Raw genomic sequence first — 72,089 nt, 5'->3', positions numbered from 1 at the left:
ATATTGGCCTTGTCTCTTAATGTTGCAAAATATGAGTTTAGGGGACCAATTTTCCCCTAGTGTATGCATGAAAAGTTAATTTTTTTCTAAGATAATAATATTATGTCTAATTATTAAGTAGGAATGTTCATCAAATCGCTCAAACCGCCCGCACTGCACCACACCGCAAAAAAATGAGATTTAAAATTCTTTGCAGTGCGGTCGCGGTTTGAATTTTTCCTAAACCGCACAGTGCGATGCGGTTTGTGATTTTGAATTGTTAATATGCGATTCAAACCGCACCGCACCACACATTATAAAAATAACAATTTTTATATTTATTTAGGTCCAATAGGTGAATGTTCAACTCAAAGCCCACTAATTATTGTATTGTTGAAACTTAATTTTTTTTCCATATTTATTTTCAAGCCTTATGGTATTTTTGACAAGTGTTACTCAAACTTTATTGTATTTTTGATAGTTTAATTATTTGGTGATAGTCCAAACCGCAAAAATCGCACCACACTATTTTTTGCAGTTCGATTTTTTAGTTTCGTGGTGCGGGTGCGGTTTGGAAAATTAGAAAAACCGCATGTGCGGGTTGGTTTGAAAAAATAGTAAAAAACCGCACCGCGAACACCCTGTTTATTAAGCACAAATAAACCAATCTTGAAAGATGACACTTGTCATTGGATGATGGAGAGTGCAAAATAGAGTACATTTTTGTACAATAGAGAGTCGCCTTAGCACTCATCTTCTATCTATAATGATTTTTTTCTTGACAAAATATCTATATAATTAATTTTAAAAATGAAGGATGCATAATGAATTTCTAATAGAAATCTTGTAAATTAATATTGGGTAAGTTTATAGTACACCATTTTAAAGAGGTGTTATAGTAAACTCCTATCTATTTTGGCATACATAGCTTTTTAATCTATTTGTTTTCTTATAAATGTGTATGTTGTAATTAGTATTATTTTTTTTTTGTTTTTTTAGTGCTCTGTGGCAGTTAATGTCCCATATGGATTTTACCAGTTTTATTCATCTTTTTCCCAGAAAATAGCAGTTTTTCTTCAGTTATTTATGCAGTTATTGTTTTTTTAACTGAATTTTCTTCTTTCTGGGTTATTTCCTTGGTAGTGTCCTTCCCCTGTTCTTCTCTTTTTCAACTTCTAATCAGTGTTCCTTTGGTTCACCATGGATCAGCTCATTAATAAAATGAAGGAGAAAATTACATTAACTGAAGATGAGGAATCAGTGTTCGAATTTCATGATTCTGAAGCTATTTCACCCTCAGTTACTATTGATACGGTGCTGTATGCCAAGATTTTTACAAAGAAGAAAGTTTAGTTGTCCACTTTGCAAAATCAAATGTCTGAGCATTGGGATGGGAGATTTCCTGTAAAAATTTCTGAATCTTATGATATGTTTATGCTCTCTTTCGGATGTGAGGGGGATAAAATCCGAGTCCTGAATCGTGAACCTTTCCACTTCCAAAACCACCGCATTGTTCTGCATACACCTGAAATTGGAAAAAATTTTACTTCTGAAGATCTTAAATTTACACCTTTTTGGGTACAAGTCTTCCGCCTTCCTTTTTTGAGTAAAACTAAATCTTTGGCTTTTGCTCTTGGAAATATTGTTGGCGAGTACATTGATGTTTTTGAAGATTCCCTGAATGAAGGTTGGGGGCCGTTTCTGCGTATCCGAGTTAAAATTGATGTCACCAAACCTCTAAAGAGAGGACGAATGATCTCTCTTACTCATGTCAAAGATAAGTTCTGGGTTGAATTTCGATACGAGCGGTTGCCGGAATATTGTATGGAATGTGGGAGAATCGGTCACCCATATAACAAATGCCAGATATATCTTGAGCAATTGGATAATGGAGAAGAACCTGCACTAGAGTATCAGCCGTACATCAAAGGATCTCCTCTGCCAACTTCAAGTTGCGATCGATACAGAACGGATTTTTCCAAAGGGGATGCATGGCCACTTTTGACTCGGCTTGCCAAGAAAAGTCTCACTGCTGCAATTCCTAATCTTTAGTTACGTGGACTGCCTCAGCCACGACAATTCTTGGATGGAGAGTCCTCCCAACACACTGTTAACAATGAAGTTAATGACAACAATGGGGCACATGTTCTAGTCATTAATGTTGCTCCACCACATGTTACTTTACCATCACACTCCATTTATTTTAAGCCTCCCATTCTTAATCATCACACTACCCTAACCTCACTTTCCTCTGCTTAGAAGATTGATCGTGTGAAACCCACACTCTCATCTGATGATCCTGATATTAATTACACTAATCTATCATCAATTTACATGCCTGCAGTTTCAGCATCTTTGTGTAATAATACTTTTGCGACTTACCCTCCAACTACTCAATCAGTTTCAATCACTAATAAGCACAATTGGGTTAACACTTCAACTGTTTTTACAAATGCTCATGCTTCTCCATCTATTCCCACGGCTCCTGGGAACACATTTGGGAAAGAAAACTCTAACCCAAATCTGTAAACTAAGAGACAAAGTGATGGTCTATCGCTGAGGCAAACACTAAAAAGATGTAGAGGGAATACTTCCAATGACTTCACTTCAACTTTGTCAATTGAAGAAGATGAACAACAACAAGTTTCCACAGACTTCAGGGATTCTGGGGGTGTAGCAGATAATTCAGCGGTGACTGGTTTACAGTCCCGCCAACAGCCATGAAAATTGTTAGTTGGAACGCTCGTGGTTTGGGGAACCCAAGTGCTGTCCAGAAACTCTGTTTTCTTGTCAAGGAGCAAACCCCCGCTGTTTATTTGTAATGAAAACTAAGTTAGCTTGTAATTCTATTTCCCGTTTTCGCAATCTTTTACATTTTAATAATGGTCTAGAAGTTCCTAGAATTGGTCTTAGTGGTGGTTTAATGTTGTTTTGGAATTGTAATACCCTAGAGTTATGAATGGATTAGCAAAACCCTAATTAGATAATTATGAATAAGTGAGGAATTATATTATTATATGGTTCAATATATGTGAATTTAATTGATTTATAATATGCTAAGACCCCCTTGGTGAGCTAGGGGCATTTTAGTAATTATGACACGAGAAGGGTAAATTGATGAAATTAATTTAATTACGTGCTTAATAGAACTATATTATTATATAGTATGCATGTGTTGTCTTTTCAGGTGTGTTCTGACAGGTTGGCGCGGTATAGTCACAACTGAGTATTTCGGGCCGAACTGGGTTCGGGCCAGAAATGTAAATTGGATTGAGATATTTGGTATTTTATTTGATAATGAGAAATCTGAATTTTATTTGGAAATTAATGAGCATGAAATGACATAGTTACCCTTGTTTCATGCATATGCTTCATTTAAGCCCTAGGGGCAATTTGGTCATTTTGACCATTTGACTCACTTTTGCAACAAAATGAATTTTTGGTAAAATAGAAAATTCATTTTCTGATTTCCTAGCCCTAACCGAACACCCCTCTATCTCTCTTTCAAATTCTCACTTTGTTAATCTTCTTAAATTGGATTTTTGGGAATTTGGCTTGGATTTTGGAGTTCATTTTTGGTGTTAGAAACTTGGGATTGTGGTAAGCTTCTATGTTGTTTCTTTCTCTGAATTTCTCTTCTGTTATTTGAGATTGAGAAAGCATGTTTTTTTGATTGAATATGCTCTTGAATGCATGCTTGTGAAAGTTTGATGAATTATGTGTTTTATGCATGGTTGTGTTGGTAAAAGAATGGATATTGCTCTTGGTATGTTGTGGCTGAGATTTCAGGGGATTTTCTAGGTTGAAAATTCATGTTCTTTTTGGTATTGAGCTGATGGAAAAAAATACTTGAATCAAGTTGGTTTGAAGCTCAAGTTATGAGCTTGAAGAGTTGTTAATTTAAAGCATGATTTTAGGTTGAATTGTAGGATTTATTTTTGGTAAATTCAGAGGCGTTTTTAAGGTTTCATTGAGTTTAAATCTGATTGTAAGCTCTGATTTTGGTTGTGTAAAGCAAGCTTGAGTTCATGGAACTCAAGCTTGGAGTTTAATGGCACTTTTTGATTTTTAGTGAAATTATTATGTTTGAGCTATGTAATATGTTTATTATATCATATAATGATGCTCTGGAAAGTTTGGTGGTGTTTGGGAAAGATTTGAGTAAGTTTTGGGGGCTTAAAGATTGAAAATTTTCGTGTTCTCTGCCCAGACAACTGGAATTCCGGTTGGTTCAGGGCTACTCCAACCGGAATTCCAGTTGGAGTACATCGAGAAATGCTGAATTTTGTTTTGGCCATAACTTTTGACTCGGGACTCCGTTTTGGGAGTTCTTTATATCGTTGGAAAGCTCATTTCGAGCTCTATGTGATTATCTGTATTTTAAATGCCATGAATATATTTTATGAATGTGAAATCAGGGGTTAACCCTATTTGTAAAAATCTCGGATTGTGTGACTAGGATTACCGGCACCTGGTCAGGAGCACCCAGGGATTTGGAATCTCTGCCTTTGCGGGACAACAGGTAAGACAGTAATTAGCACGTAGAGTATGCATGGTGGTGATTATATTGAAATTAATATATGTGAGTAATTGTAACCGGGATTAGGGTTATTACCCTAATATGAACGGTTAATAGCCTAGGGTTATTACCCTATTGATATAAGTTGAATAGATACTATGTCATGCTAAGTGTATGATTATATTGAGATTTAAGGATTATGTGATCAAGGCATAATCAGGTTGGACTCGGTAATCAAAACATAGAAGAACCATTCTAAGGCCTTATTGTAAATAGACGTGTGAGAGCAACACGTAGGTTTACGCCACGTAAACATAAATAGGCATGTGAGCGCAACATGCAGGTTTGTGTCACACAGACAGATTTGAATGGCATTGTTGTTTGTATTATATGATGAGCATATTGTTGATATGTTTTACACTATCTTGCTGGGCTTGGCTCACGGGTGCTCTACTGTGCAGGAAAGGATAAGACTATTGCTGATCAGACATGAGTGCAGGAGCTGGGCGAAGAATGTACATGTCCGAGCCATATCAGACCAAGCGGGTTGGGGTCTACCAGTGTTGTATTTTTGAGACTCTGTTTTGCCGCTTAGGCCGGCTGAAAGAAAAGGGACTTGTAATAATATTTTGTAAATGTTTTTGGGATCCCAACTTCTGTAACTTTTAGATTGTAAAGTTTAAATTATTACAAGTTTTATTTTAATTTTGTTTATAATTAAAGTTTAATTTATGCGCTAATCTTATTAGTAATCCCAATTAGGGGATTAGGATTTCGTAAGTATCTTAAGTAGCGTGCCTAATTATTTAGGGCGTTACAGGAATGATGATGTTGTTGTCACTTTGAACAACTTCAATATAAATGTTTTTGATTGCTATATGGGTTTCTCGAATGGACCAATATGTCACTTCACTGCTTTCTATGGAGCTCCTGCAACTCATAACTGAATTCACTCATGGACGCTTCTTAAAAGACTTAAAGATGTGGCTCCAATGCTTCCATGGATGGTTATTGGTGACTTTAACGAAATTCTGTACAATAGCAACAAACAAGGAGGAAGTTTGAGAAGAGAAAATCAAATGGAGGAGTTTCGTAATGTGTTGGAATTCTGTAACTTAAATGAGCTTCCTTTTAATGGAGATCCTTTTACTTGGATTAAAGGTCGTCATCAAGTGGAAAGTATTAAGGAGCGTTTGGATTGGTGTTTTACCAATGATCTTTGGATTACTAAATTCCAACCATTATCAACATCTCATGTGGACTTCTATTCTTCGGATCATAGAGCTATTGTTGTGGAAATTCTGCCTCTCAATGTACACCAGGAAAAACCAGTAAGGTAAACAAGATTTCGGTTTGAGAAGATGTGGCTTAAGGAGGAGGAAGCTGTTGTACTGATCCGTGAGAATTGGCCTGTTGTTGCTTCAAGTGATATCACTCAATCTCACTTCTTGTACTGATGCACTTCAACGATGGCACCAACACAAATTCGGGCAGATGAAAAAGGACATCTCCAAGCTGCAGAAAATTGTTGCACAATTGAATAATATTGCTGATCGAACACAAGCTGGTGTGACACAACTCCAGCAATCTGAAGCGATTCTTGATGAACTTTTGGCCCATGAAGAGGAATATTGGCATCAGCGATCAAGAGTGGATTGGTTACAATGTGGTGATCAAAATACTAATTTTTTTCATGCTAAAGCTTCATCAAGAAAGGCCAATAATTCAATCAAATCTCAGAAAAATGAACTCAGTTTGACAGTTACTGGTAAGGAGGATTTGACACAAATTATTTGTTCTTATTATGATCAGCTGTTTGCTTCAGAGAGTGTACATTCAGACTCCCTTCAATATGTGTTAAATGCGATCCCTCCAACAATTACTATGACTATGAATCAGTCACTTGTTGCACCTTTTTCAAGTGCTGAAGTCTTTGCTGCACTACAGTCTATGAGCCCCAACGAGAGTCCCGGAAGTGATGGAATGTCTGCTATGGTTAATCAAAATTATTGGAGCATAGTTGGCTCCTCTGTCACTCAAGTTGTGCTTGGAATTCTCAATGATGGCAATGATATGTCACAACTTAATAATTCTATAATCACCTTGATACCGAAAGTTTTAAACCCTTCTGGTATGTGTGACTATCATCCTTTAAGTTTGTGTAACGTTATCTACAAACTCATCTCAAAGACTATTGTGCTTAGATTTCAGAAAGTGCTACCGTTTGTCATCTCTGAAACACAATCTGCCTTCCTTTCCAATAGACTTATCACGGATAATATCTTAGTTGCTTTTGAGCTTATTCACCATCTTCGACATAAGACTCAAGGGAGAATTGGATATTCAGTACTCAAATTGGATTGAGTAAGGCTTTTGATAGAGTCGAATGGAAATATCTTGAAGCGGTAATGCTTAAAATGGGATTTGCTCCGAGGTGGGTGACATTGATTATGAGTTGCATAACCACAAGCTCGTTCTCTTTTTCACTCAATGGTGAAGTTGTTGGTCATGTCCAACCTTATCGTGGATTACGTCAGGGAGATCCATTATCTCCATATTTGTTCCTTATTTGTTCGGAGGTTCGTTCTTGATTATTGCAATATGAGGAAGCTGAAGGACATTTGAAAGGCATATGTTTAACACGAAGTGCTCCATCGGCCTCACACCTCCTCTTTGCTGACGATAGTCTCTTGTTCTGTCAAGCTATGGAGCAGTCTGCCTTAGCAATCAAACGTTCACTTGAAACATATCATAAGGCTTCGGGACAACTACTCAATAATGACAAATCGGTGATGTCTTTCTCTCCCTATACATCTATTGCTAGTCAGAATTATTTTGCACAAACATTGCAGATGCCTATTACTGATTGTCATGAGAGGTACTTGGGATTGCCTTCTTATTCGGGCAGGGATAAGTAAGAACTTTTCAGCAATATCAAAGAAAAGGTTTGGAAACTCCTCCATGCTTGGAATGAAAAAATATTTTTAGTAGGAGGGAAAGAAGTGCTCCTAAAAGCAGTGGTTCAGTCAATTCCAACCTATGATATGAGTTGTTTCAAGCTCACAAAGAAATTTTGCAACCAACTGGAGAGTATGATGGCAAATTTTTGGTGGGGTACTAATCAAAACGGTACCAAAATACATTGGAAAAGATGGAAATCTTTATGCAAATCTAAACATGAAGGAGGTATGGGTTTTCGCTCTTTTGTACATTTTAACCAAGCACTCTTAGCTAAACAAGCCTGGAGGATTTTTGACATGCCAAACTCTTTGTTAAGCCAGTTACTCAAACATAGATATTTCTCAACAACCTCTTTTTTGGATGCTAACATTGGTCATTCACCATCTTATACTTGGCAAAGTATATGTTGGGGAAGAGAATTATGTTGGAAATTATTTTACCAGGATCTTAGATCTACTCACAAGTATGTTGATTAACACCCTAAATATGAACTTTCTAAAACGACGAAATAAACACATATAAAGTTTAGGAAACCTTACATTGGGTGCAGTGGAATTAAATGACTCCTTCCGTTCAAATCTCTAACCCTTGTATCATTTCTGTCGCAGAGTATTATCAAGATCCAAACCTGGATCTCTTTCTCTGAATCTTTGATGCTGAAACTCCTTTTGCTGATAATCTTTCTTCACGATCTTCCTCACTATGATTGAGGTATTGCTTGTTGTGTGTGGGCACTACTCTAATCACTAAGGGGTTTCGAAATATGAAGGAAGAAGAGAGAGAGAGTGGCGGCCAAGGTAGAGAGAGAGGCTCAAGTTTTTCTGAATGAAAAAGTGTGTTTTTCGTCAAGCCTTCACAACCTATTTATAGCATTCCACTAGGGTTAGGTTTGAATTATTTGGCATTAAAATAATGAAAATATCAGAGGTAAAACTCCTATAAAAGTGGCTGGCCAAGGCTTATTGGATTTGGGCCTCACTTTTTGCAATTTTGCAGTTTTATCACTTTTGTATCTGATTTTCTCAAAAATGCCAATTTTCTAATTCAACCATTTAAATGCCAATTCTAACTATTTAATAACTATAAATAATTATTAAATAATATTGTCATTTATCATATTTATTAATTGAACCATACAAAGTATCATAATTAATAAATATGCCCCTAACAACTCTTTCTTTACAATTTTGCCCTTACTTAGTGAAAATTTCACAAATAGACATAGTCTAATTTGAGAATTATAATTGATTAATCAAAACCAACTACATGAGTCTTACAAACAATATTATCTCAACTAGTGCGGGGACCATGGGTCTATATAACCGAGCTTCCAATAAGTAGATCAAGAATTTATCACAAATATTCACTAACTTATTAATTCTTCGTTGAATCCACGCATAGAACTTAGAATTGCACTCTCAGTATATAGAATGCTCTATATGTTCCACCATATAGACACATCATTAGTTATCCATTGTTATAATCCTAATGTGATCAATGATCCTCTATATGAATGATCTACACTGTAAAGGGATTAGATTACCGTAACACCCTACTATGTATTTTATCCTTAAAACACTTGACCCCGTATAAATGATATTTCAGCTTATGTGAAATGAGTACTCCACCATTTATGTTCGTTTGGTCAAGCTCGAAGGAGATCATCCTTTGCTTACTATTCGCCAGATAGAAGCTATAGATTCCATGTTTATGTTAGCGTTCCCACTCAATTGCACTACCGTGTTCCCAAAATGTACGTATCACCCTAACAAAAAAGTAGGCTTAACTAGCAAATCAAAGAACACGAATAGCCTTTCAAGATTGAGCCTAATCATAACAGGATTAAGAACATTTGATCTAGGATCAACTAGGCGATATTGACTTGAATAGATTTTACGGTAAGTTTAATAAATCTAAGTCAAAGTTCAATATCGGTCCCTTCTGATGCATACTCCATGCATCCAACCTGAGCTTTACTTTAACCAATGTTTTGGAAAGAACATAACATTTCTCCAAATGCAAGTAAACTCTTGTTGTAGATTATCATATCAGTAAAACCCTGTGTCTGATAAATCTAGGAAACTTTATTCACATAGTCATGTTTACTTTCCAATGTGATGACAACACAATAAACAAGATCAAGTATGTGAAAAGGGTTTAAGATGAATTTATGAATCAAATAGACAAGCAATTGATAAAGTGAACCAAAACATACACAAATGAATGAAAAATACTTTTGTTTCTTTATTGATGTTAAATAAAATAGATTACATTGAAATGGAGTTTTATTTAGGGCATAAAACCCAACAAACTCCCACTTGCACTAATATAAAACTAATTAGTACATATCAATTAATCCTAAATTCTGACGGTGCTTTTCAAATGCTGTCACGGCCAAGACTTTGGTAAATGGATCAGCTAGGTTGTCCTTGTTGGGTTTTATGCCCCAAATAAAACTCTTTATAATCTGACTAGTTATCAATATAAAAAATTTGAAGTGATTAATGTTTGCATGAATTTTACATGCTAATGGTTTAATATGTTTATTACATTCACACACACAAAATCAGTTAAATCCAGATCATATGTTTATTCACAATTACAGTATCGTCAACACAGTGGAATGTGATTGTGATCATATGAATCAAAAGACTAAGTCCCTGTTTCATCAGTGTTTTGGATTTACACTAATGTGATAATCAGCGATGATGTGTATTTACACTTGGAGTAAGTATTATGTTCTTTCCAGAACATTAGTAAAGTATACTAGTTTCGAATGTATGGAGTATACATTGGACTGGACCGATATTGCAACTAAGTTAAGATATTACAAACTTACCGTTATATATATATATATCTTTCCAAGTCAATATCAGTAGTTGATCTTAAGATTAAAAAGAATCTAAATCCTGATATGCTTAGGCTCAACTCAAGAGTGTTATTCATGTTCTTTGATTTATTGGTTAAGCCTACTTTTGGGTCAGGGTGATACGTATATTTTGGGAACATGATAGTATGATTGAGTGGGAGTGTTGAACATAAATATGGAATCTATAGCTTCTACTGGTGTATAGAAGTCAAGTGATGATTCCCTTCGAGCTTAGCAAATAGAAGTAAATGGATGAGCTCTTGTTTAACTGACTAATTATTAGATCACTAAACACCATTTACAGGTAGCTAAGTGTTTTAAGGGGCAAAATACATTGAGGGGTGAGAACGGTAAAATTATCCCATCTCGATGTAGATCATCTATATAGAGGATCTTTAAATCACAATAAGATTATAACAATGGTTAAATGAGATGGCATATTGATATCGTGGAACATATAATATGCTCTATATAAGTTTGAGAGTGCAATTCTAAGTTCTAAGAGTGGATTCAACGACGAATTAATAAGTAGGAATTTACTTGGTAAATTTGGTTCACTTATTGGAAGCTCAGCATATAGATCCATGGTCCCCATTCTAGTTGAGAACATTCTGCTTGTAAGACTCATTAATTGATTCGTGATTGATCAATTATAATTCTAAAGTTAGACTATGTCTAATTTGTGAATTTTCACTAAGCAGGGGTGAAATTGTAAAGAAAAGAGATTCTAGGTTTATTTATTTATTAATGGACTTTATATGTCTAGTTAATAATTAAATTAAATGACAATATTATTTAATAATCTATTTTAGTTATTAAATAATTAGTTTTGGCATTTAAATGGTTAGAATTGGAAAATTAGCGTTTTTGAGAAAATAAAAAATAAAATTTGTTAAAACTGCGAAATCAAGTGGGGCCCATGATGGCCGGCCACTATTTGTGGAAATTCAAATTGATATTTTCATTATTTTAATGTCAATTAATTCCTAACCTAAACCTAGTAGTTGCCTATAAATAGAAAGTGATGGCTCAGTCAAATCAGATGCTAACAAGTTTTCAATAACCTTTTCTGTCAGAAATTTCTCTCTTCAGAAAAACTGAGCCTTCCCTATTTTCTATTCCTTGGCCGAAACCCTCTTCTCTTTTCTCTTCCTAAATTTCAACCCTAGTGAAAGAGTGAGTGCCCACACACAGCAACTTGTAACTCAATCATAGATTGGAAGACTGTGAAGGATCAAAATTAAAGAAGAAGGACATTCGGGCTCAGATCTTGATTATACTCTGCGATAGAAAGGATACAAGGGTTAGAGATATGAGTGGAAGGAGACATTAATTCCGCTGCATCAATGTAAGGTTTTCTTAACTTTATATGTGTTTATTTTATCGTTTTAGAAAGTTCATATTTAGGGTGTTAAACAACATACTTGTGAGTAGATCTAAGATCCTGGTAAAATAATATCCAACAGTCCTCTGTGTCAACTTTCTCAACTAGTACATCCCCTCTTGCCACGTATTCTCTGATAATGTGATACTTCCTTTCAATGTGTTTGCTTCTCTTGTGGCTTCGAGGTTCTTTACTGTTTGTTATTGCTCCATTGTTATCACAAAGTAAGACCAGAGGCTTTTCCATTCCAGGGTCGACACCTATATTGGGGAAGAACTTTCTTAGCCAGACAAGTTCTTTAGCAGCTTCGGCTGCAACTATGTATTCAGCTTCCATAGTTGAGTCCGATATCGCGCTTTGTTTTGCACTTCTCCAAACCACTGCTCCACCCCCAAGAGTAAACACCATCCCAGATGTAGATTTCCTGTCTTCAAGACTTGCCTGGAATTCCGAATCAGTGTAGCCTATGGGATTTAAAGCACCACCCTTGTAGACTAACACAAGATTCCTTGTACTCTTTAAGTATTTCAGAATATACTTAACTGCATTCCAATGTTCATGTCCTGGATTAGACTGATACCTGCTCACCATTCCAACTGCATAACAGATGTCAGGTCAAGTGCATAACATTGCATACATTAGACTTCCAACAGAGGCATAGGGAATTTTCGCCATGTCCTCTATCTCTTGAGGATCAGTCGGAGACTGTTCCTTAGATAGACGAATACCATATCTAGAAGGCATGTTTGCCCCATCGGTGTTGTTCATGGAGAATCTCTCTAAGACTTTGTCTATGTAGGTTGTTTAAGAGAGAGCAAGAGATCTGTTCTTCCGGTTTCCGATAATCTGAATACCAAGAACATAGGCTGCTTCACCCAAATCTTTCATATCGAATTGAGTGTTGAGCCATTCCTTGATGTGAGTCATTTTCTTGGCATTGTTTCCAATAATCAAAATGTCATCAACATAAAGGACCAGGAATACTACTACTTGGTCTTCCTTGAGTTGGTAAACACAAGGTTCATCTTCATTCTGAAGAAAGTCGTAGGTCTTGATGATTTCATCAAACCTTTTGTTCCATGAGCGAGAAGCTTGCTTGAGTCCATAGATAGACCTATTTAATTTGCAAACTTTCTTTTCCTACCCTGGAAGAACATAACCTTCTGGTTGCTCCATATAGATGGTTTCTTCAAGTACCCCATTAAGGAAGGCAGTCTTGACATCCATTTGCCAGATTTCATAATCGAAAGCAGCAGCTATGGATAGAAGAATTCGAATGGATTTGAGCATGGCAACAGGACTAAACGTTTAGTCATAGTCCACGCCTTCTCTTTGGGTATAACCCTTGGCTACAAGTCTAGCTTTAAAAGTTTCGACTTCGCCTCCAGCTCCTCTTTTCTTCTTGTAAACCCACTTGCATCCTATCGAATGATAGTCGTGAGGTGCGTCTATATATTCCCAGACTTTGTTCTTTTTCATGGAATCCATTTCTAAATCCATGCCGGCCGACCATCGTTTTCGTTGCGGACTAGCCATTGCCTGTTTATAGGTTAATGGATCGTCTTCAATACCGTCACCTACGACCATATTGATTTCACCATCCAAGCCATAACGAGCTGGTTTTGTTGAAACCCTCCCACTACAACGAGGTGCGGTGATCTTCTGAACAGAAACTTTACTAGTAGATTTCTCAGTTTGTTCAACTGAGGGAGTGAGATTGTCTTCTTCACTAGTGGAAGAGGACGGAATATTGGAAGGACTTATATCTGATAGCAATTCCTCTAGAACAACTTTACTTTTCGGTTTGTAGTCTTTAATATAGTTCTCTTCAAGGAAAGTAGCATTTGTAGAAACACACACTTTGTTATCCTTGTGACTATAAAATAGTCCACCCCTAGTCTCTTTAGAATTTCCGACAAACATGCATACTCCGGTACGTGATTCAAGTTTGCCTTCTTTCTTTCTTAAGACATGAGCAGGGCACCCCCGAATTCTGTAGTGGCGTAAACTAGGTGTACGACCATTCCAAAGTTCGAAGGGTGTCTTAGGGACTGCTTTAGATGGAACAACATTTAAAATGTCATTTTCCATCTGTATAGCATATCCCCAGAAGGACGGAGACAGAGTTGAATAACTCAGCATAGACCTAACCATTTCCAAAAGAGTGCGATTTCTTCTTTCTGCAACTCCATTTTGTTGTGGAGTGCTTGGGGCAGTGTATTGGGATTCAATTCCAAGTTCAATTAAATGATCTTTGAACTGCATATCCATATATTCTTCACCCCTATCAGTTTGCAAGATCTTTAATGATTTACCTAATTGGTTTTGAGCCAAAGCATGAAACTTTTCAAATGTTTCAGATTTCTTTTGCATTAGGTAAAGAAAACTATATCTAGAGAAATCGTCAATGAAAGTGACGAAATACTCATAACCACCTCGGGCTTTGACATTCAAAGGTCCGCAGATATCGGAATGCACTAACCCTAGAGGGATTTTGGCACGCTCTCCCTTTACAGAGAAAGAACGTTTAGTCATTTTTCCTTCTAGGCAGGACTCGCATACTGGCAACTCACCTAAATTTTTCAATGGACCGCCTTTGGTCAGCCTATTGAGTCTATCAAAGCCTATATCACCTAAACGTAAATGCCATAGATAAGTTTGATCATCAATATCAATCTCTTTTCTTTTGAGGTTTCTAGGTCTAGCTACATTGAAAAGTTCACTATTTAGTGAGATTTGAGTATTCGGTCTTAAAACATAAAGCCCTTGTTCCATGGTAGCAACACATATTTGAAATCCATTACGAGAAATTGAACAATTTGTACTCGAAAAATTCAATATATAAGATTGTGTTTGCAAACATGAGACACTAATCAAGTTTCTACTAAAGTTTGGAATAAATAAAACATTTTCTAAAATTAAAAATCTTTGTTGAAACTTGATGCGGGCTTTTCCTCTAGCTTTGACCGATACTAACTCGCCATTGCCAACTTTAAGCTTTAACTCTCCTGGAAGCAGATTTTCCCAAGTTTCAAGCAACTGCAGTGAAGAACATACATGGTTAGTAGACCCAGAATCAACAATCCAGACGGATTTGTCGTTCTCTAAAACACATGATTCAAAGACAAAAGCATTACCTTCGTTTGAATTGTTTAGAAGTCTGGGACATCGTTCTTCTTGATGTCCCTTTTCATTACAATTCGAACATAGAAGATTATGTCTGATAATTGTACTTGAAGAAGCAGCTTTGCTACATCCTTCATACCTAGTCCTTTTCCTTTGATTATGAATTGCAAACCCAGGGGGACCCATTGCAATCATATTCCGTTCATGGGCTCGTAATTCTACTTCGAGCTTGTCCATGTCGGAGGAGTTGGAATTGTTGATCATGTAAGAGATAACAAATTCATTATACTCCGGAAGAAGACTATTAAGGATGAGTTGGACCCATTGTTCTCTTGATAAATCAATTCCTAGTAGATTTGCCTTTTGGAACTTCAGATTCATCATCAATAGGTGCGAATTTATGCAACTACCAGGATGCATTTTCACACTATAGAGTTCTTTTGCTAAGATATTAACTAGGAGAGGATCGGGGTGAGGGTTATTTATAATGACACTACAACACATCAATAAAACAGAAGTAAGGTTTTGGTTCATAAATTCATACACAGTTCAGAAAATAACAAATAATCACATATGTTATAGAAATACTAAATCTAACATAGTTTATTTTCCAAGGTCTTTCAACAAACTGATACAGTGTCCCATTTAGGCGAGAGTCAAAGCATCATCCATTGAGTAGAGTTGTCAGCTCATCTAAAATGATAACCATTCTAGCAACCTTTTATTCAATCAAGATTGGAATTCACCGTTGTCCCGTTTAGGCGAGAGTCAAGGCAATTCTATCTTATGAGCTTCCACCATTGTTTCATAATTTGCAAGTCAAGTATGGTCGCCACCATTAGGGTGATCGATACCATACAAAACACTTACAAACTACTTATCTTTCGAGATTAAACGGTGCGAAATTGCTAATGAACGTTCCTCCATTAGGGAGGATTACTCACTAAAACAAACGCGATGTAAAACCAACAATGGAGATCGAATGTCTCTTGATTAAAAGCTCATTATTTAAAAAAAATATATGTATTTTGTATAATCATTTTATTCGATATTATAATAATGAAAAATTACAAATTAAAGTTGGTTTAAGTAAAAAATCAACTTCAATTAATTTTCAATTATTATTTAATTCGAAAAATAAATTCGAATAAATATCGAACAAGTTCCATATTATAATAATGAAAAATTACAAATCAAAGTTGGTTTAAAAAATCAACTTTAATTAAATTTCAATTATTATTTAAATTCGAAAAATAAATTCGAATATAATGGAACAAATTTGAAAAAAAAAATCTTGTTTAAGTTGTTTTAGAAGAATCTAAAAAATCAACTTAAATATCTTTCAAATTAGATTTAATTAAATTAAAATTAAGTTGTAACCACTTAATTTGAAAATATTCCACTTTAAGTTAATATTCGAAAATATATTAACTTAAAAAATATCTAAAGAATCTGAATAACCAATGCCTAAAATTCCTCAACTTAATTTTGAAATTTTAAATCCAAAAGATATTCAGATTTAAGTTGGTTAGTTATAGATAACTAAATATCAACTTAAATAGGAATATTTAACAAAAAATTTAAATTAAGCTTCAGAAAGAATCTAGATGGTTATAATTCTATATTTAATTAAATACAAAAAAATACATATAGTTTAGCTTAGAATATAAAATTCTTTAAACTATGGTTTTCTTAAATTAATTTTAAAATAAATGAAATTAATTATGTTGCTAATCAATTTTATTAGGTTAAACTAATTTAATTAACCTAGTACAGTTATTCAAATCAGGCAAATGGGCCTTCACAATTGGGGTGGTTCATGTGAGGAGGTGCTGGGTTCAGTATGTCGTACTCACTACTATGGCTCCCAACTCTCACACAAGGCCCAAAAGAGAGGAATTTAACCTTAAAATGAACAACTGTTATTAATTGAATAAGCCCAAAAACTAAATGGGCCTAAATAAAATCTATCAAGAACTATGACATCTTATTTAGCAACAGCAACCTATATGCATCTATAATAAAATTAAACACATAGGCTCACACAGGCACACTTTGGATGGGTCCTATCATGTTGCTAGGTCATACACAGATGAAAGAAGATTGTAAATATACCTGTTACAAATTATTTACTTGACCAAGGGAGCCATGAGTTAAAATCAGATCATTGGATCTGTCAACAAGTTAACCATGGCTATTTGCAATCAAGCAATAATAGGTTTTAAAAACTTACAAACAAGCTAAAACACATACTCCTGCAACAAGGTTAGCTGGATAGTTGGATGTAGGATTTATTTAATTTTAAATAAATAATTTCAAAAAATAATTAATTAAATAAAAAAAAATATTTTCGAAATTTTTTTAAAAAAAAAAAATTGAAAAGAAAAAAAAATTCAAAATTAAAAAAAAATTAAATTTAAAATTAAACCTACAATTTTGAAAAATTAGGCTTCAACCAACCTAAATATCATTTCAAAATTTGCTAACTACTTTTAAAAATTAAATGTTATTTTATAAATAAAAATTAAATAAAAAATTAAAAAAGATAAATGAATATCTTTTTCAGATTTTAAATGTAATTTAAATAAATAAAATAACAAAATTTAAAAGTTAGCAAAATATCTTACATCTATTTAAAATTACATGATTATAGTTATCTTATTTTAAATTTAAATAAGGTCAAATTATTTAAAAAAAGATTTAATTTAAAAAATTTAAAATCTGACCTTAAATTTAAAAATAAGATAAGATATAATCAAATTTAAAAATAAGATAGATAATTTAGCAATAAAAGATAGATATTGACTATTTCAAATTCAAATTACACTAATATCATGAATTAAATTTAAAAAATATTAAATAAATTAATTATGATAACTAGAATTGAATTAGGAATAGTAAATGTATAAATACAGAACTACACAAAAAATCGGAAGTTAATTCCATGAAAAAGCATGAAAAAACGAAGAAAAACGAAAAATTTGCGAGCTGTACGGACAGTATGCCAAGCATACTGTCCGCGCGCGCATCAGAGGCTGCATGGGCGAGGATGACCGGCGCAGGAGGCTGCAAGCAGCCTGTTCCGCGCGCGGAGCCTAGGATTTCAGACAAAATCCTTGTTTGCGCGCGTGCTGTTCGAGGGACAAGCCTCGTGCGCGCGCGCGTGTAGTTGCACGACTCCGATATTTTTCGAAACTTAAAAAAATCATAACTAATTCAAATTAAATCGAAATTGAGTTTTGTAAAAAAGTAACTTGCTTAAATTTTTCTATACTATCCAATAAAAATAATTCCAGAAACAGATATTTAATTATTTTTCACGAAAATTCACAAACATCAATCAATCATCAAATAACACTCAATACAACATGATACCATCCAAAACATCAAACAATCGTTTTAAAGTCCAAATTTCTTGCAAGCAAATCAATTACCATGGCTTTGAGGCCAGTTGTTAGAAATTATTTTACCAGGATCTTAGATCTACTCACAAGTATGTTGATTAACACCCTAAATATGAACTTTCTAAAACGATGAAATAAACACATATAAAGTTTAGAAAATCTTATATTGGGTGTAGCGGAATTAAATGACTCTTTCCGTTCAGATCTCTAACCCTTGTATCCTTTCTGTCGCAGAGTATTATCAAGATCTGAACCTGGATCTCTTTCTCTGAATCTTTGATGCTGAAACTCCTTTTGCTAATGATCTTTCTTCACGATCTTCCTCACTATGATTGAGGTATTGCTTGCTGTGTGTGGGCACTACTCTAATAACTAAGGGGTTTCGAAATATGAAGGAAGAAGAGAGAGAGAGAGAGAGAGAGAGAGAGAGAGAGAGAGAGAGAGAGAGAGAGAGAGAGAGAGAGAGAGAGAGAGAGAGAGAGAGAGAGAGAGAGAGAGAGAGAGAGAGAGAGAGAGAGAGAGAGAGAGTGGCAGCCAAGGTAGAGAGAGAGGCTCAGGTTTTTCTGAATGAAAAAGTGTGTTTTTCCTGAAGCCTTCACTACCTATTTATAGCATTCCACTAGGGTTAGGTTTGAATTATTTGGCATTAAAGTAATGAAAATATCAGAGGTGAAACTCCTATAAAAGTGGTCGGCCAAGGCTTATTGGATTTGGGCCTCACTTTTTGTAATTTTGCAGTTTTATCACTTTTGTATCTGATTTTCTCAAAAATGCCAATTTTCTAATTCAACCATTTAAATGCCAATTCTAACTATTTAATAACTATAAATAATTATTAAATAATATTGTCATTTATCATATTTATTAATTGAACCATACAAAGTATCATAATTAATAAATATGCCCCTAACAACTCTTTCTTTACAATTTCGCCCTTACTTAGTGAAAATTTCACAAATAGACATAGTCTAATTTGAGAATTATAATTGATTAATCAAAACCAACTACATGAGTCTTACAAACAATATTATCTCAACTAGTGCGGGGACCATGGGTCTATATAACCGAGCTTCCAATAAGTAGATCAAGAATTTATCACAAAAATTCACTAACTTATTAATTCTTCGTTGAATCCACGCATAGAACTTAGAATTGCACTCTCAGTATATAGAATGCTCTATATGTTCCACCATACATACACATCATTAGTTATCCATTGTTATAATCCTAATGTGATCAATGATCCTCTATATGAATGATCTACACTGTAAAGGGATTAGATTACCGTAACACCCTACTATGTATTTTATCCTTAAAACACTTGACCCCGTATAAATGATATTTCAGCTTATATGAAATGAGTACTCCACCATTTATGTTTGTTTGGTCAAGCTCGAAGGAGATCATCCTTTGCTTACTATTCACCAGATAGAAGCTATGGATTCCATGTTTATGTTAGCGCTCCCACTCAATTGCACTACCGTGTTCCCAAAATGTACGTATCATCCTGACCTAAAAGTAGGCTTAACTAACAAATCAAAGAACACGAATAGCCTTTCAAGATTGAGCCTAATCATAACAGGATTAAGAACATTTGATCTAGGATCAACTAGGCGATATTGACTTGAATAGATTTTACGGTAAGTTTAATAAATCTAAGTCAAAGTTCAATATCGGTCCCTTCCGATGCTTACTCCATGCATCCAACCTGAGCTTTACTTTAACCAATGTTCTGGAAAGAACATAGCATTTCTCCAAATGCAAGTAAACTCTTGTTGTAGATTATCATATCAGTAAAACCCTGTGTCTGATAAATCTAGGAAACTTTATTCACATAGTCATGTTTACTTTCCAATGTGATGACAACACAATAAACAAGATCAAGTATGTGAAAAGGGTTTAAGATGAATTTATAAATCAAATAGACAAGCAATTGATAAAGTGAACCAAAACATACACAAATGAATGAAAAATACTTCTGTTTCTTTATTGATGTTAAATAAAATAGATTACATTGAAATGGAGTTTTATTTAGGGCATAAAACCCAACAAATTACTCATCAAGGGTTTGAGATTTAAGGTGGGTAATGGCTTTCATATTGATTGTGGCAATGATCCCTGGATTCCTAGACATAATTTATTTCGGCCAGTAAGCTATTGTGGACCTCCTCAAATGCCAGTTTCTGCACTCATAAGAGACAATCGAGAATGGAATTTTGAACTGTTAAATGAATTTTTTCAACCAATAGATGTGGAAAAAATTTTGACCATTCCTTTAAGTTTCTTTGCCGATCAAGATAGGTTAATATGGCACCATTCTACATCTGTTTCTTACAATGTAAAATCAGGATTTCATTTGGCCACACAATTGGAAGATCAGCTGCAATCTTCTTCTTCAGATGCAAACCGAGACTGGTGGAAGTTCTTCTGGAATTTATCTTTGCCACCAAAAATTCGAATCTTTGCTTGGAAAGTTATCCAACATATTCTTCCTGTAGCTGCTGCTCTTTTTAAGCGGAAAATCATTGATTCATCTACTTGTTCTCTTTGCACATCAAGTTGGGAGTCAATAGGACATGCCCTTTTTGGTGGTCAACATGCCAAGAATATTTGGAAGGAGTCAAAATTCACAATAGATTTCCATAAAGCACAGTCCATGTTTAATGGAGACTACCTGCACCATCTTTCGGCAGTTTATAGTCACGAAGACTTTGAGCTTTTCATATGTTTGATGTGGGGTATTTGGACTGACAGAAACAGAGTTTTTCATGGTGGACAAGCACGTAAGAGTTTTTCCATAATTGCCTATACCACAGGGTTTCACCGTGACTTCAGCCGGGCCAAGAAATTCACCATACCAGCTGCTGCTGCTGCAACAGAGCAGTCACTCCCACACCAGACTTCCAAGCAATCGGCCTTCCAGTAGCAAATTCTATGGTCTCCACCCAACACCAATGGCTTGAAGTTAAATGTAGATGCAACCTCCAATCATGAACAAAAAAAATTAGGTATTGGTGCTATTATTCGAAACCATGATGGAATGGTTGTGGTTGCATTTTCAAAAGTGGTTCAAGGTAGTTTTCGATCAGATGAAATGGAAGCCAAAGCGCTCTTCCATGCTCTCAATTGGGTATCGCAATCACAACTATCAATAACGCATATTGAAACGGATGCCTTGAGAGTCTCTACTGCATTAAATTCCACTATGAGTGATCTATCATGTTTTTCTGATCTCATATTTGATATACGTTGTCTATTATCCTTTTTCCCTAGTGTTTTAGTTTCCTATGTTAAACGATCAGCTAACCAAGATGCTCATGAGTTAGCTAAATTTGCTTTAGGGTTGGATGAAGACATTTGTTGGGTAGGAGAGATTCCCTATCCTATTTTCTCCGTTGTTGTAAATGACCTCAATTTATAATAGCAGTGATTTTCTCTAAAAAAAATATATATTTTGTATACATGATTTATTTTCTCTTATACACATGATAAATAATTGTTTGAATTTTATTTTTGATATTATAAATTATTTAAAATTTTATAAAAATTTACAAGTAGTTCTAAATAATTACGACGTATACAATTATAAAAAAAATAATTTTTTTAAATATTGAAACAAATAGAAGATCTACCAAAATATCCTTTAGTGGAGTGTACTATATATTTTTCCATTAATTTTTCTTATATAACTGCCAAAAGAAAATATTTATACACACCATATATGGTAAACTTTCATTTTTTTTTTCCTTAAAAAAGTTGTTCATATTCTATATAAATTAATAGAAATAATATTTTGTGTATTTTGGTGGGAAGGAGGAAGGGAGGGAAACATATTACTTTTTCAAACATGAATTTAAAGTAAAAAAATTATATTGTTTTTCTCGTCCATGGTAAAGTCAAAATTATGGTCAGAACAGAGAAAGAAAGTGTCACGTGGGTGATTTTAATTGGTGTATCAATTATGAGTCACATTAAGACGTAGTCAGCGAATCGTAACTCTGTCAAACACGACAACCGGAGAGCGACATTGAGATTGAGAGAGACCATCCACCGTACCTATTTGTCTTTGCTGTTTTTTTTGTGCGTAGGAGAGCCGCAATCAGCTGCTCTCACTTCCACGCTAATCTCATCCTCTATACGTCCAATCAAACTTCGACAGCTGTATTCTCATTTTTGGAACTGACCGCTTTGACTATTTGACTCCCACCATACTGGCTGCTTTTAGAACCACCCAAGCTTATTTAAACTGTCTTTATGCAAATATCTTAATTGCCCCTTTACTTTATCTTTATTAAAAATAATAAAGAGTTAAAAAATGAAAAGAAATACACTTCCCTCAAAAAAAAAAAAAAAAAGAAAAGAAATACACGAAAGTTTGCCTCTCTCACTATTATATTTTAATTTTTCTCAACATTTTCTCAGCAATTACATATATATATTGTTCCAGTGATAGTATTTTCACATTTTATTTTAAAAACAACATTTATATATGTTAAAAGTGAAAACAATTTTTCTTTTCTAAAAGAAAAAGAAAAGTAATTCAAACTTAACATTTGGAGTTTAAATGAGCTCTGTAAATAATAATGAAGTATACCATGTGACAGTTAATGTGTGTGAATGTATTAGGTAATGTAAGTGATAGTGAATTAATTACTATACTAAATATGTAAACGAGTGTATCATTATTTTCCAAAAAAAAAAGAACAAGTGCATCATTATTTGTGACATTTACTCAAATAGTGATGATTATTTTATTCTTCTGATTTAAGGCGAAGCTAGTGGTTCCAAAATTATCATAAAACGTGGATTTTTTTTAAAAAAAAAATTCAATGAATGTGGAGTTTTCTAGAGGGAAAACTTTTATGTTTCTTTTTTTCTTTAATGCTAATTAAGATTTTTGTCACTTAAATTTTAATATGTATTAAATTATATTTCTTAAACTATTAAAATTATTAGATTTAAAAATTTGTCCAATTTTAATTTAGAAAGTCTAAAATAGATAAAAATTCAGAGAATGATTTGATAAATATTAAAATTTTGGAGTATAATTTAGTACATATATATAATCATCGAATTAGTAAGATTGAATGAAATTAGACAAAAGTACTAAAATCTAACAATCTCAATTAAATTAGACAAAAAAATTTTTAACAATAAAAAAAGCTTAAAAAACATAATTTGATATATATATCAAAGTATAGAGGACAACAATTCAAACTTTTTTTGTTTTATTATTATTAATTTTAGATATAGCCTTTGTGGTGATGAATTTAAGGACGTATGTATGTGTTTAAATTTAAAAGGACAATAAGTTATTGTTTTCTTTCTCAATCCATATATTCAATTTAAGGACAATAAGTAATACTGAAAACGATTAGCAAATATGTGAATATGATTTCTTCCAATTATAGAGAAGAAAATAATATAAACTTAGATTTATTATGGTCATGGGACAACTTGATTTTTATTGTTATTTTTTATTTTACAAGATACAATGCCTAGTTATGATATATGTTGACATTGTAGGAAGAAGTCACCTAAATATTTTTACGTTTATAACCTCATACTTACCACACTTATTGTAAGAAAAATATAGAAGAGAAAATAGAAAAAAAAAAAAAAATTCTCAAACAAGAAAGAAATATTATATAGAAAAAAAATTGATTTAACAAAACTTTTCATGCCAAACATTATTTTTTTAGGCTAATTAGAATTTTTGCCCCCTGAACTTTTAGGAGGCGTTTGGTTGGGAGGAATGAAAATATAGGAATAGGAATGAGAATGGGAATAGGAATAGGAATGGAATGGAATAAAATTTAAAATGCATAAAAAAAATTGATAAAAAAATCATTAAATTTTTTTTCTTGTTACATTGGAATGGTCATTCCTTTCTTTTTAAAATGGAATACCCATTCCACCAAAATGGTGGAAAGAGCATTCCATTGGAATGTCATTCCAATACTTTAAAATGCAACCAAACAAAGGAATGGAATGAAAATTGTTTCATTTCCATTCCATTTCATTTCATTACCTCCAACCAAACGCCACCTTAAGGCCATTGAAAATGCCCCTGAACTATTGAGATTGTTGGATTTAGGGACTTTTGTCTAATTTTATTCAATTTTACTATTTCAATGATTGTTTATGTACTAAAACATGTTCCCCAGACTTTGATATCTACTAAATCATGCCTTTCGAACTTTGACATGTACTAAATTATGTCTCCTGAACTTTCATCCATGTTAGATTTTTTTACTAAAATTAGAAAAAAGTCCTTAAATCCAACAATCTCAATAGTTCATGGGCATTTTCAATGACCTTAAAAGTTCAGGGGGCATGATTTGGCACATGTCAAAATTCAGGGGGCAAAAATCCTAATTAATCCTTTCTTTTATTCTCCACATTGTTGAAAAATCTAACTTCAAAACATAGTCAGATAAATTAACAATTAACCCAAGATCTATATGTATATAACATAGAACACAATAGTAATATATAATAATTAGGTATGTGTACCTGATTGATCCATAGCAATTATCTCTGTTTGATCCACGGCGATTCTCCAATTTGATAGTGCAATACTATCAACTAAGTCTTCCTCCCTAGATCTCTAAATCAGAAGCAGTTTATTTATCTGATTATCAAAAGGTATACAATTGTGATGAGACAATATGTATTTATAGAGTTAGGGAGGGGACTTAGCTACAAAACCCTAGTTATTTGGGCTCAAGCTCATCAAAGTGCTTCGATCGACTAGAAAAGCCCACACTTCTGCTTCACCTAGACTTTACTCACAGATGCTAAGCCCATTAACAATTGATCACCAACAACATGGGCTAATACAGCAAAGAACTATCCAATCAATCCAAGTTTTAATAAAACCAATAAAATTTAATGTAAGCCCAAATAAAAAGTCTAACATTCTCCCACTTGGGCTACATTGATTTTAATACATATATATTATATATCAAAATAATTTTGTTTGAAAACGACTCATGGGTTGAACAACAGGAAAACATTTGTGGCCACTTTAAAGCGAGTAGTTCTACGATAGCATCTCGACATACGGTCCAATTTAACCTTTGATAATGAACTATGACAGTCATATTGTTTTTAGCTCAACAAAAGACATTCATAATCACAAATACCAAAGTATTAAATCGACATGGTCAATAAGTCTAGTAGTGTGGTAAGGAATTATGTTCAACATGTGATCAATATAAAATAACATAATATCCTTATCAGTCCTCAATTTCACTGATACCGTGATGCTTAATAAATAAGCCAGTGAAATTAAACATACACCACTTAAAATAAGTAAGTGTCACTAAACTTGCTTAAAACATTAAGCCAACAAAATATCATTGTTTTTTAGTAAATATACTTAAAATACAATGATCACAACAAGATATGAACTACATGCTTTCAATTCAATTATTCTCGAGAATATAACAAAGCCTAACTGAAAGCATAAACATCCAATAATCAAAAAATATTGGCCCACAAAGTAGTTCATAACATTAACAAGTAAATTACATATAAATGTAATCTCAAAAGATAAAGCAAGAAACTCCCACTAATCCAAAGGAGCAAAAGATTATAAAATCCCCATATCAAAAACATGTTTATCAAACAATATGGCACTTAATCCTTTGGTTAGAGGATCTGCAAACATCAACTTGGTCTTTAAATATTCTATCACAATGTCTCCTTTCTTAACCAAGTCTTTAATAGTGAGATACTTTATTTCCTTATATTTGGAAGCACTACTAATCTCATTATTCTTTGAAAAGAAAACAACAATACTATTATCACAATAGATTAGTATAGGAGAGGAAATAGGATCAACTAATCGTATCTCTAAAATCAAATTCTTTAACCATAAAGCTTGCAAAGATGTCCCATAACATGCAACAAATTTAACATACATAGTAGATGATACGATTAAAGTCTATTTAACACTTTTTCAAGAAATAGCAGCACCAACAAAAGTGAAAATATAGCCAGAAGTTGACTTTAAATCATCTACATAACCACCAAAATCCCAGATCGAATAACCAACAACTTAAAGATTGTTGACATGCTTATACACAAGCATAAAACTCTTTGTTCTTTGCAAATATCTCAAAAACTTTCTTGGCTGCAACCCAATGATCATGGCCAGGATCAGATAAATATCTCCTAAGAACATCGTCCATGAAAGCAATGTCAGGTCTAGTGCAAACCTAAGCATACATCAAACTCCCTACTGCACTTGCATATGGGATATTCTTCATTGCTTCTCTTTTTTAAGTCGTTCTTAGGACATTGTTGCTTAGTGAACTTGTCCCCTTTCAGAATAGGAACGAAACCGAGCTTTTACACAAATCCATGTTGAACCTTTTGAGCACGGGATTATTGTAAGCTTCTTGAGGTAAGCCAAGAAATTTTCAATTCTTATCATGATAAATCTCAATCTCCAAAACTAAAGATGCCTCTCAAGATCTTTCATATCAAAATTGGAAGACGAGAAAATTTTTGGTCTCATTTAGTAATGACAAATCACTTCTTTGGCAAGTAAAATATCGTCTACATAAAGAGCAAAGAAAAATATGATGACTCCCATCGATCTTCATATAAATACACTAGTCAAACTTGTTCTCGATAAAACCCAACGGTGTCACATGACCTTATCAAACTTCAAGTACTAAATTGAGATGCTGTTTGAGACCATAAATGGATCATTTCAATTTGCAAAACAAATTGTCATTTCCATTTTCCTCGAAGCCTTAAGATTAAGACATAAAAAATTTGCTCACTCAATTCTCCATTCGGAAACAATAGTTTTAACATCCATTTGATGCAACTCTAAATCAAAATGCGCAACTAAGGCCATAATAATTCTGAATGAATCTTTAGTGGAAACAGGTGAGAAAGTTTCAGTGTAATCAATACCTTCTCTTTGAGTAAAGCCTTTAGCCACTAAACGTGCTTTAAACCTTTCAATCTGTCCCTTTTTATCCCTTTTAGTTCTTAAAAAAAATCCATTTGCAACCTATTGGTTTGAAACCATCAAGTATTGGAACTAACTTCCACACATACATTATTTTTGTCCATGAACTTAATCTCATCATCCATAGCTTCTATCCATTTTGAAGAATGTGGACAATTAGGTGCTTCTTGTAAGTGACGGGATCCACAAAATGATCGATATCATATTCTCCTTCTCAAGAGATAAACAAAATTATCATGACACTTTGTTGACTTCTTTTGTCTCTGAGATCTCCATATAGGAGGTACTTCTGGAATAACCTCTATTTATTGACCATCATTTTGAATGACATATTCCACAATTAGATTTCTCTGATAACATGACCCTCATCAACAATAGGAGTTTCATCATTAATAGGCCCTTCATCAATAATAGGACCTTCATCATCTTCGATATCGGGAGCAATATATTCATCAACAATGGGAGCGTTATCAACTAGAGTAAGAATAAGGCTATTATTATCATCTCTTGAAAAAAACATAGGAATAAAAATTCCTTTAGATGACTCCCGTTTCAAGAGATGTTGAAGGAATATTTTCAAAACATCAAATTCCAAAAAAAAATTTAAGCGGTCGAGATTCAACAATTCGCGTACCACGAGTAGGATAGCAAAAGCGATAGCGTTTTAGGTGCATTGGATAACCAATGAAATAACGGCGATTTGTTCTCGGATCTAACTTTTCAAATTAGGATCATAAATCTTTACTTCGAAATTGGACAACCCCATACACGAAGATGATTCGGACTAGGCTTCCGCCCGGTCCACGAACTCAAAAGGGGTCTTGGGAAAGCAGTATTTGCGGGAACACGATTTAAAATATAAGTTGCGGTCATGAGTGCTTTACCCCATAAAAGCCCCGGGAAGATTTGATCTACTCATCTTGCTTCTAACCATATCTATGAGAGTGTGATTTCTCCTTTCATCAACGCCATTTTGTTCGGTGAACCTAACATAGTGTGCTTGAGAAACTACACCATTTTCGAGAAAATATGCGGCAAAAGGCCTCATGCGTAGTCCATATTCGAATAACAACCATAATTTCTCCTCCACGATCTGAAAGAACAACTTTGATGACTCTTCCTAATTGTTTCTGAAGAACATTTCGAAAGATTTTAACTTTATCAAGAGCGTTGGATTTTTCTTGAATCAAGTGAAGCCATATAGAGAAAAATCATTTTTGAAAGTTATGACATACTTGTGTCCTTAACGTAGTAGTCAATTTTGTACAAGTATAATCAGCACAAGGATCCAGACGAAGCATTAACGGGAGGAAGAATTTTAGGTAGAAGTAATCGATCAACTCTTTCTTTAGAAATATGACCCAATCTATCGTTCCATAATAATAAGTATGTTATCTTAATATAAGATTTCTTATCCACAATATTCACAACATTGAAAAAGGAAGCTAAGGAAGTCAATGATAATTTGAAAAGAATATCAGAGTAAAAAACGGTTTCCAATTATTATGAGTCAAACATAATGTCAACAACTATAATTGGCAAAAAGAAAAGAAATTCATTGTTTAACTAAAAGCGGAAGCGAAACTGAATTACTTTAGAAGTAGGAATCAAGAAATTCTTGTTCAAAATAATGCGAACACTAAATTGTAATTCAAGAATAAGTGTGCCAACATAGATAACATCATCGCTAACATAAGTGCCACTTTAAGCTTTGACTCCTTCTCACTTATCTTCTTGAAATCTTTTAGCCTCTGGTTGTGGTTGTTTCTCTTCATATTTTCTTTATCCTTTGTTGGGCTTGAGGTGAGAAACAAAGTGAGAAGCCTCATTCTTTTCATTTTGTTAGCTTGTTTGTTTCAGCTTTATACTGAGAAATAAGGTTACTAACACTTTATATTTTACTATAAGTGTTTAGGTTGTCTTGATAAATTTGAAAGAGGCGGGGAAGTGCATGAAGAGCTCGATGAATAATGTAAAAGTCGGGAAGAGGAATATTATGATCTTTCAACTTGGACTGAACATTCACCAATTTCAGAATAAAATCTCGCACTCCTTTTATTTTTCATACTTAATGGTTGCCATTTCATCCATAAGATGTCCAGCTTTAGCGATTTCACTAGTGTGAAATAGTTTTTCTAGTACTTTGAAAAACTCATTAGTATTTGAGGTGTTTGGCAAACCATCGAAAAGATGTTCGAAATTAAACGGTTCATAGCATGAAACTAAGATGATTTGAATTTTTCCAATGTGCATGAAGAATTTTTGGGCAACAATTCGATATTAGAATAAGATCAAATGATTTTCTTCTCGAAGGCATAAGTCCAAATTTATTATGCCTAAAGTAATTTTCACATCTCGTTTCCATGTCTTAAAGTTGAAGCATTCAGAATTCAGATGAAAACGGTATTGTTGTTCGTAGAAAGGAGGCAAAGAAAAATCCAAAATTAAAATTAAAACTTGAATAAGCAATATGAGCAATGCATTAGAAAATATTGTAGAATCAATGTCATTATAAACTCCCCTTTGGGGTGAGAATATAACACACACATGATCTACCTTCATGAAGTTAACAACAAAGAAAAAATACATATCATTTAAGAATTTTATTACCTTTGGGCAAATAAATTTCTTAAAAATATATATTAATTCAAGCAAAAAATAATAATAAATTTATATATTTAAATTATTACCTTTGGGCAAATAATGAAAATATATATATTTAATATTAACTCACTTCATGGAATGTGAACTAATACATGTAAATACTACCTTTGGGCAAGTAATTACACATATAGTCAACCAAAATATATAATATTTTCTTCAACATGTGAAATTTGGTGATAAAACAATCATTGAAAATTAATAATTTTCAACCAAATTTCTAAAAGAGAGATATTAATTGCTTTTATTATATTGATAATAAAAAAAATAAAGTGTTCACCATAACACATTATTTTTATATCAAATAATCAAGTTTTATAACTTTAGAACAACAATTAATGGAAAAATGTGAAATAAAGAATATTGGTGGAGATTACATAGTCAAGATAAATCTAATAAGAGAGTGACTATGTTTTATGGAACGAGAAGAAACCCAAAAATTTTTCTATGATTTACGGATTTTGAAAAAACATCAAAAATTATTTTTAATAATTTTTTAACTGCATAATTATCATTAAAATAATAATAATTATTAAACGGAGTCAAAAAATTAATTAAAAATCATAGAAAAATCAGAAATTTAATTTTAAGCACGATGGAAAAACAAAACGTCGAAAAACGACACCCGACGGTGCCGCACGCGCCCCCACGCGCGGGCTGTGCGAGTGGGCATCGCTGGCTGGGATCATCTTCTTCCTCCAGCCTTGGTGAAACGGGTCGAGCCCGACCCGGTTGCAGGCGGTCGGGTCTGGACGTGAAATTCCGTAGCCCAAAACCGACGGAAAACTTTGGGATTTTGAGGGGTTTCGATCGGTATTGGATTTCTAGTCCATCTAGACTACTAATTTCGAGTTTTTTAAGGCTCAATGTCTAGATCTCATGGCAAAAACAATCCGAAAAATTAAGAACAAACAACAATCCGATTTTACAATGTGTGTTATCCAATTCGAAAAATTAAACGGGTAGAAACATTGTAAATTAGTTGGTAATGAGATTTGCACTACCAATTTTAATGTATAAACAATAGAATCAAAAATCCCAAATTGAATTTCATAAAGAAAAAATACATAAACCCTAAAAAAAATTAATCTTAAAATTCTCCTAATTTACTCAATGATTTTATGCAAGTAATATATCAAAAGAAAGAGAATTTAATGAGGAATAAAACCCCTAAACTTTTAAGATCGAAAAATAAAAAATTCAACATAAAATAATAACGAAATTAATATGTAATTGGAAAAAAAAAAAATAACATATACATATTAATTGTTATAAAAATTATAGGTTCTAAATCATATACAATAGGCAATCTGATACCACAAGTCAGATAAATTAACAATTAACCCAAGATCTATATGTATATAACATAGAACACAATAGTAATATATAATAATTAGGTATGTGTACCTGATTGATCCATAGCAATTATCTCTGTTTGATCCACAGCAGTTACTCCAATTTGATAGTGCAATACTATCAACTAAGTCTTCCTCCCTAGATCTCTAAATCGAAGCGGTTATTTATCTGATTATCAAAAGGTATACAATTGTGATGAGACAATATGTATTTATAGAGTTAGGGAGGGGACTTGCTACAAACCCTAGTTGGTGGAACTCTCATCAAAGGCTTGATCGATAGAAAAGCCCACATACGCTTCACCTAGACTTTACTCACAGATGCTAAGCCCATTAACAATTGATCACCAACAACATGGGCTAATACAGCAAAGAACTATCCAATCAACCCAAGTTTTAATAAAACCAATAAAATTTAATGTAAGCCCAAATAAAAAGTCTAACAAACATAACCTTAGGTCTTTCAAAAAAAAAAAAAAAAACATAACCTTAGGAAGTTGAATTCTCTCCATAATAAAATCATGTTGGCATTTGGTACAAATACAAGAATATTATATATAATTATAAGAAAATATGTAAAATATATTTGGCTGTGTATTGTAATGTATAATTATATTCTCGTTAATTGAATTACATTATTTGATGGAGTACATGAATCTTATGTATTATTTTAAAGAATTTAAATAAATAAAAATAATTTTTTATTATATCTATTTAATGTTAATTAGACATAAAAATAAAATAATTATTTATTAAAAAAAATATATTTATTGTATTTTTTATTAATTAAAATGAACATTTTCATATATTTTTATCACTATGTTTGTGTACACAATCCGCATAAAATTTATCTATAATATATATTATTGTCAATAACATAAAAATAACTCAGTTTCAAAAAAAAAAAAAAATTGATCTCACTAACTAAATATATATCGTAATATTTTTTTTTATAATAAATCATAATATTAATGTTATTTAAATTTATTTATTAATTTAAAAATGCTATGCAAATTAATATAATAGAAGAAAATAATTCAAGCCCACTTTTTTTTAGGAGTTTTTACAAAAATACTAGATTTTGGGTAAAAGTTTACAATTTTACTGTCACACGAATTTTTTTACAAAAATATTGTCTTTTTATAAAACAATCGTAAATCAACAAAACATAATAATTAAAACAACAGCGGAACAATTAAAAAACAACCGTAGAACAACAATGAAAACTTAACATAGTATACATTATAAAACTTATACAATATTTTTTTAAAAAATTCTGCCTCACAGTATAAAAGTAAAAAAATTAAAAAATTTAGTATGTAGTATAAAAAATATTTTTTCTAAGGTGTCAACATTATCCTCCTTGAGGATAGTTATATTACTAAAGGAATAAATGCGTCTCTAATGGAGATGCAAATAAGTGATGGAAATACAAAATATAGCTCACTTTGTTAAAAGTCCACTCTAATAGTGTGCTAAATTATGATGCAAAAATCTCACATAATCAAAAGTGATCCAAATTTACCTCACAATATAGCATGATTCAAAATTTGTATCACAATAAATGTTATGCTTTTATTTACCATTATGCCATTTTTAATATTTTATTACTAAATTTTAGCTAATATACTCATTTACATTATTAATATTTTATTATTAAATTTTACATTTATTTGCATTATTATTATTATTTTATATTTTTAATAAATTATTAAGTGAGCATTCAATAACATATTAAATGTTGCATGAAGATTTACAATATTGCATTGGAACACAATAATAAAAATTGATGTAAAAATATCACAAACTACTTTTTGTACAAAATATAGCTAAACTTTTACATCTTCCATTGAAGATGATCTAATATTCTAAAGTTAAACCCTCAAAATAAACTGAACAATATTCACATTACCATTTCCTTACTAACATTAACTCATTCCAAACACTATTAATGTAGTATTGTTTCTATTTTTGCCCCCATAAACTTTAACATGTACCAAATCATGTCCCCTGAGCTTTTTTGGTCGTGAAAAATTCCCTCTGAACTATTGAGATTGTTAGATTTAAAGACTTTTGTCTAATTTCATTCAATTTTACTATTTCAGTAGTTGTTTATGTACTAAACCAGACTCCCCAGACTTTGATATCTACCAAATCATGCCCCTCGAACTTTGACATGTACTAAATCATACCTTCTGAACTTTTATCCATATTAGAATTTTTTTACTAAAATTAGACAAAAGTCCTTAAATTCAACAATCTCAATAATTCAGGGAGCATTTTTAACGACCTTAAAAGTTCAGAGAGCATGATTTGGTACATGTCAAAGTTAGAGGTGAAAAAATCCTAATTAGCTTTTCTTATATTTATCTCTTTTGAACAAAATTTATATTTGTTAACATGATTTGTTACAAAATTTATAATTTGTTAACGTTGGTAGTAATATTGTAGCTAATAAGAGAAAATAATGTATGAAACTTCTATAACTATCACATGATTCTCAAAATTATCTAAAACCTATGTTCGGTATGATGTAATATTTTTTTGGGAAATGCTAATCTTTGGTATGAAGTTAAAACAGTTTTAAGCTAGGAAAATTATTAATTTAGTTATAAGATTAACTCATAACATAGTAATTTTAAAATATTTTGAAAAGGTAAACTCTAAACATTCTGTTCAATCTTAACACAATGAACTTGCATAATAATTTTAATCTAACTTATTACAACAATTTATGAGATTTATGTAATCAACCAAACAATATAATTTAACCAACATTAATTTAAATAAATATTATCATGTACATCTAAATATAATTATAAATTTTTAGAATTATATTTTCCACTTTAATATTCCAATTAATCAAATTATTAAAATGGCACCTATGAATAACACTACTTAATTGTTTTTTTGGTTGAAAAAACACTACTTATTGTTTAACACAAAATAAACAAAAACAAATTCCTAACGTTTACCGTTATTTTTTTTTAAAATTTGTTTTAAATTAATTTAGACCAGTAAAATATTTATTTTATAAGATCGGTTTTAGTGTTATTTGGATAGAGGGTAATATTGTCAATCAAATAAGTACATAGAAACCGTTAAAAGATGTTGGTTTAAATTTGGTTGGTACCAAAATTCCGAAATTTAAATGCCATATAAATAAATATATATTAAATCCAATTTAATATAAAATTCAAATTTTAAAATCCAATTTTCTTTTGATTCTGTCACTGTGAATTGTGAAATGTTAAAAAGAAAAAGAAAAAAGAAAAAAGAAAAAAGAAAAAAAAAAAGCTGCTTCTTCCTCACACGCCTTAGATTTTCTTTCATTTTCCCTCCTCACTTTCTCGGACTCCAAACACCCATTGTCAGAAACTCACTCTTCAGCTTCATTGCTCATCACAACCATTTGAAGATTTCTAGGGTTTAACTCTCCAAGTTTGGTTTTACACGGTCTTGGAACTTTCCTCGTTAAAGCTCAGAACTTCGATAAGTAATAAACTGTTTTGCTGAGTTTTGAGGAGATATTCAGTGCTTTCTTCCGTCGATCGGAGATTTGGGCAGGAATTCTGAACCAGTTTTGGCTTTTTCTTTTGAGGTTAGTGGATCGGCATCAGTTCATTGGAATTCGTGTTCGTGAAAAATTTCAAGTCTTTGTTTCGAGTTTTAGCGAAAATAAAAGGAAAGAAGAAAACTGGGAATCTGGAAAATATTTTTCGTTGATTTAAAATTTGTATAGTTTGTTCTTTTTGGGATAAGTTGTTGAGTTCAATTGAGGATTTTGTTTCAAACAGTTTAGTTCTAAGGCAGGTTGTTTGCCTTTTCTGTTTTATTTTTTCTCACCAACCAAACGATGGTTCGAATGTAAGATCTAGAGCTGTAAAAGAACATTAGCAAGTTACTTGGATTTAGAGGCTGTGTTGTAGATTCAAAGACCTTGTGAACCGTCCCAGCATGTCAAAATAGATTTTCTTACCAAAAAACAAGCATATTCTTTTGTTGATTTTACTTGGTATATGGGTACCGACTTGTCCTGATTATTTCGATAAACTTTGAGGATTTAAGCAAGCATCTTTAGGTGTTAGGCTCTTCAATTGCGACCCATAAGAGTAGAGCACTTGGGTCTAAACCTTGTATCATGGTCCCCGCCATTATTGTCGTCTGATTAGTCCTTCAGTGGGACCTTGCTAAAGTTTTGTAGGCTTTTTTATTTAGCTCAAAAGTAAGCTTTTTGATCCCAATTCTATCCGATTACTTGATATTTATGATTTTCAGAATTATTCAGGGAAAATGTCCCAGAAATCCCGTCCTCCGCCAAATTTCCAATCGATCAAATCATTGCCTGGTGATTTAAGGCTCATGGGTTCCCCGACCTCCGATCAATTTGGGAAGTTTGGGGATGCAAAGTTAGGACACAGTGATATGACCTCATCAAGTATACCTGAAAATAGTGATTCAGGGGACGTGGTTGTTGACAATGGTGTTGGAAGCATGGACCAAGTGAATGAGGATTCACCATATGGTACAAACGTAGTTTCAGTTGAAGAGAGACCCTCAAGTGGTGATGAAGATTCAGACTCTGTAGCTCCGCCTGTGCCATCCGTCTCTGCATCTCGCAGTGAACACAGGTGGGGTGATACCAACTCCTATGCTGCGAAGAAGGTACTTTTCTGGCTTCTTTTTAAATTCCAGATAATAATAGCAGTTCTTGTCTGCATATGTAATTCATTTTCTTCTATGGGGTAGTACTCATGAAATGATGATGTTCATTATGTATTTTACTCACTACTCAAGTACTGTGGTACTGTGGGTGTTTGGGCTAATTTTGCAGATGTTGTAGATATTTGCAACATCAAAGTTGAACAGATTATAACTTACTGTTTATCTTAACAATTTTATTTTATTTTTATTTTTTGATGGAACATTCGTTCATTTTTAATTAGTACATGATATTATTAACCTGTTGATGCCTATGCATTTTGCTTCAATGTTTAGTAACTGTCTGAGTCTTTCTGCTATAGGCTTTTTTCCTCTGCCCTCCCTTCCCATTTCAGTTGTATATTTATTAATAACACATAAGCGCTCTTTGCCTTGTGTTTAGTAGATACCAGATTGATGTTTTACAGATTCTTTTATTGATGTTGTTATACACAATGAGTCTACATTATATGATCTAGACTTGAACTGTATGTATGCTTTTGCACTTCTATCAAATTAAATCGTCTTCCTTTGGCGCCCCCCCCAAAAAAAAAAAATCCCAAACTACAGTTTTATATTTATTGTCTAATCCGTTGCTGATCTTTTTCTTGTATAGTGGTGGTTTGTACTTGCAGATTATGGTTTTCCGCTGTTGTGTACTCTAACTCTTGATTTTTTTTTTGATGGAAAAAAAATTCTTCATCTCTAAGTCTTGATTTTAATCTGTATGAATGTTGTTGCTTTTTGGCTCTTGTCATTGTCTCGTAATTGCAATTGTACTTTAAAATTCTTCTAATTTTTGAGGAAATAGCTGACATGAGCGATCCAAATTTTGTTACAAAGTTATAGCAGTTTAGTGGTAATTTATGAACTGGTTTCAAAAAGTAATTGATGATTCCTGGAGCTCAGTTTATGAACATAGTACGTAGTTTTTATTAATTTCTGTTACCTACTTCTTAAGTTTATTGTTTCAGAAGCTTCAATCTTGGTTTCAACTTCCAAGTGGGAGATGGGAGCTTGCGAAAACATTGTCAATCTCGGGGACTGAATCTGTCATTGCACTGCCTGATGAGAAAGTAAGAGAGCTACATATAATTTGAGTTGAGATTTAATTTTCTTTTCGTGAGATGTATGATTAAATTTTATTTCAATGTCACTTTGTAGGTTTTAAAGGTACAAACTGAAAGTTTGGTCCCAGCAAATCCTGATATCCTTGATGGTGTAGATGATCTCATGCAGCTAAGCTATCTAAATGAACCATCAGTGTTGTACAATCTCCAGTACAGATACAATCAAAATATGATTTATGTATGTTCTCAAATTTGTGGTAATTTTTTTTATTGTCGTTTCCTTGGAAATCTCTCTTCTCTAATGTCTTTAAATTTTGATTGTATTCCTTGCAGACAAAAGCAGGACCAGTGTTGGTTGCTATTAATCCATTTAAGAAAGTTCCTTTATATGGAAATGAATATATAGAAGCATATAAGCGGAAAAAAAATGACAACCCACATGTGTATGCCATTACGGACACAGCAATCCGGGAGATGATAAGAGGTTCCTTTACTCTTTCAATATTTACAAGATTATTCTTTTCGTCACATGAATCTCACCTTAAGAATTGTCATTAGCTGTTAATAGTCCTAATCTGACATACTTTTTTCCAGATGAAGTAAATCAGTCTATCATTATAAGGTTAGTGATCAATTCCCTTCCATTTTGTTATAATGTTGATGTTGCCAGTTTGCTGATTGCTTATTTACATTCTTTAACTCTAATTTTATCTGTTGTTTTACATGTTTTATATGTTTTACACATCTTACTTTGGTCCGGTGATGTTTAAGTGGCAGATTTATAAAAATTAATGGGTTCAGTCATGCTTGAATGAGGGTCCGGTGATGTTTAAGTGAGAGATTTATAAGAATTAGTGGGTTCGGTCATACTTGAATGATTTGGATTTTCTAAACATAGAGAAGTTAAAAATATAAATCGTTATAATCTTTTATGTGGAAGAATATGTTGCAATCTAGGTTTATCTTTATAATGAAGTTAGTATAGATCAAGTGTGCCAAGTATGTGCAGCCAAAAGTGTGAATACGAGACATAGCTATACAAGTTGTATTTCATACGGTCTTGAAACCTTTGAAGCTATTAACCTCAAAATGACATTAGGTAACTAGTGAACTTAGAGGTTGTATGGTGTATTTGTTTCCCCATGGAAGAAATCTTAAATTATTGAGAGAAGGAGTTGGTTTATCTTAAGCTTCTTTACCATTTCAGATGTATTGTACTTCTACATCGAACCAGAGGAGACATGTGAATGTGTTTATGTTGGACATAGCGAGAAAGTTTTATTTTATTTAACATAAGCTTCTGTTAACCTAAAAATAAAAATGCCATGGCATTTTAAGGTTTCAAAACTATGGATCACAATTTACTAATGGGTTAGAGTGTGTTGTGATTTTCTTAAAGTTACATTTTTAGTTTGTACAATCTTTACCTTTTGCAGTGGTGAAAGTGGAGCAGGAAAAACTGAGACGGCAAAAATAGCAATGCAATATTTAGCTGCACTTGGAGGGGGAAGTGGGATAGAGTATGAAATATTGAAAACTAACCCGATTCTAGAAGCCTTTGGAAATGCCAAAACATTAAGAAACGACAACTCCAGTCGCTTTGTAAGCTCTTTGTCCTTCACAAAAATGTTCTTTAGGTCAATGCATTTTTCTTATGGTTAGGTTAGGGCCTGTATTCATGGATCATTAAGAAATAGAATAAAATTGTAATTTTATTTGTTACATAAATATGACTATCAGAGTGAAAATGTTGCAGGGAAAGTTGATTGAGATCTACTTTAGTGAAACTGGAAAAATATCTGGCGCAAGAATTCAAACTTGTATGTTGTTTTTTTTTTTCTCAATTGGTTGAAGTTCATTTATTAATTTATGTTATAAATTTTAAAGCTGATTATTGATTATTTCTTTCACATCTTTTATGCAGTTTTGCTTGAAAAGGTAATTATTTCCCCCTTGATGATGTGGTGAGTTTACTTAACTACTTTGGATTATTAATTTGGGTTTCCGTTACAGTCTAGGGTGGTCCAATGCACCGATGGTGAAAGGTCGTACCATATCTTTTATCAGCTTTGTGCTGGGGCTCCTCTTACGCTCAGAGGTAACTATTTATGACCAATTGTATTGATATTTTAACCATGTCTCATGGGTATTGCTGTGTCATACTACAAATTCAACATGATTATGCTCTTATTTGTGCAATTAAATTAATTTTAAACTTTTAAGTAGCCTTCGCAAATGTGATGATGCCACCTTTTTCATTTTTTGTGATAAGTTGTATAACATTAGGCGGCTTTCAAAAGGACTGCCTAAATTATTATGTGTCTGATGGGTAAAACTTTAGCAATATAATTTGTTGTTTTCCTTTTTCCTTTACTCTATTAGGTCTACTGAAAACTTAAGGGTTAATTGACATATATGTTGTTTATATCTCTCTTCCTTTCATCAATTGCTTCTAAGTATCAGTATGATGCTAATTCTGCAACTCATTCACTAGTTTTGTGGATTTTAATTATTTTGAATTGTGTCCTTTATATATATATATATTCTTTCTGTTATTTTACTTTTTCTTTGTTTGATTTTCTGTTTCAGAAAAGCTGAATTTGAAGAGTGCAAGCGAATATAAATATCTGAGTCAAAGCAATTGTTATTCAATTACGGGTGTTAATGATGCTGAACAATTTCAAATTGTCATGGTACCTTTTCTCATTTCAATTTTTTGTACACAAAAAACTCTTACCTTTTTATTGTTATGTAAAAATATATTTACTTCTGCATTTGAACTCGGCATGGTTGCCATTTCAGGAAGCTCTGGATGTTGTTCATATAAGCAAAGAAGATCAACAGAGTGTATTTGCAATGCTTACTGCAGTATTGTGGCTGGGAAACATCTCATTTAATGTGATAGATAATGAGAATCATGTTGAAGTTCTCGCAGATGAAAGTAAGTTCTGGCAGATGAAAATCTTGTTGAATAACAGTCTTTGCAAGTTCTTAAATATGATTTTCTATAATGAGCTGTCATTCGTGGTACTGCTGCTGTTTACGTAGTACTGATATAATAACTACTTTTAAAAGTAGAATATATTGCAACAGTAAGCTTACGTATCTAAGTAATTGTTAAATTAAAGAATTGACGGTAATATTTATATATATACTTTTTTTTTTCGTAAAAAAATTGGGAGAATGTTTACTTGGTGCATTATGTATTGTACGAGAAAGGACCAACTTCTGTATAGTCTTCTTATTTTTTATTTATTTATTTATTTTTTTCCATATAGTCTTTTAATAGCCTTGCATAACTGTGAAAATATCATTTTGGTTTAGAGTTGTACTCTCAACATTCAATAGCAATCTTTTTAAAGTGCTAGTCAAAATGCTTACACAACAATATTATAGTCTTAATTTGATACCTGTTTATGTGTGTGAGAAGCAAATATGTTATTCCGATGGTCATTTGATGCTGGCATAATTAAGTTTCCTCACTTTTTGTCCTAATAACCTGATGTACGTTCTTATGGTAGAAAATATGCCTTCACAAACTTTGTTTTTGTGGTTTTTTTTTTGTTGTTTGTTTTTTTTGAAAAAGAGACAAGAATTCAAAACTGACCTCCTTTCAAGTTTATTGAGAGTCCTTGCTTATGCCGGAGGAAAACCGTGATGACATGAGAAACAGGGGAAACCAGAAAACAAAAACAAAAACTCTTCACACTCAACCTTAAAACCTTGTTTATCTCAAAAAAAAAAAAAACCTTAAAACCTTGTCTCCTAAGTTAGAGATTAGCAAGAAAACATAAGAAACTACTGCAAAATTACTTTGTTTTTGTGGTTGATCTTTGTTCTTTGCTAAAGGAAGTTTCATTTTCAGGTCTTATTACTGTTGCTGATTTGATTGGATGTGATGTTGAGGAGCTTAAGCTAGCTTTGTCAACTCGTAAAATGAAAGTGGGGAATGATAATATCATTCAAAAGCTGAATCTATCACAAGTAAGAATTTGATTATGGGACATTATGTGTTTGTATTTTAGATAATATATAATACAGATTTAGTAGATAGTCATGTAAAATGGGAGTTAAGTGAGTTACTGTCCTTTTACATATTTATTTCTGGAAATTGCATCTCATTATTAATTTATTATTTAAAGATCGTTCTAGAAATTGGTCCATAATGAGCAGGCTGAGTTTCAATTGAAGATCATTTGTTTGTTATTAGTTTCCCTTTTTACAGTTTTGAATACTGTATTTAAGGCAGATTGTCCTTATGATCTTAATGCCTCATAGATGTTTTGGAATTGAATTCCACAATACCAGATTCCTGGAAAATATGTTGAGGCTCTTCCTAACTGCTCAATTTCATGCATGTGATTAGGTCACAATTTGATTATATATACTTTTATTTCACTTATGGGCATGTTCTAACATAGACCACCACCCTCCCTCATTAATATGATGCCATACTATTATTTGATATATTTCTAAATTTTCTGTTTCTTTATCTGTCTCCTTACAATCGTATTTCTGATTTTTACCCAGGCAACTGACACAAGGGATGCTCTGGCAAAGTCCATTTATGCATGTCTTTTTGAATGGTTGGTTGAACAAATTAACAAATCACTTGCAGTAGGAAAACGGCGTACTGGCAGATCCATCAGCATTCTTGATATCTATGGTTTTGAATCATTCGATGTATGTTTCAGCTATGCTCTTACTATCAAACTTGCTTTCTCCATATATATAAATGTAACATAAAGTTTTGTGCCCTGTACTTTGTTCTACAGAGGAATAGTTTTGAACAGTTCTGCATTAATTATGCGAATGAGAGATTGCAGCAACATTTCAATCGTCATTTATTCAAGTTAGAGCAGGAGGTAACTATTTTATATTTGAATAGTAAGAATATTACTTCATCTCACCATTGATTCGGAGATTGTTGGTCCTGCATTGTTTCATTCTTTTCTGATAGTTGTTATATTTCTTTTCTGATAGTTGTTATATAAATCAGTTTCAGTGTGTATAATTTTTTGGCTAGAAGATAATAAATAAGGAATAATACGCTACTTGCTTATAAAAGCCAGATTTTGTTAAAGTATAAGTACTAACATGATGATGATTGATGAGATATCACTTGCTTTTGGAAAGGATGAAATGGAATGAGGCAGTATGAGACCTTGCGTTCAAACTCAGTTCAAACTGCACTATTTTATTTTTATTTATTTGGCTATTCAGAATTTTAATGCTAATAATATGGGTATGATTCTGAAATGACTGTTGCTAGGGGCAACTGCTTTGTGCAATTATCTTGATTGGCATCTAAAACTATGGTGATAAAGCATATATACATATGCAGAACTGTGTTTCTTCTTGAATATTTTGAGTTTTCATTTTGGGATTCCATTCCACCCTCTACTATTTTTAAAATTCCTTATTTATGTTGTTTTGCTTCCCTTGAGAAATATTAATGTCAATCTCATCTTATTATGTTTATTTACAGGAATACATCCAGGATGGGATTGACTGGACTAAAGTTGAGTTTGAAGACAACCAAGACTGTCTTGGTCTTTTTGAAAAGGTCAGTATTGAAGCTTGTTGAATATTTTCCATGAGTTAAAAATGTATGTAATCATTATAGAGTATCATTTTCTTGATGTTCTTTTAAATCCAGAAACCATTAGGACTACTCTCCCTCTTAGACGAAGAGTCCACCTTTCCTAATGGCACAGACTTGACATTTGCTAACAAGCTTAAGCAGCATCTGAAATCAAACTCTTGTTTTAGAGGAGAACGAGACAAAGCATTTGCTGTCCGTCATTATGCAGGGGAGGTATGTTTACCTTTTCACAAATGGTCATTATTCTATTCTCTTCCATTATTCAGGAAACTACTGAAATTCTTGAATGCTGTTCATTCTCTATTATGTTTGACCTTTTTGTAGTAGTCTTCCTCTCTCTCTCTCTCTCTCTCTCTCTCTCTCTCTCTCTCTCTCTCTCTCTCTCTCTCTCTCTCTCTCTCTCAACCACACACACACACACACACCATTTGTGTCACTTTATACTTTAGTTTCAATCAAATAATATTTAGAGGCACCAACGAAGGGTAGTTTGGTATGGAGGTATGAGGTAATATTGTCATGAGTATGGGATTGTCATACTATTCAAATGTTTTTTTTTTTTCTAGGTTTTACTTTTATGCTTTAAATGTATACACATCACTAGTATACATTTGTGATTTAAATATATACACATCACTACATTTCTCATTTTTTTGAGGGAATGAGAAAGAGAGAGTGGAGTAGGAATTGTTTGAGGGCCATTTAGGTCCAAAATGGATATTCAAGCATAGTCTGTTTTGCAATTTTGGAAATTAGAGGCATAAAATTTTAATTCATATGCTCTTTAAGCACAAACATCAACTTTCCCTCTTTGTATTAATTTCTCTTATTACCTGGAGTCGTTAGAGGTTTCCTAGTTAAGCTATATTTGAAATTAAATTAATCTGTTTTTGAAACCCAATTGAGTTATGCTATGCAAATTTGAGTTTTTGGTGCTTGCTTATAACTTTTCTGGTGACGTTTCTTAATTGGCAATTATTATGATTTTATTCTTTGATTACTAGACAGTCCTTCCACCCTTGTAGATGTTCCTAGTCTTACAATTGTTTTTTGGTGCCTGCCTGCTTAATAATATCACTTGTTTGTTTCTTAACTCAGGTCTCCTATGACACAAGTGGGTTTCTGGAGAAGAACAGGGACTTGCTACATATGGATTCCATTCAACTTCTATCTTCATGCTCATGCCACCTTCCTCAGAAATTTGCTTCGAATATGCTTGCTCAATCTGAGAAACCTGTTGTTGGTCCTTTGTACAAATCAGGTGGTGCGGATTCCCAAAAATTAAGTGTTGCGACAAAATTCAAGGTATATTACATATTTGACACTATGCTAAGTACTTAGTTTCATATTATTTTGATCCACAATTTGTGTTTTGAATGATGAGCATTTACAATTTTTTATTTCAAAATTTCAGTTCTACAGATTTTGTTTTTGCTTGCTTTCTGCATTTTATTTTTGCAACTGTAGTAATTATGTGTCAAACAAATAGGACAGTTTCTCTTGGTCCAAGTATTAAAAAGGAAGCATTGGATTTGGTTAGTTAACCAAGAGAAAATGGAATGGGAAAATATGTAGTGCATGACATGCATAAAAAAAGAAACTGACAAACTGTCAAATAATGTTCTGCTACAAAAACTGAAAATATTAAAGAAGTTAAAAACCTTGCCTAATATTTACGGTCTATCATTAACTATGTTCTGTTTTGGTATTTAGAGTCAATTATTCCAGTTGATGCAACGTCTAGAAAGTACCACGCCACATTTCATTCGCTGTATTAAGCCAAACAATCTTCAGTCTCCTGGATTATACGAGCAAGAACTTGTGCTGCAGCAGCTTAGATGTTGTGGAGTTTTAGAAGTGGTTCGAATATCAAGATCTGGTTTTCCTACAAGAATGTCACACCAGAAATTTTCAAGAAGGTAACAATACAGAATACTTTCACATGTTAAGGTTATTTTGTGTCTCATGTATGCAGTTTATCTAACCTATTCCTCTTTTTCTTTGTATTGTGATGTATGTATTGAATCATGTTAGATATGGTTTTCTTCTGTCGGAGAATGTTGCATCACAGGATCCACTTAGTGTTTCTGTTGCAATTCTTCATCAGTTCGACATTCTGCCTGAGATGTTTCAAGTTGGCTACACAAAATTGTTTTTCCGAACTGGACAGGTACGAATGTTGGTGAGGAATATAAAGTTTTTAATGTATGAATCTTGTTAAACCCACTTAGTTAATGTAGGATCCTTATATTTGAGCTGTGAAATTGGAAATTGTAATTTAACTTTATATTGCATCAATTTTAGCTCATGTGTTTTCTACATTTAAAATGGGAGGGAAAGAATGTATTCAGATACTTAGAGGTCAAAGTTGGTCTCTTGACTTTGTATATTTCTCATTATTAACACAAAGAAGTATCTTTGGAAAAAAATGGGAGGGAAAGAGAGGATCTTATCGAAGCCGTAATTATGCTGTGTCAATCAACCTTTTTATGTGTGTAATGTACAGTTAAGAGATTAAACTATTAAGAAGAGAAATTCTCAGCAGAAAGCATTTTTTATGTGACAGTTTAAATATAATTTACAAATGTTGATAAATATTTTGCTAATTATTGAATGCCGTGAACTTCTATTTTTTGCACATTCTTATGTTCTGAGTAAATATTTCATATTCTTAAAATGCGTAAATTTTAGTGACTTTAAATGGTGCGCATATTCAATGCAGATTGGGGTGCTAGAGGACACAAGAAACCGTACCCTACATGGTGTTCTGCGTGTTCAAAGCTGTTTTAGAGGGCACCAAGCTCGCCGTTATCTGAAGGAGCTTAGGAGTGGAATAGACACACTTCAATCATGTATGTATTTATGATTGTTTTTTCTTTTTTTAGCAGATAGTATTTGCAACGAAGATGAGTTAATGACACATATATATTTCACATTGGTTACAGTTGTACGTGGAGAGAAAGCTAGAAGAGAGTATGAAGTCTTAATACAGAAGCATAGGGCCGCTGTTATCATACAAAGGAAGATTAAAACCAGACTTGCTGAGAAGACTATGAAGAGAGTTTATGGGGCCTCAATTGTGATACAATCAGGTATATTGATTATAGCTCCTGAAACTGTATGGTATCTGATGAATGCTAACTCTTAGCTTTCTGCTTTAATTATTTATTTGTTTTATTCCTTACAATCAATTTAAATAAGTATTAGAAAATTGGTTCAATGAAATACCTCTTGGGGAGAACTATTTATTGGTTTTAATTTTGCATTATTATGTTTTATTTCCATTTCAATCTATTTGCAGCCTGAATTTAGGATATCAATTGTCTTGTTACTGAAACGCATCAGTGTAAATATAACATGTTCAGATACAAGAGCTAATGCCCAATGATAATGATGTTTGAATTACACTAGAATCACTGTTAAGATCAGTGCATGCAAATCTTGGATATTCCTTACGGTCATGGCTAGCAGACTCTACACTGTAAACTAAAGCTTATTATTCTTGACGATTTCCTTTTGCAGCTATTCGTGGCTGGTTGGTTAGAAGATACTCTGGTGATATTGGATTGTTGAAACTGACTAGTACAAAGGTATACCTTTATTTTATATTGCTAATATGAATTTGATTATGGCTTTGTTGGTTTCCATTTGAAGTATGCTACTTTTCATGTCCATTCCATTGAATGAAACAGTTCCATATGTTACTCAAACAGTTATTGTGTTTCTCATTTTCTTGTTTTTATGAGTCTAAAAAATAAACAAAATGGAAAGATAAATATGGAATTCATTACTTTTATAGAATGGTGGTGAAATTTTACCAAAGTTATTGTAATGAACATTCGTTATTTAATCAAAGGCATCTCTCTTACTGTTCTATTCCCTTTTGCACAATTCTATATTTATGTGTGTGTATTACAATGGATTGTTGAGTCAATTTGGTTTGTTAATGTTATATGGCTAACTTGTTCTTCCAGGCAAATGAGTCAGATGAAGTGCTTGTAAAAGCATCTGTACTAGCTGAATTACAACGTCGTGTTCTTAAGGCTGAGGCTGCTTTGCGGGAAAAGGAAGAGGAGAACGACATACTTCACCAGCGTCTCCAACAGTATGAGAGTCGGTGGTCAGAGTATGAGTTGAAAATGAAATCCATGGAAGAAGTATGGCAGAAACAAATGAGATCCCTACAATCAAGTCTCTCCATTGCTAAGAAGAGTTTAGCAATTGATGATTCAGCAAGAAGCTCAGATGCCTCAGTCAACGCTAGTGATGATCGAGAGTGCAGCTGGGACACTGGCAGTAATCATAAGGGCCAAGAGAGCAATGGGCTGAGACCAATGAGTGCAGGTTTAAGTGTTATAAGTCGCTTGGCTGAAGAATTCGAGCAAAGGAGCCAAGTCTTTGGAGACGATGCCAAGTTCTTGGTGGAGGTTAAATCTGGTCAGGTTGATGCAAGTCTAAATCCGGATAAAGAACTCAGAAGGTTGAAGCAAATGTTTGAAGCTTGGAAGAAAGATTATGGGTCAAGACTGAGAGAAACAAAGGTCATTCTGCACAAGCTTGGAAACGATGAAGGTGCTATTGACCGGGTGAAAAAGAAGTGGTGGACAAGGAGGAACAGCACTAGGATGAGTTGAAACAGAATAATGTAATTCGAATACAGTGGTTGCTAATTATATAGTAGTCCTTTGGCAGTTTCTACATCTGGAAAATGAGGTCTCTTTCATAAAGAAAGGTGAGGGCCAAAGAGATTAAAATGAAGGTATACTGCAAGGATCACCAGATTTATTATCTGTAATTGGGTTAGTTCTCATATTGTTTTTGCTAGCCCCTTCTGTTTATGGCCACGGTTTGTTGTGACGAGTTTTGTTATTGCTACAAACAAATATGGTGCACTACAGAGGGTACCCTATTCTAATATGTATATCATTTTTAATTTATAGTGCGAGATCTAAATCATCGATGAGTAATTTGTTCGCTGTAATAATATCACAGCGCAGTGGAAGTTTAATGCCATCGAATGCTTCAAATCATTTGCCATGGTTGATGAAAAAGTCTGTTTTTCATTTCTGATTTGCATAGGGGCCATAAGGGTAGATCGATGCTATTAAGGTGTGTTTTTATTGTTATTAAGGTGTCATACTATGGGATTTTGGAATTACATATATATTTTAATTCTTTTTGATTTAAGCGTTTATATATTATACAATGCATAACTTGGGACTCGAACCCAGAACCTCCAACACACACCTTTATTTCTAATGAATACTTCTCGCTCTATTAAGATTATTGACAAAAATAAAATTTGATGTCTAGGAAATAGAAACAGGAGAGGAAGACAAGATATTGAGATTTTCATGTTAGTTGCGGAAAGAAAATGAATTTAAGGGTGTACAATTAATGGGGTTTATATTTTTTTTAGGAATTTTTTCATGTATATATTAAAATGGTAAAAATATTACAAAAATATATTGTACAGACCTTATAAACATTTATACAGTCTAACAATAAAAATTTACAAAAATATCTCTTGCTCTAATCATTCAGCCTTACTAACCACCTTCTTCAACAACAATAATTTTCATTAACCAGACCAGCATGCCAATCGAAAAGAAACCGAGTTAGATGGAGAATCACCATAAATCCTGGCGATTTCACCTGAGATGAAGACCGGAAGAAATCCAAACACATACAATTTCAGATTTATGCAAAATCGGACAGAAAAATTGGTTTGAAACTAAAATTTAACCATGAATTACGATTAAAATCGCAGAAAACTAATTCTCATAATATCAATTTTTAAATTCATAAAATGTAGATCTGTGAAATAGATCTGGAGTTCTTGATCAATCCAAATCAGGTATAAAACCGAAGAAAAATGTATCAATACACTAGCTAATGTTTCTTTTATTGTATTAATGTTATTTTCCGGATTTTTAATATGGTGGATTTATTCATATCAAATCACAAATAACAAAAAAAAAAAAATTGAATTCATCTAGAGCCACGTGCATAGAAACATTGTTCTAGTTTTTAAGTTTCTACGTAGTTGCATTGTAATTGCATTAACATTTTACTAACGCTCTAAAACTAGACATATAAATAATTACAAACTATCAACGATACAATGGTTTTTATGGTATTTGCAGGTGTTTCATATCCACAATCCAACAAAAAGCTCTTTAAAAAAAGATCATAACATGGTTAGTTTTATTAATATATTCCTTTGGTTGTTATAAAGTTAGTTTACAAAATTCTAATAGTTGTTTCTCCACATAATATTATTAAGGTACAATTGATTGTTGATCAGTGATAAAAAAAATACTTACAAATTTTTTCATGACGATGCCCATTCAAATTTTCTATTTCTAGTTACATTTAAGTTGTATATTACTTGAATAATAGTTGTGCTACTACAATATTATTATTAAAAAAAAAGGGCTCGAAATTGACAATTCACAATTCGTATAGAGAAAACTTGATTGTGGTAAGTAATAAGAAAAGTTGGCAAAACTATAAAGAAACTAGAAAGAAACTTTCGGACTCTCATCAGCTTGGTTTGGTTCTTCCCTTTGTTAACTTGAGCGAGGGAAATGTTTCAGCAACATTAAACTTCGATTTCTTCTTAAAAAGGTGACAATCACTTTTTTTGATAGGCGGAGCAGAGTCTGAATCATCATCTTCAACAACAGACCGTTTGCCTTTAGATTTGTTGGCAAGAGATTTAACACCCATTTTTGAAAGTTTTTTCAACAATGGTGATGGAGAAAATGAAGACCAAGTAATGGCCATTTATAAAATAGAAAAAAGAAGAAAAAAAATTAGAAAAAACGTAGTCAGAGGAAGGCAGTTGAGGAAGATAGATGAAATTAGTTTTTTTTTTTGGATCAAAAATAGTTTTGATCATGGGAGAAATTTTCAAACAAGAAAACTACAAAGAAAAATGAAATGAAGCTAAAAAAAAAAGAAAAAAGAAAGAAAAAAGATGATAGAAAATGAGGAAAAATAGATAGTGTATGAAAGTGGTATAATGATATCATGCATATGTAAGAGGTATTGGTGTAAATAAAATAAAAACAAAAGTAAAAATATAGGAGTAGCCTTGTAAGACTATAAGGATAATATTTTTGGATTTTTGTATTATTCATATAAATTTCTTTTTTTTTTTATTATTTATAAATTTTAAAATGTGGAAACTTAATTCAAAGTTTACATAACGGATATGAATACAAGTCACCTAACTAATATAGGTTCAAAGCAAAAAGTGAATTCAATCTTAAAAAAAAATTGAGCAAAAAATAAAGGAAATTACATGAAAAATACAAAAGTCCAAAAATATTACTCCTATACCCTTACATGCTACTCTTACATTTTTATCTTTGATATTATTTTATTTACACTAATACCTCTTACACATGCATGATGTCGTTGTACAACATTCACACGCTATCTATTTTCCATCATTTTTTATTATCTTTTTTCTTTTTTCTTTTCTTTTTTTTTTTCCAGTTTCATTTCATCTTTCATTGTAGCTTTCTGTTTCAAAACTTCTCCCATGATCAAAACCATTTTTTATCCAAAAAAAATTGATTTCGTCCATCTTCCTCAACTGCCTTCCTTCATCATCTGATTTTTTTTTCCCAATTTTTTCTTCTTTTTTATGTTTTATAAATGGCAATTACTTGGTCTTCATCTTTCTCATCACCATTGCTGAAAAAACTTTTAAAAATAGGTGTTAAATCTCTTGCCAACAAAAGTAATCATCGCCCTGTTAAGAAGAAATCGAAGGTTAATGTTGCTGAAAATATTTTCCTCCCTGAAGTTTAGAAAGGGAAGAACCAAGCTGATGAGAGTCTAAAGATTTCTTTGTAGTTTCTTTATCGTTTTGCCCTAAATTTTCTTATTACTAGTTTCTTTAGGAGGCAAAAATCATATTTATTCTATTTTAAATATCTCTAAGGATCATAAGTTTTTTTTATACAAAAATACTAATTATTTGTTATTTTTTAAATGACTGATTAATTGTACCACTGTGTGTGTGGTGTAGTTGGCTGGAATGCTTTGCATAAGGTTCCTCATTTGGTTGTTCTTCGGAGTTCGAGTCCCCTTGATAATACTTATCGCGGGCCTTAAAAATTGCGCGACTTTAGTAATAAGAAAATTCTAAAGATTCAACAGAATAGTCAATGCAATAAGAAAAGTTTTGAAACTTCACATTAATGTGTCAAATATGATGTTGATAATGCTTTATGTTTCTGGTAATATTTTGGATATGTCATACAACCATACAACAACTGTTGTGCAACTAATGAGTTTGTAATATCCCAGAAAATAAATAATATTTAAATAGATATATTTTATTAAATATGTAATTACTTGGGAAACGAAGTAGGATTATGATCTTACTTAGGTAAATTCTGGAGAAATTATTTAATGAAATACGTTATTTTCGGGCACGGCAATTGTGAGAATTTAGCGATGTGGTTAGTAATATCACGACATTAATGAAAGAATTTGTAACACCCTAACTAGCATAGGCGTATTACGTGATTTTTAAACGTACTATGCAGCTCGTTGCTAATCAACGAGGTTTATGGAAATCGTGATTAATTAATTTTTTTTACTTTTTAATTAAACTTATAAAATATTTATACAAAAATACTCGGGATTCCGATTACAAAACAATTTACAAAAGTTCACTGACTATACAGAATACTTGTTGCCTAGCGACTAATTACAAAACAAGCACTGTTGTCCCGAGGATCGTACGCTCCAGGCCTAACCGCCCCGACATGTACAATCTTCACCGGCTCGCTCTCACGGTCCTTCAGCTTTAGCCTTGCCTTTACCTACACATAGACATAACATTATGAGTCGACAGACTCAGTAAGAAAAGCATAAACATAATCATACATAAATCCCGGGTTATGATCAGACGCCCATACCCCTGACCATAACCCTAACTGCCGTGTCCCACATGATACTGAGTCCCGAACGTTCATAAGACGGTACTATTGACAAGTAACAGCCTATACTCGGTTCACTGGTCATACTCCAGCTGCTAGTCATACTCTAGCTTAACCGATGTGTTACAGTATCAGCCTATACTCGGTTCACTGGTCATACTCCAGCTGCTAGTCATACTCTAGCCTAACCGATGTGATACGGTCACATAGCACTGTACCACCAACCCTAGTATCAGCCTATACTCGGTATACTGGTCATACTCCAGTTGCTAGTCATACTCTAGCCTAACCGATGTGATATGGTCGGATGGTACGAAGCCAACATACATATCTAATGTAATCTAATAGGCTTCCTAACATGCACGCTAAAAATGTAATATATATGCATACTGTTATACTAATCTTACCTCAATTCCGAATTCAGGTGTGCCGGTCAACCTGAGTGGAACTATCAGCTTGGCGAATTACACGCTCCTAAACCGTAAAAAATCACAACACCGATAAGTGACGCGCTAAATCACAACCGGGACAAAGGTTTTAAAACCAAACTTAACCTACTGTAACTTAATACAAAAATACCCCCAAACTAGCAGAGAACAAACTGTCTGAAAACCCGAAACTAGCACGAAACGACAAGTTGAGAAAAATCAGTTTCACACCCTACTGCAAAATCCGGGTAACCGGTTTTACAAGCAGTGTAAAACCGGTTAGCCGGTTTTACCCAGAAAACCCACAAAAATCAATTCTCCAACCAAAACGTTTCCAAACTCAACCAAACTTTCCAGACCGGCTAATTAGACCCTAATAAACATTTTCCAAGTGATAAAATAAAGTTTCATGCATAAAATCAAAATCCACCATTAAAGCTCCAAGCTTTGAGTTCAAAACTCAAACTTGGTTAAACAACACTAACATGAATTCAAATCAATCCCAACCTACATAAACATGCATAAAATCACCTCTGAAAACTACAACAAACATCACAAAACAGCAGCAACAGATTTTAACAATTTTCTTTGAAAACTATAGTTTTGAGCCAAAATTTCATATCTTAATAAAATCAAGTAATCACCAGCCCTATCATGCTTAAATCAACATTTTATATCATAAATAAACCTCTGAAATCAACATCAAAACACAGCAGCAAGAACAACTCAAAATAAGCATGCAAACCTTTTCTTTTTCATCAAAAATCAAGAAACTAAAAGAAAAGAAGCTAGAACAAGGATTACCTCTACTAGAATTACTATGAACTTGCTGAAAATCACATGAATCAAACAAAAAAATCCAGCCCTAGCAGCTCCCAAGCTTGGCCGAAAAGAGAGAGAGAGAGAGAGAGAGAGAGAGAGAGAGAGAGAGAGAGAGAGAGAGAGAGAGAGAGAGAGAGAGAGAGAGAGAGAGAGAGAGAGAGAGAGAGAGAGAGAGAGAGAGAGAGAGAGAGAAAGAGCTTTGAAATTCGAATTTTTTCTAACTTTGAAATTTTTGAATAATGAGAAAATAAAAATGCTATTTTAACTCTTTACTTCAGCCAAAAGAAATGCCACATACTCATATAATTTCACCATATAAGGTCCACTAAAGGACAAAATAACAATGGGGCAAAATGACCATTTTGCCCCTTCTCACTAAAATAACATAACTAACACTAAAGGGGTATTTTAGGAAATTCTAAATTCCCGGCCAATCCCGACATTCCCAATGTCTAATAAACCGTCTCAATATACTAACATACTAAGTTGTGATTTTACTGAGCCAAACACCGAGTTCCATGTTACCAGGCACCGGAATGGAAAATTATGAAATTTCACTATATGACATAAAAATGCATTCTGAATTCAAAAATAACAGTATAAATAATTATTTAAATATCTATAAATAATTTTCATAATTAACTGCTAATTTCCAAATTAAACTAAGCGGCCTTTACAACTATTCCCCCCTTAAAAGGATTTCGTCCCCGAAATCTAACCTGAATAACTCTGGATATTGAGCTCTCATATCTGACTCTAGCTCCCAGGTGGCTTCCTCCACCTTTCTATTTCTTCAGAGTACTTTGACCAAAGCTATGGTCTTATTCCGAAGGACTTTATCCTTTCTATCCAGGATCTGCACTGGCTGTTCTTCGTAAGACATATCTGGCTGCAGTTCAAGGCTCTCATACCTGAGTATATGAGAGGGATCTGAAACGTATTTTCTCAATATAGAAATATGGAATACGTTGTGAACTGCTGATAAAGTTGGAGGCAAGGCTAACCGGTATGCCACTTGACCTATCTTCTTGAGAATCTCGAAAGGTCCCGTAAATCTAGGGCATAACTTGCCTCTTTTCCCGAAACGTTTGATCCCCTTCATTGGAGATACCCGTAAAAACACATGGTCCCCTACTCGGAACTCAACATCTCTGCGTTTCGGATCTGCGTAACTTTTTTGTCTACTCTGTGAGGCAAGCATTCTAGCTTTTATTTTCTCAATTGCCTCATTGGTCCGCTGCACTGACTCCGGACCTAGGTATTTCCTCTCCCCTGTCTCCTCCCAGTGGATAGGAGATCTACACTTCCTACCGTATAATAGTTCATAGGGAGCCATCCCTATCGTACTCTGATAACTGTTGTTGTAAGAAAATTCTATCAACGGTAGATATTTATTCAAAGAGCTTTCAAAATCTCTATCCGAAACTATAGACTTCGGTACCCCGTGAAGTCTTACAATCTCTCTAATGTACAATTCTGCCAACTGATCCACTGTAAAGGTTGTTCTAACAGGCAGAAAATGAGCAGATTTCGTGAATCGATCCACCACAACCCAGATGGAATCGAGCAAACCCGTGGTTCTAGGTAACCCAACCACGAAATCCATCGTGATATCTTCCCACTTCCATTCCGGTAGGGTTAAAGGCTGCAACAACTCTGCTGGTCTCTGATGTTCAGCCTTAATCTGCTGACAGGTGAGGCATCTCGATACGAATTCTACCAAATTCTTCTTCATACCGCTCCACCAGAAGTACGGTTTAAGATCCTAGTACATCTTAGTGGTGCCGGGATGCAGAGAATAAGGGGTAGAATGAGCCTCCTCAAAGATCTCATTCCTGAGTTCCACACTACTCGGAACACAAACCCTAGCTTTATACAGAAGCATCCCGTTGTTTGACGCTGAGAAATCCTTGGCTTGACCAGCCAAAACCCCATCTCTGATTTTCACTAACTCTGGATCAGTCATCTGAGCAGATTTAATTCTTTCCAACAGATTAGATTGCAGCGTCAAGTTGTGAAGCTGATCTACCACAAACTCAATGCTGGATCTAACCATGTCTTCAGCTAATTGAGGTGAGATTTGAATCATGCTAGCTACCTGCCCGGGACCCTTCCTGCTTAGGGCATCGACCACTACATTGGCCTTCCCAGGGTGATAGAGAATCTCACAGTCGTAATCTTTCACTAACTCCAACCAACGCCTCTGTCTCATATTCAAATCTTTCTGAGTAAAGAAATACTTGAGACTTTTATGGTTGGTATAGATTTCACACCTTTCTCCATAAAGGTAATGCCGCTAGATCTTCAATGCAAAAACCACCGCGGCCAACTCTAGATCATGAGTCGGGTATCTCTGTTCATAATCCTTTAACTGACGGAAGGCATAAGCGATAACCCGATCGGCTTGCATCAGCACACACCCAGACCCTGTCTGGATGCATCGCAATAAACTACAAATTTCTCGTTGTCTGAAGGCAAAGCTAGCACTGGAGCGGTAATCAATCTCTGTTTCAGCTCCTGGAAACTAGCTTCGCACTTATCTGACCAGACAAACCACTGATTCTTCTTTGTAAGTTCGGTTAAGGGTGTTGAAGTTTTAAAAAACCCTTCAACGAACCTACGATAATACCCGGCTAAACCCAAGAAGCTTCTAATTTCTGTCACTGTCTTTGGTCTTGGCCAATCCCTGACGGATTCTATCTTCCCGGGATCCACCTTGATCCCATCTTTGCTAACGATGTGCCCTAAGAAGGACACCTGAGATAGCAAGAATTCACATTTCTTGAATTTGGCGTAAAGATTGTGTTCCCTAAGCCGTTGCAAAACCATCTGAAGATGTAACTCATGCTCCTCTTCTGATTGAGAGTACACAAGGATGTCGTCGATAAACACAATCACACAGATATCGAGGAAATCCTTGAATACTCTATTCATCAAATCCATAAGTGCTGCAGGAGCATTGGTTAGTCCAAACGACATAACCAAGAATTCGTAATGTCCATACCTAGTACGGAAAGCCATCTTCGGAATGTCCTCCTCTCGGATTTTCAACTGATGATAACCCGATCGGAGATCAATCTTGGAAAAGACCGTCTTCCCCTGAAGCTGATCGAACAGATCATCGATCCTAGGTAGTGGATATTTATTCTTCACTGTTAGCTTGTTTAACTCCCGATAATCGATGCACATCCTCATAGTTCCATCTTTCTTCTTGATGAACAAAACCGGAGCTCCCCAAGGTGACACACTAGGCCGAATAAACCCGATGTCAAGCAGCCCCTGAAGCTGAATCTTTAATTCCTTAAGTTCAGCTGGAGCCATTCTATACGGAGCCTTGGAAATCGGTTCCACTCCTGGTGCCAAATCAATAATAAAGTCAATCTACCGCTGAGGTTGTAACCTTGGAAGTTCTTTGGGAAAAACATCTAGAAATTCCCGAACCACCCTGATATCCTCTGGCCTAGGGCTGAACATCGGGCGGGTTTACCGGGTTTCGGGTTGGCGGGTTTCGGGTTCAAAAAATTGAAACCGAACCCGGACCCGAATAAGGCATGGGTTGGCAGGTTGGCAGGTTGGCGGATCACGGGTTGGCGGGTTTCGGTTGGTCGGGTTTAGCGGGTTGGCGGGTTGACCCGGTCAACTCAGCCAACTCTTTAAAAAAAATTAATTTTTTATTCAAATAATTAATTTTTTATTTTTTTATTTATTAAATTAAGCATATATAATATAACAATTTGTTCATAGTATCTACTATTGAAGAAAAAATACATTAATCAATCCAACCAATAAGCAAACAACCTATTTATCAAAGATTCAAATCAAACTTCATATTCATGTTCATGAATCATGATAAAAGTGAAAACTAAAATATTTCAAAATACATCCATATCCAATATCCATAGTCCATAAAAATCTAAAGTCCATATTATATATATATAAAAAGAGTAATAAATGAAATATATATAATATATTTATAAACCGGGTTGGCGGGCGGGTTTGCGGGTTCAACTCGAAACCCGGTATCCCTAAAATCTCAACCCGCCAACCCACCCGAAGGGTACCGGGTTGAACCCAACCCGCCCGAAACTTTTTTAATTTTTTTTTTGCGGGTTCACCAGTTCGGGTTCGGGTCAAACCCGTTCAAAATGTTCAGCCCTACTCTGGCCGAATAGTATCTGGCCGAGTGGTGTCCATCACCACGGCCAGAAACCCTAAACAACCGCCATGCAATAACTCCCTAGCTGACATGGCCGAAATCACCGGGATCCGTGATCCCCGAACCGAACCAACAAACACAAATGGTTCTTCACTTTCCGGTTGGAAGATCACCAACTTCCTCGTGCAATCAATACTGGCTAAGTATTTAGATAGGAAATCCATTCCTAAAATAATATCGAAATCTACTAGGCTCATCTCTATCAAGTCAACGCTTAACTCTCTACCATCTATTCTGATCAGCATAGACCTAATCCACCTTTTGGAGATAACTAACTCTCCGCCAGGTAATAGGGTTCCAAACCCTGATTCATAACTATCACACGGTCTATCCAATTTACTAAAGATTTTAGCTGCCACATAAGAATGTGTGGCCCCAGAATCAAACAGCACTAAGTAATATGAGTCATTAACCGAGAGCTGACCTGTTACAACAGAGGGGCTAGCATCTGCATCAGCCTGCGTGATGGCGAACACCCTAGCTGGAGTGGGTCTCGCTGGAGCCCTCGGTGCCTCTGACCTGAGCTGGGGACAATCCTTATTGTAGTGTCCAGGCTGTTGGAAATTATTTTACCAGGATCTTAGATCTACTCACAAGTATGTTGATTAACACCCTAAATATGAACTTTCTAAAACGATGAAATAAACACATATAAAGTTTAGGAAACCTTACATTGGGTGCAGCGGAATATAATGACTCCTTCCGTTCAGATATCTAGCCCTTGATTCCTTTCTGTAGCAGAGCATTAGCAATATCTGAACCTGGATCTCTTTCTCTGATTCTTTAGTGCTGAAACTCCTTCTTGCTGAAAGTCTTTCTTCACGATCTTCCTCACTATGGTTGGGGTATCACTTGCTGTGTGTGGGGACTACTCATACACTAAGAATTTCGAAATTTAAGAGGGAAGAAAGAGAGAAGGAGTGGTCGGCCAGATAGGGAGAGAGAAGGCTCAGGTTTTTCTGAATCAGAAGTGTCAGAATAAAAAGTGTAATTTTCCTGAAGACTTTACTATCTATTTATAGCATTCCACTAGGGTTAGGTTTGAATTATTTGGCATTAAAATAATGAAAATATCAGTTTAAATTGCCTACAAAAGTGGCCGGCCATGCTTAGTGGATTTGGGCCTCACTTTTTGTAATTTTGCAGTTTTACCTTTTCTGCATCTGATTTTCTCAAAAACGCCAATTTTCTAATTCAACCATTTAATTGCCAATTCTAACTATTTAATAACTATAAATAATTATTAAATAATATTGTCATTTATCATATTTATTAATTGAACCATACAAAGTATCATAATTAACAAATATGCCCCTAAAACTCTTTCTTTACAATTTCACCCTTACTTAATAAAAAATTCACAAATAGACATAGTCTAAATTGAGAATTATAATTGATTAATCAAAACCAATTACATGAGTCTTACAAGCAATATTATCTCAACTAGTGTGGGGACCATGGATCTATATAACCGAGCTTCCAATAAGTAGATCAAGAATTTATTACTAAAATTCACTAACTTATTAATTCTTCATTGAATCCACGCATAGAACTTAGAATTGCACTCTCAGTATATAGAATGCTCTATATGTTCCACCATATAGACACATCATTAGTTATCCATTGTTATAATCCTAATTTGATCAATGATCCTCTATATGAATGATCTACACTGTAAAGGGATTAGATTACCGTAACACCCTACTATGTATTTTATCCTTAAAACACTTGACCCCGTATAAATGATATTTCAGCTTATGTGAAATGAGTACTCCACCATTTATGTTCGTTTGGTCAAGCTTGAAGGAGATCATCCTTTGCTTACTATTCGCCAGATAGAAGCTATAGATTCCATGTTTATGCTAGCGCTCCCACTCAATTGCACTACCGTGTTCCCAAAATGTACGTATCACCCTGACCTAAAAGTAGGCTTAACTAACAAATCAAAGAACACGAATAGCCTTTCAAGATTGAGCCTAATCATAACAGGATTAAGATCATTTGATCTAGGATCAACTAGGCGGTATTGACTTGAATAGATATTACGGTAAGTTTAATAAATCTAAGTCAAAGTTCAATATCGGTCCCTTTCGATGCATACTCCATGCATCCAACCTGAGCTTTACTTTAACCAATGCTCTGGAAAGAACATAGCACTTCTCCAAATGCAAGTAAACTCTGTTGTAGATTATCATATCAGTAAAACCCTATGTCTGATAAATCTAGGAAACTTTATTCACATAGTCATGTTTACTTTCCAATGTGTTGACGGCACAATAAATAGGATCAAGTATGTGAAAAGGGTTTCAGATGAATTTATACATTATGTACATATAATCATGAAATAAATCATGTGAACCATGCAACATTAAATGTTATTTCTGATCTATATTAATAAGTAAATCTGATTATATTGAAATGAGTTTTATTTAGGGCATAAAACCCAACAAACTCCCTCTTGCACTAATATAAAACAAAAAGTGCATTCCAAATAATCTCAACACCTCGATATACAAATCAAGTGTAGTAGTAGTAAACTCCTCGTAATAGGATCTGAGAAGTTGAATTAAACACAACCTTTTCTCCACCATTACTCTTCCTTTAATCACAAAATCATTGATAATGTGAATTTCCTCTCTATATGTCTACTCTCTTGGGATACTGGATTCTATACTTTTGGCAACTACTTTTGGTTAATAGGGAAATAACACTAGTAGTTTAGGCAATTTGGAATGGTGCCAAAAATGTATAGAACTTTCCTTAGACTGAATAAGTACCTTTCCTGCAACTTTAACATTCAGTCCTTTTCTGGTAGACCTAGAGACTTCAGATAGGTTTTTACACTTCTCCAAAATCACTATTCCACCCTAGAGTAATCACCATCTTATCAGAAAGATTTTCTAGCACAAAGGCAAATCTCGAAATCTGATGTGGTGTAGTCTAAGAGTTTTAAATACACCCTTATTGACTAACATATAGTTCCTCTTCTTAATCTTAAGATTTACTTGATTGTCTTCCAATGTTCTTCTCCTGGATTAATCTGATACCTACTCATTACTCCCACTCAACAGCAGGTGTCTGGTCTAAGGCATACAAAAGCATACCTAAGACCTCTTACTGTTGATTTAAGAAATTCTTTCATGGCTTTATCTTTTCTGGAATAGTTGAGACTTTTCCTTAGATAAATAAAATCTATGCCTAAGAAGTTGTGAAGCTTCTATAGATTGCCTTTAGAAAGAAAATGCTTCAGCATCTTACTTAAGTAGGTTGCTTGTATTAGAGTAAGTAATTACCAGGTATACCACAAGCCATAGGTTTAGATAAACTCAAACCTATAATACTAGGAACAGGAAGTTTGTTAAGTCCATAGAATAGACTTATTAACTAAAATTTCCTTTTATGTCCTTGTAATAGAAAACTTTAGGTTATTCCATGTGAATGGATTAAACCATAGTTCTATTGGCTTTTCTTCTTAGTTTCTTATCTTGACAATCCGTTACTTGTTTAAACTTACAATGGATTTTAATCACTAGTGTCTCCCAAGTCATAAGAAAGGGAGTTCCTAGAAACTCTCCCACTACAACAAGGTACCGTGAATTATGGCTAAGAAAACTAAATGGTATTAACCTCTTTGGTTGTGACAAGACAACAGAGGCAGTGGGATCATCATATGTCAAATAAGATGATAGAACACTTTTGGAATCAAGAAAAATATCTCATTTATTTGCTACTTGTTTTCAGACTTAGTCATTATCCTAGAAAAGTAGTATTTGTTTGAACAAACACTTTCTTATCTATTGACAATGGGATGGTCCACCCCTAATCACTTAGAATAGCTAACAAACCATGGTTAACAGTTCTAGATTTTCTTAAGATTTTGATTAGGTCATCCATGAATCTAGTAATGATTTACATTAAGTATACAACCATTACATCATTCTGAAATTGTATTACCATAGAAGGATTTAGGCAACGACTAGTAACTAATCATTAATATGCAACTTGAAATTTCTGGGGAGGTAAGTTTGGATATAATTCAAAAATCAATTTAATGATCTTTGAACTGCATATCTACTAACTATTTCTCCACCCCTATCAGTTCGCAAGATCTTTAACCACTTACCTTAATGGTTTCAACCATTGCTAGAAATTAATGAAATTTTTTAAACATTTCAAATTTCTTTGCATAAGGTATAATCTAGAGTGATCGTTTTAAGAATACAACGAAAAACTCATATCCACCCCTGAATGTACATCCATCTGCGAATGAGATGAATTACTTTCAGTGGATATAGGCATATTAACTCTTTGCAGAGATTGATCTTGTCAAATCCACTATGAACAAGATACAAATGCCATAGATTAAAAAAATGTGGTAGTGTCTTTTGATGACATAGGTTTAGTTACATCAAAGAGTTCTTAGAATACTGCAAGTGGATCACGTCACGTGTATCACCTAACTCATATTCCATACAGTGTTAATCCATTAATAGAAGATGGATATTAAACACTTGAGAAAGTGTAACTGTATTGTATTCTGGAATTAGAAATATAAGAAAATTTCTATTTGGAATCTAAAATTAAAGTCAAAGACTTAAATTTATACCAAATATAATGAGTAATTCTATCTTGGACCACCACTACTAATTTAACTCTAAGTCTGATTTTCCCATACAAGTAGGAGATTTCTAAGATTGAGGATTTATATCAATTGGGAATAGAATTTCGGGATTATAATCATATGCGTCATTTAATTTCTTAAGAGAAAATATAGAATGACATGAAATGATTTATAGACCATTCATCCAATGATATGTTATTGAGCTAATTCGAAATGAATAAGCTAAGAGGAATTAGGATAATTTCGTTTATTAAATAAGAATCCAACGATGCTTCGATTAGCGAAAGTCAAAGTAATCTTATTTATACAATCTTCTTGTTTCATATCGTAAAAATACTAGTCTAAGGTGTCATCAATTGATGAACAACTAGATGTCGCATATACAATATTTATCTTTCGAGATCTAACACTATTATGTATGTCTAATGGTGAAAATCCATTAGGGATTTATCTCATAGAAAAACAAAAATGTTAGACCAACAATGAAGATTTGAAATTAAACTACAACTTAATAACAAAAAATAACATGGTTCAATATAAATTCATACACAATTCAAAAATTATTAAACATATAGTAAGTAGGAATGACAAGTGAAAATACTAAAGCATACAATCCTAAATAATTTTCAAGGTTTCCAACAAACTGATACAGTGTCCCGGTAGGCGAGAGTCAAAGTATCATTCATTTAATAGAGTTGTCAGCTCATCTAAAATGCAAACCATTCTAGCAACCTTTTATTCGATCAAAATAAGAATCCAACGTCGTCCCGGTAGGCGAGAGTCAAGGTTATTCTCATTTTATGAGCTTCCACCATTGTTTCATGTTTTATAAGTTTATCTCTAAGTAGTCACCGTAGGGGAGAGTCTAATAGAGACGAAAACTTACAAAACACTTATCAAAGGAGATCTTACGGTGTTAAATGCGTTCAACGAATAACCATCCATAGGGGGACGAAGTCTAGCGTCTCGAGGTTAGATTGAAAACATTTAACTATTGTAAGACCAACAATGGAGATCGAATATCTTAATAATAAAGCTCATTATTTAAAGAGAGTTGTATTTTCTTTGCTTCTCTTTATTTAATCTATTTATTTTAAATATACATTTATTTAATTAAAATTTCCAATTTAGAATGAAAAATTCTAAATATAAATTTTAATTTAATATTTATAAATTTTACTTAGATGGATATGAAAATAATATGAATTATTTCCATCTTAGTAATAATTTCTAATAAATAATTAGAAAAATATTCAATTTAAGTTGTTACAAAATTAATTTAAATTAATTTACAACTCAAATTTAATTTTCTATAAATATATATTGCATTTCAAAAAATTAAAGTATTCAAGGATACAATTTTCGAAAATGCATGTTAAAATAAAAAATAAATCCTGGAAAAATTATTCTAATTTAATGTTGGCCCGAAATTAATTAATAAAATTAATTTACAACAAAAAATATAATTTTCCTATTTAATTAAATATATAAGAAAAATTTCAAATATTTAAGTATGATAATGAAAATCAACTTAAATATTAATTTTCTATTTAATTAAATACACTAGAAAAATACTTCAAGCAAAAATATCAACTATCTAGATTTTCCTTTGACTAATTAATTAAATTTCTAATAAAATATATTTTACTTCATTTATTTTAATTATTCATTAAATGAAAAAATCATTGATTTAAGTTGGTCCAAAATTAAAATAAATAATTTACAGCTTTAATCTATTTTTCAAATGAAATTCGAAATTCCAGCATTTAAGAGATGCAATTTCGAAATTTGATTAATAAAATAAAGAAAAAAAATATATTTTGAAAATTATTTAAATTTAGTTGAAAAATTGAATTTCAACTAAAAATAATTTTCTATTTAATTAAGTGTCATGAAAAAGAAATATTTAAGTATCATGATGAAAATCAACTTAGATATTTAATTTTCAAATTAATTAAATGTATTAAATTCAAGAAATAAATAATTAAGTATAGAGAATGCTTAATTATTAATCTCTAGTTTAATACTAGGAAAAATATACTTGAAATAAATTATACCAAAATTAATTATTTAAATAATTAATTTCACAATGTATAATATTTTTCTATTTAATATTAGAAATAATAAGTAGTTTAGAAATTACTATCTAGAAAATATCTTATTTGACTAAGTATCTTTTCCACAAAATTTGAAAAAATATCTAATTTAGGTTGTATTAGAAAAAATCTAGAAACTAAATATTTTTCAAATTTAAATTTAATTAAATATCAAAAATTAAGTTGTAACCACTTAATTTGAAAATATTCCATTTTAAGTTAATATTCGAAAAGATATTAACTTAAAAAATATCTAAACTATTCCATTTTAAGTTAATATTCGAAAAGATATTAACTTAAAAAATATCTAAAGAATCTTAATAACCAATGCCTAAAATTCCTCAACTTAATTTTGAAATTTTAAATCCAAAAGATATTCAGATTTAAGTTGGTTAGTTGTAGATAACTAAATATCAACTTAAATAGGAATATTTAATGAAAAATTTAAATTAAGCTCCAGAAAGAATCTAGATGGTTATAATTCTATATTTAATTAAATACAAGAAAATACACATAGTTTAGCTTAGAATAAAATTCTTTAAACTATGATTTTCTTAAATTAATTTAAAAATAAATGAAATTAATTATGTTGCTATTCAATTTTATTAGGTTAAACTAGTTTAATTAACCTAGTACAGTTATTCAAATCAGGCAAATGGGCCTTCACAATTGGGGTGGTTCATGTGAAGGGGTGCTGGGTTCAGTATGTCGTACCCACTACTATGGCTCCCAACTCTCACACAAGGCCCAAAAGAGAGGAATTTAACCTTAAAATGAACAACTGTTATTAATTGAATAGGCCCAAAAACTAAATGGGCCTAAATAAAATCTATCAAGAACTATGACATTTTATTTAGCAACAACAACCTATATGCATCTATAATGAAATTAAACACATAGGCTCACACAAGCACACTTTGGATGGGTCCTATCATGTTGCTAGGTCATACACAGATGAAAGAAGATTGTAAATATACCTGTTACAAATTATTTACTTGACCAAGGGAGCCATCAGATCATTAGATCTGGCAAAAACTAACCATGGCTATTTGCAATGAAGTAATAATAGGTTTTGAAAACTTACAAACAAGCTAAAACACATACTCCTGCAACAAAGTTAGCTGGATAGTTGGATGTAGGATTTATTTAATTTTAAATTAAAAAATTAATTTCGAAATAATTAATTAAATAAAAAAAAAATATTTACGAAAGTTTTTAAAAAAATTTGAAAAAATTTCGAAATTAAATTAATTTAAAAAAAATTTAAATTTAAAATTAAACCTACAATTTTGAAAAATTAGGTTTCAACCAACCTAAATATCATTTCAAAATTTGCTATCTACTTTTAAAATTTAAATGTTATTATATAAATAAAAATTAAATAAAAAATTAAAAAAGATAAATGAATATCTTTTTCAGATTTTAAATGTAACTTAAATAAATAAAATAACAAAATTTAAAAGTTAGCAAAATATCTTACATCTATTTAAAATTACATGATTATAGTTATCTTATTTTAAATTTAAAGAAGGTCAAATTATTTAAAAAAAAATTAATTTAAAAATTTAAAATCTGACCTTAAATTTAAAAATAAGATAAGATATAATCAAATTTAAAAATAAGATAGATTATTAAGCAAAAAAAATAGATACTAACTATTTTTAAATTCAAATTACACTAATATCTTGAATTAAATTTAAAAAATATTAAATTAATTCATTATGATAATTAGAATTGAATTAGGAATAGTAATAGTATAAATACAGAACTACACAAAAAATCGAAAGTTAATTCCATGAAAAAGCATGAAAAAACGAAGAAAAACGAAAAAATTGCAAGCTGTACGGACAGTATGCATACTGTCCATGGGCGCGATGGTGGGTGCTTGGGCGTGCAACCTCGGCGGAATGCAGGATTTGCATGAAATCCGCGCGCGCACGAGGGTGCTGCTGAACCCCCATTTTTTTAAAACTTCAAAAAATCATAACTAATTCAAATTAAATCGAAATTGAGTTTTGTAAAAAAGTAACTTGCTTAATTTTTTCCATACTATCCAATAAAAATAATTCCAGAAACAGACATTCGAATATTTTACACGAAAATTCACAAACATCAATCAATCATCAAATAACACTCAATACAACATGACGCCATCCAAAACATCAAACAATCGTTTTAAAGTTCAAATTTCTTGCAAGCAAATAAATTACCATGGCTCTGAGGCCAGTTGTTGGAAATTATTTTACCAGGATCTTAGATCTACTCACAAGTATATTGATTAACACCCTAAATATGAACTTTCTAAAACGATGAAATAAACACATATAAAGTTTAGGAAACCTTACATTGGGTGCAGCGAAATATAATGACTCCTTCCGTTCAGATATCTAGCCCTTGATTCCTTTCTGTAGAAGAGCATTATCAATTTCTGAACCTGGATCTCTTTCTCTGATTCTTTAGTGCTGAAACTCCTTCTTGCTGAAAGTCTTTCTTCACGATCTTCCTCACTATGGTTGGGGTATCACTTGCTGTGTGTGGGCACTACTCATACACTAAGAATTTCGAAATTTAAGAGGGAAGAAAGAGAGAGGGAGTGGTCGGCCAGATAGGGAGAGAGAAGGCTCAGGTTTTTCTGAATCAAAAGTGTCAGAATAAAAAGTGTAATTTTCCTGAAGCCTTCACTATCTATTTATAGCATTCCATTAGGGTTAGGTTTGAATTATTTGGCATTAAAATAATGAAAATATCAGTTTAAATTACCCACAAAAGTGGCCGGCCATGCTTAGTGGATTTGGGCCTCACTTTTTGTAATTTTGCAGTTTTACCTTTTCTGCATCTGATTTTCTCAAAAACGCCAATTTTCTAATTCAACCATTTTAATGTCAATTCTAACTATTTAATAACTATAAATAATTATTAAATAATATTATCATTTATCATATTTATTAATTTAACCATACAAAGTATCATAATTAACAAATATGCCCCTAAAACTCTTTCTTTACAATTTCACCCTTACTTAGTGAAAAAATTCACAAATAGACATAGTCTAAATTGAGAATTATAATTGATTAATCAAAACCAATTACATGAGTCTTACAAGCAATATTATCTCAACTAGTGCGGGGACCATGGATCTATATAACCGAGCTTTCAATAAGTAGATCAAGAATTTATTACTAAAATTCACTAACTTATTAATGCTTCGTTGAATCCACGCATAGAACTTAGAATTGCACTCTCAGTATATAGAATGCTCTATATGTTCCACCATATAGACACACCATTAGTTATCCATTGTTATAATCCTAATTTGATCAATGATCCTCTATATGAATGATCTACACTGTAAAGGGATTAGATTACCGTAACACCCTACTATGTATTTTATCCTTAAAACACTTGACCCCGTATAAATGATATTTCAGCTTATGTGAAATGAGTACTCCACCATTTATGTTCGTTTGGTCAAGCTCGAAGGAGATCATCCTTTGCTTACTATTCGCCAGATAGAAGCTATAGATTCCATGTTTATGCTAGCGCTCCCACTCAATTGCACTACCGTGTTCCCAAAACGTACGTATCACTCTGACCTAAAAGTAGACTTAACTAACAAATCAAAGAACACGAATAGCCTTTCAAGATTGAGCCTAATCATAACAGGATTAAGATCATTTGATCTAGGATCAACTAGGCGATATTGACTTGAATAGATATTACGGTAAGTTTAATAAATCTAAGTCAAAGTTCAATATCGGTCCCTTCCGATGCATACTCCATGCATCCAACCTGAGCTTTACTTTAACCAATACTCTGGAAAGAACATAGCACTTCTCCAAATGCAAGTAAACTCTGTTGTAGATTATCATATCAGTAAAACCGTATTTCTGATAAATCTAGGAAACTTTCTTCACATAGTCATGTTTACTTTCCAATGTGTTGACGGCACAATAAACAGGATCAAGTATGTGAAAAGGGTTTCAGATGAATTTATACATTATGTACATATAATCATGAAATAAATCATGTGAACCATGCAACATTAAATGTTATTTCTGATCTATATTAATAAGTAAATCTGATTATATTGAAATGAGTTTTATTTAGGGCATAAAACCCAACACGGGCATGCCACACTGAAAGCATCCCTTACCTCTGCAGTCACCCAGATGGTGCCTTTTACAACTGGGGCACTCTGGGTACGAAAACCGGGTCTCAGCACCACCCTGACGGCTGCCTCTACTCTGGTTACCCCGGAACCTCTTGTTCTGCCCCGAGCCACCGGATGCAGGGGATGTTCTCCTCTTCTGGTCCATGGCCGAACCACTACCTCCCCTGCTAAATCCTGATGCATGAGGGGTAGGAGCCCCGCCACTCCCTGGAGTACTAGCCGACTCCAACATACATCCAACTGCGCCCTCAGCTCGCAGTGCCTTCTCCACCATCTCAGCATAGGTGGTCTTGTCGTCGGTGGTGATCATAAGGTCATGTTTGATCTTCACATTTAATCCGTCCAGATACTTCTCCGTCTTGCTGAAATTTGTTGGCACTATTCCCGAGGCCAACCTCGCCAACCGATCGAACTGGGTGGTATACTCTGTCACGCTCATGTTTTCCCGCTGGGTCAGGTGGGTGAACTCTTTCCTCTTGGCACTTCTAACTGCCTCGTTATAATACTTCGCGTTGAAGAGTTCCTGGAACCTTTCTCAGGTCATGGTGGTGACATCATGAATCTGAGACACCATGTCCCACCAGACTAGAGCATCTTCTTGGAACTGGAAGGTGGCACACACCACTCTGTCTTTTCTGGTGACACCCATAAAGTTCAGAATGTTGGTTATCACCGTTAGCCACTGCTCGGCTTTCATGACATCTGGACCTCCCAGAAAAACCGGAGGTGCTTGCTTCCGGAACCTTTCATATAGGGGTTCCATTCTGTTTGCGGCTACCACTATCTCGGCCTGAGCAGCAGGGGCGGGTGCCACAGGAACTTCTGGCACAGGCACTGCAGGAGCCCCCTGCTACCTCAATCTCTGTATCTCTTGATCTTGCTCCTTTATCCTGGCTTGCATTTCAGCAAACCTAGTCTCCCAATTCCGGGCTTCCTGATCGACTTGGGCAGCCTGTGGCGGGTTATCGTCACCCCGACCACGGGCCCTGCCCCTGGGACCTCTACCACGGCCCCTAGCATGCGGGGGAAACTGGGCTCCCTGACCTTGATTTGACCCTACTGAGTTGCCCTGGCTCCTGGTATTCCGCCTGGCGTCCATCTAGTCTGAACAGCCTGCGAAACCAAGAGTTGGCACATCAAGTCATGATCAAAGACAGCTTACTAGTACCGCTTAATTTGAAAATTAAAAACAAAACATGCGCCTATTCTAATATCAGGCTACTAACATGCTTCCTATCAGGCTTTTCTTATTTCATAATAATTAAATAAGCTACTAAAGCAATAGAAGCTTACTGAACCGTAGAACGAGCTAACTGCTGATGATGATTGTACATGTCGTGACGATCTTCGAAAGATAACCTGGCGGCTCTGATACCAAATTGTAACACCCTAACAAGCATAGGCGTATTACGTGATTTTTAAACGTACTATGCAGCTCGTTGCTAATCAACGAGGTTTATGGAAATCGTGATTAATTAATTTTTTTTGCTTTTTAATTAAAATTATAAAATATTTATACAAAAATACTCGGGATCCCGATTACAAAATATTTTACAAAAGTTCACTGACTATACAAAATACTTATCGCCTAGCGACTAATTACAAAACAAGCACTGTTGTCCCGAGGATCGTACGCTCCAGGGCTAACCGCCCCGACATGTACAATCTTCACCGGCTCACTCTCACGGTCCTTCAGCTTTAGCCTTGCCTTTACCTACACATAGACATAACATTGTGAGTCGACAGACTCAGTAAGAAAAGCATAAACATAATCATACATAAATCCCGGGTTATGATCAGACGCCCATACCCCTGACCATAACCCTAACTGCCGTGTCCCACATGATACTGAGTCCCGAACGTTCATAAGACGGTACTATTGACAAGTAACAGCCTATACTCGGTTCACTAGTCATACTCCAGCTGCTAGTCATACTCTAGCTTAACCGATGTGTTATAGTATCAGCCTATACTCGGTTCACTGGTCATACTTTAGCTGCTAGTCATACTCTAGCCTAACCGATGTGATACAGTCACATAGCACTGTACCACCAACCCTAGTATCAGCCTATACTCGGTATACTGGTCATACTCCAGTTGCTAGTCATACTCTAGCCTAACCGATGTGATATGGTCGGATGGTACGAAGCCAATATACATATCTAATGTAATCTAACAGGCTTCCTAACATGCACGCTAAACATGTAATATATATGCATACTGTTATACTAATCTTACCTCAATTCCGAATTCAGGTGTGCCGGTCAACCTGAGTGGAACTATCAGCTTGGCGAATTACACGCTCCTAAATCATAAAAATCACAACACCGATAAGTGACGCGCTAAATCACAACCGGGACAAAGGTTTTAAAACCAAACTTAACCTATTGTAACTTAATACAAAAATACCCCCAAACTAGCAGAGAACAAACTGTCTGAAAACCCGAAACTAGCACGAAACGACAAGTTGAGAAAAATTGGTTTCACACCCTACTGCAAAATCCGGGTAACCGGTTTTACAAGCAGTGTAAAACCGGTTAGCCAGTTTTACCCAAAAAACCCTACAAAAATCAATTCTCCAACCAAAACGTTTCCAAACTCAACCAAACTTTCCAGACCGGCTAATTAGACCCTAATAAACATTTTCCAAGTGATAAAACAAAGCTTCATGCATAAAATCAAAATCCACCATTAAAGCTCCAAGCTTTGAGTTCAAAACTCAAACTTGGTTAAACAACACTAACATGCATTCAAATCAATCCCAACCTACATAAACATGCATAAAATCACCTCTGAAAACTACAGCAAACATCACAAAACAGCAGCAACAGATTTTAACAATTTTCTTTGAAAACCATAGTTTTGAGCCAAAATTTCATTTCTTAATAAAATCAAGTAATCACCAGCCCTATCATGCTTGAATCAATATTTTATATCATAAATAAACCTCTGAAATCAACATCAAAACACAGCAGGAAGAACAACTCAAAATAAGCATGCAAACCGTATCTTTTTCATCAAAAATCAAGAAACTAAAAGAAAAGAAGCTAGAACAAGGATTACCTCTACTAGAATTACTATGAACTTGCTGAAAATCACATGAATCAAACAAAGAAACCCAGCCCTAGCAGCTCCCAAGCTTGGCCGAAAAGAGAGAGAGAGAGAGAGAGAGAGAGAGAGAGAGAGAGAGAGAGAGAGAGAGAGAGAGAGAGAGAGAGAGAGAGAGAGAGCTTTGAAATTCTAATTTTTTCTAACTTTGAAATTTTTGAATAATGAGAAAATAAAAATGCTATTTTAACTCTTTACTTCAGCCAAAAGAAATGCCACATACTCATATAATTTCACCATATAAGGTCCACTAAATGACAAAATAACAATGGGGCAAAATGACCATTTTTCCCCTTCTCACTAAAATAGCATAACTAACACTAAAGGGGTATTTTGGGAAATTCTAAATTCCCGGCCAATCCCGACATTCCCAATGTCTAATAAACCGTCCCAATATACTAACATACTAAGTTGTGATTTTACTGAGCCAAACATCGAGTTCCATGTAACCGGGCACCGGAATGCAAAATTATGAAATTTTACTATATGACATAAAAATGCATTCTGAATTCAAAAATAACAGTATAAATAATTATTTAAATATCTATAAATAATTTTCATAATTAAACATAATTAACTGCTAATTTCAAAATTAAACTAAGCGGCCTTTACAGAATTATTTTGAGAATATATCGGATTAAGTTAGAATTTTATTAGAATGTCGGGTTGGGGAATTAGTGAAATTACCAAAATGCCCCTAGGGCTTCTTTTAAAAAAAAATTAGGGGAAAAAGGGGTAGATTAGTAAATTTAAGGTGTTTTGACTTTTCTTTTTATTTTAGTTGCCTATTATTATTTTTTTTTAAAAAAAAAGAAAGAAAACCCTATTTAAAGAGTTTCCTTCCAAGGCAAGAAAACCATTTCAAAAACAAAATCAAGCTTCTCTTCTTCTTCTCCTTCTGCCGAACCCTAGGAGCAGCTGGGAACCAAGTGAAACTCATCCTTTTTCATCCACTCTTGAGCTAATCTAAGCCCTAGAAGCTAGCTAAGTGAAGGTATGATTTTTCTACTCTTCTCTTGATTGGTTTTCTTGAGTTTA

The 72,089-nt window shown here is 33.4% G+C and overlaps 3 protein-coding genes across 5 annotated transcripts; all 3 read left to right on the top strand.

Moving 5' to 3' along the window:
• Window positions 1-1,353: 1,353 nt before the first annotated feature.
• Window positions 1,354-2,031, top strand: LOC115723810 (uncharacterized). Its single transcript, XM_030653280.2, has one exon. It carries the CDS (start codon window positions 1,354-1,356, stop codon window positions 2,029-2,031), a length of 678 nt encoding a protein of 225 aa, XP_030509140.2.
• Window positions 2,032-20,415: 18,384 nt separating this feature from the next.
• Window positions 20,416-21,168, top strand: LOC133031299 (uncharacterized). The gene has a single exon (XM_061104779.1). It carries the CDS (start codon window positions 20,416-20,418, stop codon window positions 21,166-21,168), a length of 753 nt encoding a protein of 250 aa, XP_060960762.1.
• A 13,294-nt stretch (window positions 21,169-34,462) lies between these two features.
• On the top strand, window positions 34,463-47,656 carry LOC115722863 (myosin-1). Of its 3 annotated transcripts, none has more exons than XM_030652201.2 (24): window positions 34,463-34,851; window positions 35,539-35,915; window positions 36,926-37,027; window positions 37,116-37,259; window positions 37,355-37,505; window positions 37,616-37,643; window positions 38,458-38,623; window positions 38,778-38,841; window positions 38,946-38,959; window positions 39,035-39,119; window positions 39,611-39,714; window positions 39,824-39,962; window positions 40,887-41,005; window positions 41,552-41,704; window positions 41,797-41,886; window positions 42,510-42,587; window positions 42,681-42,839; window positions 43,725-43,931; window positions 44,340-44,545; window positions 44,661-44,796; window positions 45,349-45,478; window positions 45,572-45,718; window positions 46,149-46,216; window positions 46,601-47,656. In XM_030652201.2, the coding sequence occupies exons 2-24, from the start codon at window positions 35,544-35,546 to the stop codon at window positions 47,258-47,260; spliced, it is 3,522 nt and encodes a 1,173-aa protein (XP_030508061.2). In that variant the 5' UTR covers window positions 34,463-34,851; window positions 35,539-35,543; the 3' UTR covers window positions 47,261-47,656. The 3 variants fall into 3 exon arrangements, with proteins under 3 accessions (XP_030508061.2, XP_030508062.2, XP_030508063.1); XM_030652202.2 differs by having other exon boundaries at window positions 35,529-35,915; XM_030652203.2 differs by lacking the exon at window positions 34,463-34,851 and having other exon boundaries at window positions 35,750-35,915; window positions 36,913-37,027.
• The last annotated feature ends 24,433 nt before the right edge of the window (window positions 47,657-72,089 follow it).

Source organism: Cannabis sativa, chromosome 9 (assembly GCF_029168945.1).
Source record: "Cannabis sativa cultivar Pink pepper isolate KNU-18-1 chromosome 9, ASM2916894v1, whole genome shotgun sequence".
NCBI lineage: Eukaryota > Viridiplantae > Streptophyta > Magnoliopsida > Rosales > Cannabaceae > Cannabis > Cannabis sativa.
The sequence above is the reverse complement of the archived record's forward strand: the minus strand, read 5'-3'. Positions and strand labels throughout refer to the sequence as shown.

Coding starts and splice junctions, on each gene's coding strand:
- LOC115723810 (XM_030653280.2), top strand. CDS start 1,354: ATGTCTGAGCATTGGGATGGGAGATTTCCTGTAAAAATTTCTGAATCT.
- LOC133031299 (XM_061104779.1), top strand. CDS start 20,416: ATGCCAGTTTCTGCACTCATAAGAGACAATCGAGAATGGAATTTTGAA.
- LOC115722863 (XM_030652201.2), top strand. CDS start 35,544: ATGTCCCAGAAATCCCGTCCTCCGCCAAATTTCCAATCGATCAAATCA. Junction 42,588..42,680: donor GTCTTGGTCTTTTTGAAAAG/GTCAGTATTGAA, acceptor TTTTAAATCCAG/AAACCATTAGGACTACTCTC. Junction 44,797..45,348: donor TGTTTTTCCGAACTGGACAG/GTACGAATGTTG, acceptor TATTCAATGCAG/ATTGGGGTGCTAGAGGACAC.